Source organism: Cricetulus griseus, chromosome 8 (assembly GCF_003668045.3).
Source record: "Cricetulus griseus strain 17A/GY chromosome 8, alternate assembly CriGri-PICRH-1.0, whole genome shotgun sequence".
NCBI lineage: Eukaryota > Metazoa > Chordata > Mammalia > Rodentia > Cricetidae > Cricetulus > Cricetulus griseus.
In genome coordinates this window covers 55,897,287-55,958,425 of record NC_048601.1, presented here as the reverse complement: position 1 = coordinate 55,958,425, position 61,139 = coordinate 55,897,287, and the positions used below count along the sequence as shown (strand labels likewise).

General features: G+C 44.0%; 2 protein-coding genes and 1 pseudogene across 2 annotated transcripts; 2 read left to right on the top strand and 1 right to left on the bottom strand.

The window, feature by feature from the left end:
- Positions 1–391: 391 nt before the first annotated feature.
- Gkn2 (gastrokine 2) lies at positions 392–7,341 on the top strand. Its single transcript, XM_035449036.1, has 6 exons — positions 392–454; positions 3,420–3,494; positions 3,825–3,962; positions 5,539–5,649; positions 6,294–6,450; positions 7,259–7,341. The coding sequence occupies exons 1-6, from the start codon at positions 392–394 to the stop codon at positions 7,339–7,341; spliced, it is 627 nt and encodes a 208-aa protein (XP_035304927.1).
- Positions 7,342–10,623: 3,282 nt separating this feature from the next.
- LOC100767092 lies at positions 10,624–11,548 on the top strand (annotated as a pseudogene).
- A 589-nt stretch (positions 11,549–12,137) lies between these two features.
- LOC100768527 (gastrokine-3) lies at positions 12,138–17,829 on the bottom strand. The gene is made up of 7 exons (XM_027428663.1): positions 17,764–17,829; positions 17,517–17,543; positions 15,894–15,947; positions 15,580–15,714; positions 14,257–14,364; positions 13,034–13,175; positions 12,138–12,232 (listed from the first exon to the last, which is right to left on the bottom strand). The coding sequence occupies exons 1-7, from the start codon at positions 17,827–17,829 to the stop codon at positions 12,138–12,140; spliced, it is 627 nt and encodes a 208-aa protein (XP_027284464.1).
- Positions 17,830–61,139: the final 43,310 nt, after the last annotated feature.

Genomic DNA, 61,139 nt, shown 5'->3' with positions numbered 1-61,139 from the left:
TAGCAATGTTTTCCAATGCAGCTAGCTGCACATTCCCCTACTGAAGTTTTCACTTGAGTTGTGGCCAAGCCTCACAATTTCCAAGGCTGTCTTTGAGCTGGGAGCAATCTAGACTCAGAAGCCTGCTCGTGCCCCCACCTCATCAAGGTGAGAACTTGTGTTGTCTCAGTCTGAGAGGACTTGTGGCTAAGAGAGTGGACTCTGGCATCGGACCATGCTCAAGCCTCAGCTCCTGCCTTTGGAGGTTGAGTGGTTGCAGGGAGTTACTTTAGCTTCCCTGCATCTTGACATTCCTCCCAGGAGCATAAGTACAACTGAATTAATATGCACAATGTGTTTAAAAAGCACCAGGACATGCTTCATAAATGTTAACAGTGTCATCATTAGGTCCATGGACGTCTGGGTATGGGAAAACGTGGCAGTGGGCACCCGTACTTTTGGAAGCAATCCTGTCGTGAGCCCTGGCCTTCTTGCTTCTTCGTGTCACTGGAGTCAGGGATGAGAGAGCACTGGCAGATGTCCTACAAAACTGTCGTCGTTGCTGCCACAGTGACCTAGAAAAATGACACACCCTTTCCCTCATCCCAGCCAAGCAGCCAAGGCAGCAGAGTTCCACAGAACTGAGGAACCCTTAAATGTCTCACTTCTAAAAACTCCCTTCTCTAAAACATTGTTCATTTTAGCTACTTGCTCAATATTTCACAATTCACAATCCGTGTTAAAAACAACTCCTCCCCCACCCATCACAATCCAACTAGCGATTTCTAACTGCGCAGTAAAAATTACTCAAACTAAGCTCTGTTTTCCCCTCTCAATCTTTTTAAAATCTGAGAATTTCTTAAGGTAATGATGCCCTAGACAAGCCCCACCAGAAACATTTAGGCAGTGCTGGTAGACTCCCATGTCTTGTTCCTCATGAACCTCTGCAGACTGTCACTTACTCTAAAGGACAGGAAGTCAGCCATGTCTTATTCCAAGCAAAGACCCCAGCCACTATCCTCACCTCTGTTTTCATATCTGATGCTGATGCAGACAGATTCAACAAGCTGGGCAGTGGTAAAGAGACCCTGAGTGGGGCCCGGAAGTCTTAAGGACTTTACATTGTAGAGAGGGGCTAGCATGCTCCTTCAGTGTCAATGTGGGTAGAGCAAGTGTCTGCAGTGTTGTTACAGGGCGGGAGCCCAGGCTGGACAGATAAGCTGGGAGTGTTTGCAGAGTGACCAATGGGGAGTTTTCAGCACTGACTAACAAACTTCCCTGATACCTGGGATGTGGTTAGGTCTCTGTTCAGATAAGGGAGTTTGCTGGGGTGTGTCTGAGATACGGACTTGCTCTTTTCTGACATGACCACTCAGGAGAGAGATTTCCACATCTTAACCCGATATAAAGGCTGGATGCTGCACAGGCATCCACACTCACTCCAGCTCCTTCTCTTCAGGCACAATGAAAACCCCCGTGAGTATCTGTTCGTGTTCTCCATGGCCTCACTGCTGCTGCTGCTAGTACCCAATGCGCTGTGGATATCAAGGGTCTTAGACAAACACTGTGCACCTCTGTGCTTCTGGGGTTGAACTAACAGAGTTTGGGGTGGGAATAATGTTGAATATTTGTGTATCCATTGCCTATATTTCTTGGTTTACTCAAGCTGCACAAAGAAAAAATGGAAATATGTAGAGATTTTATTTGGAGGATTTTATTTGGAGGATTATTTAGAACAGTTATGGAAGAAGGGTACTGGGACCACAGTTAACCTTTGACCTCAAGGTAGGCACCCATCTGCTCCCACAGCCCAAATCCCAGGGGTGCTGTGGACTCAGCAGGGCCAGTGGGCCGTGGGCCTACACAATGCAGCTCTGATGCTGTACTAAGCTTGTTTCCAAGTCTGATTAATAGTAATCCCTTCTCACTGCTTTGTGAGGGGTGTAGGAATTTGAGAGCAATTGCATTTTTCATCTGAAAGAGAAGTGGTACTTTAAAAAACAATGCTAATAAGAATGATAGCAAGTACCCCCAAGCCTTGCTGAGCCCCAGCTTTTTGTTACCTCTGTTTGTTGTGCCCACAGTGCACACCAGGTATTGTTGCCCTCCTTATGAAGTTGAGGAGACTGAATTCTCCAAATCTGCAAACGAGGGATTGAGGACGTGGTTTTTCTGTCTTGGGCTCTATGCGCAGTAGTGACTAGGTAAACTTAAAGCAACCAGAGTGCCCTCGTGTCTAAATTCTTTATTAAGGTAAAAATGAACCTTTAGTGACTCCATTTTCCCCATCTGAAACCTGATTCCATGGCTCCACCCTGCGTGTTCAGATACAGGATGGAAGCCCTCCCCCAGCCTCTGCCGCCTCTCGTTTTCACTCAGCTAATTGAGAAAGCTGCACACTTAAGCGTCAAAGACTGTCAGATGAACAGTATCTTCTCCCAATGCCTCTTGATTTCAAAGAAGGGGATCTAAGCCTGCAGTAGAAACTTACAGCTCAGCTGTACCAACCTTGGTTTGTGTAGGAGGGATCTGGGGGCCAAGGACACTTCCTGTGTTCTCTAGGCATCCACTGAGATGGTTTGTTGACTCACATGTCCCAACTTCTAGCCTAGACCCACTAAATAGAACATGCAGGAGTGTCTGAGGCTCCAGAGCTGCCCAGAGTGGGGCGGGGGAGCCCCGTGTAAGTGGATTGTAGGGTGTCTGCATGTAAGTTGTTGTTAGTCTCCACCCCAGGCACCAGGAGAAGATGTGAGGAAGGGTGGCAAAGGGGGATAGTAACCCTATAGGGAGTTCTGGGAAGTGTCTGCCCTTCCCATGATCTTCCTCCTACACACCAGTACCGTAACTGGCAGTAAACTTCACTGTGGCGATCAGAAGAGAGAAGACACCTGCTGACAATGTCAGGTCAGACTTGGAACCAAGCTTAGCACAGCATCAGAGCTGCATTGTATAGGCCCAGGGCCCACTGGCCCTGCTGAGTCCATAGCATCCCTGAGATTTGGGCTGTGGGAGCAGATGGGTGCCTTCCTTGAGGTCAAAGGTTAAGTGTGGTCCCAGTACCCTCCTTCCATAACTGTTCTAAAAAGCCCACTGTGACCATGTCACTCGCAGATTCATTTTAATTGGCTCATTACCTCAGTCTCAAGGGATTGACATTTTCCTCTTAGATTAGAGGACATAACTTATCCACTATTTCCCAAAGCTGGTGTTACTCAAGTCAGGTTTTCCCCTGGCAAGAGAGTCCTTCTCTGCTCACATGCCCACCGTGTGTCTAACAAATGACACAAACTCAACAAGTGCTTGCTGAGTGGGCAAATTGTGCTTTCTACCTTTTAAAGTAGAAAAATAGACTGCTGGTCACCTATAATAGCTGGCTGTTGTCCTTAGGTGCCCGTTGTCTCCTATTGACCTCCCCTCATTGAGTGACTACCTCACAGAGAATTGATGTGGTTTTTCAGGTGGCATTTCTGGTGGTGCTGACCATCTTTGGAATACAGTCTCAGGCAAAAGAGGTGAGTTGGCTTCTTAGTGCTGTGGGGGAGGATATGAGAGACCTGGATATTCCAAGGACTGGATAGTCCACATGTCTTCACTGAGATGGAATCCCAGCGTTGGGAAAGATGAACTGGGTATTTATTTCTGACTGCAATGCCTTCACAATGTAACCTACCACACTAAAACGGGCTGAATGCCATTCCCCTTGCAATGGCATTGCTTCAGATCTCTCAGGCATAGTATAATAAACCACGGGCTTCCAGTGAAAGTTTTACCGCAGTGAAAGAGCTGCTTTTCAACACACACCATTTATGGAAAACTTATTTCATCTTTGTCATCAATTCTAGGTTTTTAACATCTTCACCCCAAGCAGCAATGGCGGCAGTGTCCAGGAGACAGTGACCATTGACAACCAGAAGAACACTGCCACAATCAATATCCATGCAGGGTCGTGTTCTTCAACCACTATTTTTGACTACAAGCATGTAAGCAGCAAGGGGAACTTTATAGAAGATTGGTTTTTTTTAAAGGGAGGGGTCAGCCATTTAGTACATATTTAAATTATCTATCTATCCATCTTTCCATGTCCTTAAACTTTTCTTCACTTCTTCCTTTCCCTTGAAATAATCAAGCGAGCAAATAAAACCATCTCTAAGAAAAAGAAACATAGAATTCCTCAGCAGTGATGATGTTGTACCTCTTCTGGCCCAGACATGGACTGGAAGAATGATCAAAGCAATGCTTAGAACATAAACAGGAAAGTGCCTATTGGATGAATAAATGAGCACTTCTGATACAAACATATAGAAAATGAGCAGAAACTCAAAGCAATGCACAAACTTAAATTATTTCTGTAGACCTGACAACATGATACTTGCTATAAAGCCTTCCCAATGTTTTCTACCAGGGTAATAAGTCTTAGAAACTTCTTCTGAAAGCTTTTTGTTCTCCATCCACTCACTGATTTAGATTAATTTACTAATTTCTTCCTCCAGCACTTATTATGGGCTGCCTTACCCAGAGGTACCCATCATGGACACCAACAATGGGTGTCTGAAGTTGGTTTTTCCCTTTATCTTCTCAAAACTCCCCACATGCATTCTTTCTGGAGCTGCTGGGAATTCCACACCACTTTCTGAGTGTACCGTCTTTGAAATCTTCAACAGGAAGTGCAACTAAAATTATCTTTAAATAGATTTCATGGAAATCCCAAAAGTGGCTTAAAAATTACTTGTGGAGACTTTGTTTAAACCCCTTCCTCTCTCATCAGCCTCAGAGCCTCAATCTATTGTTAAATTTTAGGTACTAAGAACTTTTGAGATTTGAAAAATAGGAAGTAGAGTCTTGTTTAAGTATTTGAAGCATCACAGAAAATGTCCATTCAAGGTCAAAGTGTGATGGCCTGTGAGCCTTCCTCATGTCAAACTGAGCCTTCCTCAGTCCACTCCCTCCATGTGGTAGATAGAGTCTGAGGTAGAGAAGGATGGAGAAGAGGGAACGGAGGGGAGAACAGGTAAAGCATGTGAGAAGAGGGTAGGTGTAAGCATGCCCAGAAGACTTCTAGAATGTCGAGCCAGGTTGAGATGCTCTATGTTTCTGAAATGGAAGCCTCTATTCATTGTGACTACTGTGTACCTAAAATACATCATGGAATAGATTATAAACATCATTGGATTTGAATTTAAACAGCCACATGTGGAGTCATTATGGTATTGAACGATACAGTTCTAAAGGATATTGTAGTTAGTCGAAATTGAAGGACAGGTTAGATAGAACACAAAGGAAGAGGCAGAGAGTTATTCCTCCTCAGTCTTTAAACCCGCTGCTGTAGACCTTGATTCCAGAGCACAAAGCACATAGGCCAGCTTCTAGGGTGTGCAAAAGAGGAGTGGGGAAACAAAAAACTTCGTATGAAGATGAGTGGACATAATTTCAGACTGACAGACAATGACATTAACTCACAGTGGATACTCAATCCTTTCTTCTAAGACTCAACATCCATCTCACCCAATCAGAATCCCAGAAACTTCAGGGTCGGTAACTGTGCTGTTGCTCCTTCAGGGTTACATTGCATCCCGGGTCCTCTCCCGAAGAGCCTGCTATGTCCTCAAGATGGACCACAAAGCCATCCCTGCCCTGGACAAACTCCAACGGTACCTGTACGAGAAGCAGGTAACTTGGGATTCCTTGGAAAGTCTCCTGAGTCAGCCCATGCTGCTGCCTACAGAGAGATGTGAATGAGACAGTGGACCATAACTAATAATTCCATGTATATGATGCTCGGCTTTTTCATGTGTTTTCACATTCGGGGGAAGGAGGAGTAGAAGTTCATCTCAGCTCAGTTTTCATCATAGAGCCCTGAAAACATGAACTTATAAGAACCTAAATGAACTAACTGTCTTTGGAGAGGGAGCTGGTGAACCTTTCTTCTTGGAGGTGAGACCTAAGATGCAGTGTGGTTGAAAATGGAGTACATTTATGATATTCAGGAATTCAAAGACACAGACAAATAATACCAGAGTATGGGAGTCTCCACACAGTGCAACAAGGCTAGACAACTAGTTTTGACCCTGTCTGCACTGCCCCATCCGTGTCTTCCTTTTCAGGAGATTTTCCTTCTGTGAGTTTACTGCAGTGAAATACTACGGGTAAAAATTGAGCTTTTCTTCCAGGCAGAGTAGTCACAGGAAACCATGACTTGAAATCTCTGAATGTCCTTTATTTAACCACTGGAAAGAGAAAGCCATTCACAACTTAGAGTAAGGTACACCAGGCTCACCAGCTTCTTCAAAACTGCTCTCTGTTACGTCACCTAGACGATGAACACCATGGACTCTGGAGAGTACACCTGGGTCAAATACAACCCTTTGAAGTCTCTGTTCACGAAGGTGGATTGGTTCCTGTTTGGGTCGCCTATTGAGCAGCTGTGCAAGAACATGCCCCTGTATGAGGGGGAGGTGGTTACAAAGCCAAGTGAGTACCAAGGAGGCCAAACAAGCTCTGGAAGCTGATGTACGCCTCGCAGTCGGGGTCAGGTGGGAGAGCAGCTGTGTGAAATACACTTAAGTGAAAACAAGACTTAGTTAAGTTTACTTTAGGAATTGAAGTCCTACTGTGTGAATGAACTGCTAGAGATGTCAGGAGTGCAGAAATGGGCAAAACTCTGCCTCTGAGGGCTTCAGTCCAGTGGGAACGTGAAGGAGTGAGAATGACAAATGTGGTCAGGAAGGTCCCTCAAGGGAAGCCCTGGGATCCCGTTTTTCACATGTAAGTTCTCCATGTGGAAAACACTTCCAGAGCATCTTTCAAACAGTGTTCTCTGGAGATGTCTAGGAGTGTTGCCAGGATCTGGCATAAGTGGTCCAGGAAGATAAGGTAGAGTGAGTGGACAGGTAGGGGATGTTGGTCAGGTGTCACAGGGCACTGCGATCATTGATGAATTTGCAATGTCTATGGCAAAGTGTCCAGAATTAGTGGACAATTAACTCAACAAAAGGCATTTGTCAGAGTAGTGGGAGATGAAGAAGGAGGTGTTAGCATTTGCTGTGCATTCGCCCAGAAAGTCAGCATTCATAAGCACTTAGAGAGGTAGGAGGGCATGACTGCAGCTTTGTCGGTCTTGTGTAAATTAATTTATTATTAGTAGTAGTAATATAGTTCAGCTAAAATCTTGGTGCTATGAAATTACAAGCCCCTCCCCTTCAGGACCCTTTGAAAAGATTGGCTTGCTGCATGGAAATGCATTTTTAATACTATTTCTTTACATTTTTCTCATTTCCAGAAGAGGTAGCCACTGGAGCCTGCGCCAAGGTTGGCCTCCTGGGGATCCTGGGAATCTCCATCTGTGCAGGAGCTCACTTTTAAGATGGTCCATCAGCTGAATTCATCTTTTCAAAGAAATACACCTTTGGTTTCCACTCAGAAGCCTACATTCCATCTGCTTATGAGATTCAACAATAACACATAAACGATATATTTACACATATCTGTGTGTTCGTTCCTTTCACGGGCACAGTGGAGAGCCAAGCGATGTTGACCTTAATATATAAAGCACTTTGAATACAATGTATGAAAATATTCAGATGATAGGGTGAACCCCCAGCAGTCTAACCATTTCCCTCTGTGGCTGCCTGTAGGCCATCTGCTCTCCTGTGATCTCAAGACTCAGACAGCAGGCTTGAGCAGGGACTTGGGTGGCAATGGCATTGACCAGAAAGAGGATGGCACTTGGCATGGTCTTGTCAAACAACCTTACTGCTCTGATGAAGGAAGTTCCCTATTCTGACCAATGATTCAGCTTTGAGGGCCATTCAGATGCCTTTTAGGGCGTGTGTTTTAATTTGCTGAAGTGGCAGCTTAGTCACAGGGAACAATATTCTCTTAGTGCTGACCTGGAGTCAACAGGGAGGGAGGGGAGTGACACCAGGAACAGAAACAGCAAAGGTGGGAATCCAAGAAAATTCACTACAGGAAAAGTGTCCAAGGCTTAAAGTGAATCACATTGGGTGGAACAATTCCCAGAACAATTAGCCAGTTCTCATGTAGTCTGGGCAGCTGGATGCAAGTTAAGAACCAAGGGAGACTCTCTACTACTGTGTCTTTCTAGTCTTCATACTATCCCGTCCACAGATATAGCAGAATTGCCTTATGTGTACACGGTGCCAGGGAATGATGGGATAAGAAGCCCAAGCCACCAGTCAGCAATGCTACTTTCTCGGTGGGGAAATGGGACATTTCTATAAAGAGTTTGATGACAGTAGTACTGAGTGTATTATAGACTGCCAAGTAAAGGGCACAGTGTTTTAGGTGTTTGCAAGTGACAGAATCCAAACCGCATTGGTTGCAGTTGAGGGTAAGCTGAGCGCCTTATGTATCAAGTCCCAGAAGAGGAGGGAAGGTTCCCAGAGCTAGGTGCTTGATAGTGACTAGATTCTTTTCCTGCCTCTCAGCTGTGTTCTTTCTGTGGCAGACTCCTCATCCTCATGGCTTTTCTGCATGAGGAAAGAGAACCAGCACCATGGTCCACCACAGGGTCCCCATCTCAGCTTCATTGCCAAAGAGACAGGGGCTTTTCTTCTTTCTGGTTTTGAGTTGGTCTCTAGAGATGACCCCAACTGGCTCCATGGCCTGAATGGACGGCTGGACACAGGGGGAGAGTTAGCACTTGCAACTTCCTTAGGGGTGTGCTCATATGACTCCTCTTGCTTTAACCATATTGATTCCACTCTGAAAGCAGAGCCATAGGTCTGCTTCCTCACTTTGTTGCTTCTAAATCTTCCCTCCCTCTTAGGGAGGCTGGGGCCCTACTACAGTTCCTCGTAGTTAGCCCCTTCTAAGGGATAAGGAAAGTAAATGTCAACCTTTTAACTCTGGACCCTGAGGCCCTCCTTAGACCATGAGCAAAGATGATGGAACCTCTTGAGAAGTCACAGAAGTAAAGAAAGATTGGCCATGCATGGAGCCAACCTGCAAAAGGAGTCCTTGAAGGAGCCAAGGTCGGGTGGAAGGCTAGATGGGACTCTTATTTCCTACATGTTCCTCCTCACAGCAAATAAAGCCCCAAGTGTCAAATACACTCATTTGCTCATCTAAGGGGGTTAAACTGTATTTTTTCATAGACGCTGGCATTAGAAGATGTAGACCCCAATATCTCATTGCAGAATTACCTGCTAGAATTATTGACTCGGTGAATGAATTCAGTGCTATTTGGACAAGCATAATGAATGCATGTTGAGCTAAAAATATTGAGCGAGCCTTCTGGTTTCTGATAATGATGACAGAACTTAAGTCAGTCCAGCTTTCCTACCATTACAGTTACACACCTGAATGGAATACGAAAAATGACTTCTAAAGGCATGGAGGTGAACCTTGCATAGAAAACCTAGAGAAAGGGTCACTTATCCGCTGCTGATCACAGAGGTCTAATATTCCTCTTCAAAAGAAGCTCACTGAGGACCCAAGTCTTCCCCAGCCCCCTCTTTCCAGCCAGCATAACCCCAGCCTATGTGAGAAGAGGCTAGGCCTTCCTTCTGTGTATTCCTTCCGTTGTAGGGGACTAACCATGATCCATCAAGTTAGTTTTCAACAGTATATGACTTCTCTCCTGTTCCCAGGAGATGAGCCATCATTGGTGTCACAGCTAGAGAAGACCCGGTCCTCCAGCAATGTAAGAATAGATGGTGCTCAACACCCTACAATGCAGTCTGGCCCCACAATGAAGAATTTTATGGTTCAAAATGTTAATAGTTAAATATGCAGAAAGTCTGAGCTAAGTCAGTCCTGTTTCTCCTAGGAAAAAAAAAAGATCATATTTTCTCTTAACAAAGCAAGGAGCAGATTGTCCTTGAGTGGTCATGTGACCAAGGCCCTGACCAATAACATGTAGGCAGAAATCTACTACATGGAACCATATTCTTTCCAGATAAAGAAAGACAGATTCAGACGGCTGGAAAATGTGTTCTTTGCTTTTTCCTATTCTCCTTCCTATGACAGGGATGTGATACTGACATCCAGAGCTATCTCTGCCATGTTGGGGTCATGAGGCAACAATTTCAGGGAGGCCAGGTCAGGAAAGGAAGGGCTGTGCCTCACCTTAAGCCTCAAAAGAAATCTTGATCTATTGTCAGCATTTATCTTACAGCTGACTGAAAAGGAAGTCATCTGGGCTGCCGCAGTCTCAGGAAATGAGCTGTCATTCCTGTCAACTTGTGCTCTGGCTCCCTGATTGGAGTCAGGACTGGAGGCCTTAGGCTTTGGTCCTTTTCTCAGAGCTGAGGAGGTTGTGGCTATGGACATCTGTGGGGGGTCCCTTGCTGGGGACAACAGAGGTCTGCTTTGTGAATGGACTGCACTCTAGAAGGAACTTGAGTTTCCAAGGAGCAGGAGTGATGGGGAGAGTTAGGTGACACCACATGGGTGGAGGGGCTAATGATAGAGACAAGGCTGTCCTAGAAAGGGGGACAGTTACAGAATGAGGACTGAATATCTGGATTTTTATTAATTTGCAATGGGGACATTTATCTAAGGGACACCACTCCTGGCTTAGAGCTCTAGAAGGAGGCTCCAGGGCCACTCTATAGGTTGTCACTGTGCAGCTGGACTGTCACAAGAAAGAGACATCTCGCTTCTTTCTACTTCGGGAAAACACCAAATGGTGGATGACGCTGGTGCAGCGGGAGGGCCCGGAGGACCCGGGGGCCCAGGATTAGGAGGCCGCAGAGGCTTCCCTGGAGGCTTCAGCAGCGGTCTCAGGGGCCGCGTTCGTGGTCATGGTCGAGGACGTGGCCTCGGCCGCAGGGCTCGTGGAGGTAAAGCCGAAGACAAGGAGTGGATCCCCGTCACCAAGCTGGGCCGTTTGGTTAAGGACATGAAGATCAAGTCGCTGGAGGAGATCTACCTGTTCTCCCTGCCCATTAAGGAATCCGAGATTTTGATTTCTTCCTGGGCGCATCCCTAAAGGATGAGGTTCTAAAGATCATGCCAGTGCAGAAGCAGACTTGGGCTGGCCAGCGGATTAGGTTCAAGGCTTTTGTCGCTATTGGTGACTACAATGGTCATGTTGGTCTTGGTGTTAAGTGCTCCAAGGAGGTAGCCACTGCCATCAGAGGGGCCATCATCCTGGCCAAGCTTTCCATTGTCCCTGTGAGAAGAGGCTACTGGGGGAACAAGATTGGCAAGCCCCACACTGTTCCATGTAAAGTGACAGGCCGCTGTGGCTCTGTGTTGGTGCGTCTCATCCCTGCCCCCAGAGGCACTGGCATCGTCTCTGCTCCTGTGCCCAAGAAGCTACTGATGATGGCTGGTATTGATGACTGCTACACATCAGCCAGGGGCTGCACTGCCACCCTGGGCAACTTTGCCAAGGCCACCTTTGATGCCACCTCCAAGACCTATAGCTACCTGACCCCCGACCTCTGGAAAGAGACTGTGTTCACTAAGTCTCCTTATCAGGAATTCATCGACCATCTTGTGAAAGCCCACACCAGAGTCTCTGTTCAGAGGACCCAGGCTGCAGCTGTGGCCACCACATAAGGGTTTTTATACAAGGAAAATAAAGTGAATTAAGTCTGTTGAAAGAAAGAAAGAAAAAAAGAAAGAAAGAAAGAAAGAAAGAAAGAAAGAAAGAAAGAAAGAAAAAGACATCTCAGGAGCCCCAGTCCTAGTTTCCTGGAGATAAGTGCAGCGCCAGACCTGACTACCCAGACTGGCACCATTAGTGGTTTGTTCATTAATTGCCAAAACTTCTCAAGGAATAACCTAAAGAGACTTAGAAATGAGAGGTTCTGGTAGAGCCACCTCCATGCTGTAGGATACTCTGTGCTGCACATAGCTCGCAGTGCACAGAGGATGAGGGAGCCTGCCGAGGATGAGGGAGCCTGCCGAGGATGAGGGAGCCTGCCGAGGATGAGGGAGCCTGCCGAGGATGAGGGAGCCTGCCGAGGATGAGGGAATTTGCAGAGGATGAGGGAATCTTCTAGACCAGTGACATGGAGACTTTATTTTGTCTTCCTTGACAGTAGAAAATGAGCTTACCCCCTTCCCCCAGATTACAGGGCTAGTGCCGTCTGGAAAGCCAGAAGACAGAGGCCTGGAAAGAGCTGCTTCCCATAGGTGGAGACTGGAGCAGGCATGTGCAGTCTTCACATGGCTGACATGGGGGCTCAGAGCCCAGGAATCTCACCACAGATGGACAGTCCCATGAAGGAGAGAAGCTGGAGTTCAGAACAGGAGTCTGGGTCCATCGCCAGGGCGGTACCTTCAAGAGGAGGGAACTGCACTTTAGAGACAAGGCCAGAGTCATTGGGTATATCATGCCTGGCTTGTATGGACACCCAGGTCAGCGCAGGCCCACCCTGGTCCCTCTCTACAGTACCAGTAGCTTCCTTCCTTCCTTCCTTCCTTCCTTCCTTCCTTCCTTCCTTCCCTCCTTCCTTCCTTCCTCCTCCTTTATTATGCTTCTTAATCCCCTGGCCTAGCATATCCTGTTTCTCTCCTGTACCCTCATGTTTTAAGAACACTGGCTTGTGGGGAAGCTTAGACCAAGGTATAAAGGGTGGCAACAGCCAGGTTGCTGACTGCATCTTGACTCACAGACATGATCTTGGAGTCTTACCCCTACTAGCTAGGCTCTTCGGGTCACTGACTCCCCCTCACACTCCAGCAGGACTGTCAGCCGTTAGCTGCTCTTTCCCCAGTGTGGCCATAACTGTTAGGCTCCAGGCGTCTTGAGAAAGAGTAGAACCAAGGACTCCAAAGTCATAGACCTTCCCCCTACCATGGGCATGGCAAAGCTTGAGTCGGGGCAGGATGTCCATCAGCCATCAGATCCATGAGGAGATAACTGGCCTTGGCCTTCTGATGAGGCTGTGGCTGTTTCCCTTCCCCACGAGCTCCATAAGGAATCCCCTGTACCAGCCGGGAAAATACATGCCACGCTGACTTTCCTCCCACTGGAGAAGCAATGGATGAGCTGTCATTACAGCTTGCTCATAGGTCCTGAAACGCCTCCTGCATCTTTTGATTCACACACCACCTTCTTGTTGCTTTTTGAACACACCTTCTTTTTGCTGCTGGGCAAAGTAGGCGGGGACTGTTCTACACAGGTCCTTGACAGGCACTCCGTATTGGGCCAAGTTTTTGACTCGACTAGGTAGAACCGTGTAGGTCAGTCCGCGGGTGGGAGGGTAGTGACCGGAAGCCTGGAAGAAGGGGCGTCTCAAACATGACATATCAAAAAAGGGGTCCACAGGAAAGTTGTGAAGGTACGTGGGCGATTCAGTTAACAGTGCCCGCTACGAACCCAGACTTGCTAGATGCAATATTTTATCAAGCCACAAGAGGGCAAAAGCGATCTGGTAAAAATCTGTATGCGTCCCAGTGGGTTTTTTGTTTGTTTGTTTTGTTTTGTTGGTTTTTTCCCTGTTAGCCTTAGGCGCTTTCTAAACCAGAACGACAACAGAGAGTAGTTTAAATTTTGTCAATTTAGATGAACTGGACACTTTCAACTTCTCTTTTAGGGATTTATGTATTTTAATTTTATGTGTATGAGTGTTTAATTAGTTAGAGACTGACATGAGCCACCTTGTGGGGGCTGGGAATCAAACAGGGTTCCTCTTCGAGAGCAGCAAGTGCTCTTAACCTCTGAGCCATTTCTCCCACCCCCCAACTTCTTTTAAAAATAGCATTACTTTAACACACTTCTATTTCTTTCCTAGAGTTAGCACCGCTACCCCCTGTCCTGAGTGCTGTCCAAATGTGTTGATATTTAAGCAAAGTTTGAGCAGATTCCATGAGTTGCCAACTTCTTCCTGGTTTTTAATTTTTCCCTATTAACAATTCCCATCTCACAGGCAAGAGTTTCAGCAGTCTTGGGATTATTTGCAACTGAAAATGATGGTGATGGTAATGATAACAGTGTATGGGCATGTGTGTGTGTGTATGTGTGTGTGTGTGTGTGTGTGTGCGTGCGTTCGTGTGCGCGTGTGCGAGCACATGGTGGGTCAGGAAAGACAGGAAGGAGAGAAAGTAGGGGACATGAAATCATTGCACCTGACCATTTTTGTCTTCTCTAGCATAGCTTGAACCCACTGGGAATGAGGTCATTGATTCGATTGTGGCTTGCCTTGAGTGGGCCACTGATGTCCTTGAGTTCTTTGCCCATGGTGTGATTTCATTGTATGAAGAATAGATATGGATGAGTGGGGAGTTGCCCAGGACACTGGCTATAAGCTGGAAAACCCCCATAGCAGATGTGTATCAGAGAGAACTGAACTCACTCACCTGTTTGCTCAGGGCCTGGGTAATATCATCCAAGCTTGGGAAGACTGCTAGGTCCATCTTGGCCAGGACACAGGCCATCTTACTAAACAGTTTAACTGCCAGGAGGGCCTTAAAGCAACAGAGCAGAAACATGGCATCCAATCAGTCTCAGTATTAACACACCTACTCCACTCAGGTATCCAGACCCTGCTAGTCTGACTGAAATGCTGAACTTCTCAGCAGTGCTGCTCCCTGGATGCCAGAGCACATGACAGCATCAGGAGCACTGTGGTACTAAGCCCTGCTGCTCCCTAGGCCCTGTGCTACCATCTGCTCTGCTCCTGATGGTGAAGGCTTTCTCTCCCAGGGTGTTCTGAAATGCTAACATAAAGGTATGTGTGCCTGACTGGGCAGGATGACAATACAACAATACTGACAACCTTAAGGGCCTGGCCTGCTACTCAACAGCTCTTGGAATCCTCAATGGCCTCCCTGAGCCTCAGTTTCTTTATCTGTAAATCAGAAGGAATGGCCTTTCTTCCATGGAGTTGTCAAGGAGATGATGGGAGACCTGAGATTCCCCACTGCCGGGGAGAATGCTGTGTAAACTGGAGAGGGTTCTCTGGAAATCCAGGGCAGTCATGACCATGACACTTGGATTCTAGAGCTAGGTCTTTCCTGGATGTTCCTTCCTTGTGGCCTATCATTTGTTCTTTCCTGGCTTAGATCAGAGCTGCAGTTTGCTGCTGCTGGGTCTGACTGAGCCCCAGACACAGCAGCAAGAAGCTAAACCTCTAGTTTTGCCTTCCTCGCGCCACCCAGTGGTCTACAGTGGAATGCTGTGTGAGGAAAGTTTTACTTGGGATACAACTGCATCCATCAGAGGCAATCAATCTGCAAACTGGGAGCCTTCTGGGAGGATTCAGGGAACCTCCTTGGGGAATCAGGAGTGGGGAGGTGAAGAGAGAAAGTGTTCGAGGAAGAGCACATGGCAAGAATGCGACATCTGGGTGAGGAGAGCCTGTGCAGCAACGTGCAGAGTGAAAGTGTGAAGTTGACTTCATTTCACCCTTCAAGGTCCCGCTAAGTAGGAGAGGCAGTGTTGGAGCTGTTTTACAGATATGGTAACTGAGGCACGCCAGGCAGAAAAATACCTCAGTGGTCACAGAACATTCTATAAGAGTTCTGCCAATATTCCTTTAGAAGTCAACGTTAAAATATAGAGCTAAGACAAAATAGCATCTATAGCACACACTGAGGACAAGGAGATGGAAAGGCCCCCTGGTGCGTTTGGACAACACAAGAGTGCCTTTGGCATCGTAATAGGCATGATTCACATCTTACATTCTTGTAGTCCATGATTCCATTCCATTCACTCAGAACATTGTTGTCTTGGATGCTGGCCATACCTCGGAGGGCATCGACATGGATGGTCTGGGTTCCCACAGAGCCATCCAGAGGATGAGTGTCACTGGTGTTCTAGAAAAGACCAATCAATGGTGGAGAAAGTCAGTGGCCCCAAGTGTTTACCTATCTATCCCTTGCAGGGTTAAGGGGGATCCATGGGAAATTATGGGAATGCCGACCTTGGTTGATAGTTTCAAAATGCTTGTGCTAAAAGAGAGTTAGGCAGACTGGGCCCTCTCCACCATACTCACCATCAGGGCCAGAGATGGAACTAGAAAGATGCTCACAAGGATGGAAGATGCCATCTGAAATGAAACAAAGGTCAGTGTGCTTTGTCCTTAGCCTTGGGCGAGCTTCGACTTGAGTCTGCCTTGCAGGACAGACCCTTCTGATGAGGCTCCACAGCTCTCGCCTTCACTCATCCCTATGGGGCCCTGAGTGTGCCAGGAGACCATAGTTTACCTTGCTCAAACAGGGTATGCCCACTGCTCAGAAGGCAAAGCTTTATCATTCATTCAAGGATACTTCGTGTGTGGCTTCCAGTGTCAAACACTGGGACAGACTTAGCCAGCCTTAGAGACTCTGGTGGGCACACAGGGCAGAACCAGCCATGACAGCACAGGTTCCCACTTTTCCTTTTTGCACCATCCCCTCTACTTCCATGCCTGGACATGTCCCCTGCTCCAGCTCTTCACACAAACCCTTTCCTCCAGAGTCTCTTACCTTGTCTAAGAAGAAAAGATACTAACCACCATTCCCACACTATTTGGGGGGGGGAGTTATTTTAGATTATACCTAGGCCAGGGCTGGAGAGATGGCTCATCGATTAAGAGCACTGACTGCTCTTCCAGAGGTCCTGAGTTCAATTCCTGGCAACCACATGATGGCTCACAACCATCTATAATGAGATCTTGTGCCCTCTTCTGGCATAAAGGTGTACATGCCGGTAGAGCACTCATAAATAAATAAATAAATAAATAAATAAATAAATAAATCTTTAAAAAACAAAAGAATATACCTAGGCCTTAAAAATATTTGAGTTGCTCATCTCCTCTGTGTGCTGTGCCCTGCCCATTGAGTGAATTCTCTATATCAGTCATTAATGAAAGAATTGGGGGTTTGGAGAAGCTAGCCATAGTTTATCATATATTTAAGGCTCACCCCGCTCAAGTGCAGCCATCATGTCAAGTGGAACCGACAAGATCTTCCCTTCTCTGTGTACCCATGTAAAGTCTGCATTCAAGTTTAATAATAAAAGGAGAGCTACACCTCAGATGCAAAGGAAATGGTTGTTCTGCAATATCATTATTGCCACAGTGCAATGAGGACCTGCCACAAGACACGGGAGCTGTCAGGGCAAGACTGCTGTTTGAGATGATTGAAAGCTGGGGTGGCCATGCATGCCTTTAATGCCAGTGCCTGGGAGGCTAAGATAAAGGATTTCAAAAGTTTGAGGCAAATCACAGGGAGCGCAAGGTAGCCTGGACTGCAGAAATTTTGTGTCAAAAGATCCAAAGGGACAAAAACACAGTATTTCAGCTGGCACCACACATATCTGTCATTTCTTTTTCACCAGCAATCTATAAGAAAGAAACACTACTGAAGACAGGACTCTAAAATGTGAGCATCTACGGAGCCCCGGAAGAATCTTGACCTTTAAGAAATTAGTTATCGATTCCGGTAGAAAACACCATTCACTCAGATTCCGAAAAGTAGACAATTGCCAACAGAAGATTACACAACAAATCATAGTTTGGAAATCCTATTTGGGTTGAATTTGAAGAGTTTCTGGGAGAGGGGAGAAAACAGACCTCCTTGGCTGTTTTGACTCTGAGAATATAATCACCCACATTCAAAGTTAAAAATGTACTCACAAGGCGTTTCATGTCGTCTCTCCTGGGCTTTATGCAACAGCATGCATATTAGGGTTTTCTATGACCCATTGACTTTCTAAGTCCCGTTTATATAGCTTTCAATCTCTCAGGTCTCAACATGATAAGGGACTTTGGGAGTAGTTATTCATGACCCAGAAACCATTAGGGGGGAAAGCTAGTTATGTGATTAGAGTTATCTTTTCCCTTTACTACATCTGAGTGTTTTCCTTTCTCCCAACAGCCCTACAGGTTCCAAGGCAAACACCAGATAAGAACAGGTTTTTGTGGTTGGCGTGTTCATGACCTTAGCCATTATGCAAGCAGTTGTCAGCTGTAGACCCCACAAAATATTCCTGAATCAAAACCAAGACCCTCACCACTTTTACTTCTTGATTTCTGAAAAGTATTTTTTTTTTCCTAACAGTGAGGGTGGTTTAGAAGAAACCTCATTAAACCTCAAGAGACAAACTGAACTACAAGGTTGAATGGACTGACAAGCAATCTGCTCCCTTCATCCTAGTCTACACAGTTTGTTCTGTACCACTCTCTGTCTCCACAAAGCTGACCTCTGTTCATTGCTTCAACACCCACTCTGGCAGATTTAGCTCAGGTCCCAAAGAATGGTCTGATGTTCAGTCAGTCCCTCTGCATGGCTTTTATGGATTTTCTTTTTATTTCAGAGCATTTTTCTCCATTAAAAACAGAAAACAAAAACCGTATGACCAGCCCCAGAACTACTGAGACATGAGGAATCTGACCTTCACACAGTAATACCAAAGCAGGTGTTTCCATGCATCATACTCTCTCAAAGTCTGACAGGTGGTGGCCCAGACATCTGGATGAGATTCAAATTCCATAAGGCCAGAATGACTCAGACATTTCTTCTGAGATGAGAATTACACAGATGACCCTAGACACCAGTGTGACCTAAGGAGGGACAGGCAGTGCAGTCCTGCCTGGGCACATTTCTGAGCTAACACCATAATCCTAACTCCAGTGTTCTCAGTACTTACAAAACACAACACAGCCCACATATTCAGCTACCACTGAGTCACTAGAATATATTAAAGGAGATTAAAAGGAAATATAATCACCTGAGTTTGCAAGTGCCATAGAACTTATAAATCACCGTCACAGCCATGATTGCAGTTTCTTGTTGCTAACTGCATGGGTCAGGAGCAACAGTACTGTTAGCCATTTTGAAAACCAAGTTCAACTCCTGCCTCTGCACTGGCCAGATCTATGACTACACAGCTAAAACTTGAGCTCAAATCTCTGGACCCCAAAGGCTCAAATTATGCATTTCTTTCCAACTGTGTTGCCCTTTGGAGTTCATTTATATCAAGCTGCAGATTGAAAAAGGACAATGGTGCCAGGCGATAGTGGGACATGCCTTTAATCCCAGAACTAAGGGAGGCAGAGGCAGGCAGATCTCTGTGAGTTTGAGGTCTACAAAGGCAGTTCCAGGAAAGCCAGAGGCTACACAGAGAAACCCTGTCTCGAATAACCAAGGGAGGGTGGGCAATGGGTCCACTTCTATGTCAGCACCTAAGGTCTTCTGTTTCTAGGATTACTATATGAACAAGTAATTTTGTTAGAGTCTCTCTTCCTGAAAATGGGCACCAGAAGCCCTTCAACAGGCAGTGAGGTGCTCCCCCCATTATGCTAAATCTGGGTGCAAAGAACAAAGAAACCAAACTACAGACAGCTGTGTCCTAGAGGAAGAACAAGTAGATGATCCTAAATGAGGTTCCATTCTGGAAAGATCTATGAGAGGGCACCTAGGCAGGGTTCTAGTCCATAAAAGATATGGAGAAAGGGTCTCCGGGGCTCAAAACCATACAGCATCTGTCATGAGAGGGCATCTAGATATGAGAGGGTCTGGCAGTCATTCAACTTTCTCCTCAAATGTTCAGTGAGACCAGATTCTGGGTTTTCAATCCCTAACTGATTGGAGTCACTGATGATTGATGGAACAAGATTGGGATGTCTTCACAATAAAATGAGACACCTAAGACCTGCCAGCCATACGGCCACCAGCTAGCCAGGCATGGAGGAAGCAGTGAAAGGAAGACACACAGAATGAAAGAAAATTTAAAAAGAAGCCCCAAGGCAAAACAGAGATGAAGAGATTAATTTAAGTTATAAGAGCTAATGGGTCAAGCATAAGATAAGGCCAAGCATTCATAACTAATAATGAGTCAGCTGGTTGGTGGCCCAAAAGAAAGCCTGCTACATTGACCTCTTGTCTTCAGCCTCTTTCTGGTCAGTCATATACACTAATCACATCTGGCCCTCTGCCTTCCCCATGTTCGCCCCTGGCTTTCCTGGCTAGCCCTTGTTTGTGATTGGAGACACCGATTCCTTCTTTCTCTGCCTTCTTCGAATTTGAACAGTATCCTTTCCCCCAGCCTTTCCTCATTCCCAGGCAAATATCTTCTTTGTAAACATAGTTCTCTGGCTGCAACCCTTGTTGTGTATGTTTCCATTGAGTCGTATTTGTTTGTATAGTTGTATAACCAGGCTATTAAATTATACACCTATGTCACTCAATTGCCAATTCCATAAAGCTAGCAATTTTGTTTTCTGATGTAAAAGCAGCATCAAATCTTTAGAGCAATACTTACCCCCAGAGGAGGTATTTAGGAATCCATATGGTTAAACAAATGGGTTTTATATGAGATGTATTACCCATCTGTCCTGGTTGGTTTTGTTTTGTTTTGTTTTCCAATGTGGCACAAACTAGAGATATCTGGAAAGAGGACCCTTAGTTGCCCTGTGAGCAAACCCATGGAGCATTTTCTTAATTAGAGATTGTGAGAGGGTCCAGCCCATTGTGGATAGTGCCATTCCTGGGCAGGTTGGGTGGAATAAGAAAGCATGCTGAGCAAAACCTGGACAGGAAGTCAGTAAGCAGAACTCCTCCACACTCCTCCATGACCTCTGCATCAGCTCCTGCCTCCAGGCTCATGCCCTGTTTGAGTTCCTGCCATGACTTCCTTTAATGATGGACTGTGATATGGAAGAATAAGCCAAACAAACCCTTTTCCCCAAGGTGCTTTTGCTCACAGTGCTTTATCACAGTGACAGAAACTCTAGGGCACCATCTTTATGTCTCCTGGAGTTCTTAGCAGTGTCTGGTAAATAGAACAGAGCAAATATTTGTGTAAGTCAATGGCAAATATTGGAATCAATTATTTAATGACAATGTGAACAAAGAAGGCAATTAAAATCTGAATATAACAGCCCTCTTTGTAACCTCCAGCTACAGTTCAGTTAAGGTTATCTGAGAGCCATCATTAAGATTTTTGTCTGTCGCCTTGTGGGTAGGAAGTGAAGGGGAAAGGCCAGGAAGGCCAGGAATCTGCAGAGGTGTTTGCCTTTTATCTTGCATCCTGGAGCATTGGCAGGAGCCGGACTCCTTTGCCGGATCCCTGGTGCTGCGTGGTGTTTGCTGAGTGCACTTTGATCTTCTCCCTGATGCACACACTGCCTGTGGCAAACCAGAAACTTCCTCATCTGTGCTTCATCTCTTCCACATTCATCCTGGATGCTGACTTCTACGTTGGCTTCTGCAGTGGTTCCAATGCTGGTCTTTTCACCTTTGCAAACCAGAGTAGTCATCACCAGTGAAGCTTTCCCAAGTTATTCGTGTGTGCTTCTCCCCAGTTCCTCATCAAGGGTACAATGCAAATCTCCAACCCTGCCCTGTCACATGGCCCCCAGCACACTGTTTGTTGGCTTGTTTCAATCAATACTCCCACACACACACCGCCACAGAATGGGGTGTAAGTGTATCTTGCCTTCATACATGTGCCGTTTGTTTTGTATTCCTGTTTCCATGCCCTCCACGAAGCTCCTCCTCCCTGCATCCAGAAGCCTCTGGTAAATACAAGTATGCTTTCTATCTATAAGAGCTTGCTTATTCAGGATGTTCCACACAAATGGCTACCTGCACTCTGTAACTTTTGTGTCTAGAGTATTTCCTACTTAGTATGTTTTCAGTTCATCCATGCTAGCATCTTTTTTTGCATTTTATTAGCGAAGGGATATGTTTAAAACATTGTCTGTTGAGGTGTGAACTTTTTCTGTATGAGCACTAATACACTGGTGTATCCAGCCATGCATTCACTCACTCACTGATCATCTTCTTCATCTTCTTCATCTTCTCCATCTTCCCAGTGTAGGCCCTGGGTACCACACAGGATGCGAGATGAAGCTGTTCGCTGACAGCTTCTTGCCAGCTTGGGGCATGAGATGTTTCACACCACATGAATTCGATGTCTATTCTATCATAAGCAGCTTTGCAGGGGGATGAGGCAATGTTAGAGGGTTTATCCTCATGCTAGAAGGAAAATGTAAGACATGGGTGGAATCTGGAAGCCAAGGTTCTGAGAGTTTGTGAAATGAGGTTTTCAACTTCAGTTTAGCCAAAGAGCACTTGCTGGTGGCTGCCCAGCTCGTCTTCATGTCTCAGCACATGCTCCTCTGGGGACCTGCCTGCTCTCCACATCTTGAGGGCAGTCTAGATGACAGCACACCCACTTGGTACTTAGTGTAGGTTTAAAGTTGGGGGAGCTTTTCCCCATCAACTCTCAGGTTGAAACTTGAGCTGGGCCTTGCATCAGGCTTCCTTCACTGGTGTGGGCACAGTCCTTAGCTCCGCCTGTCTATGCTGAGCAGTTCTGTTTATTCCTTGATGCAGGATTGGGAATTATAACAGATGCTCTAAGTGAACTTGTTAATTAATTACCAGCAGACTTCAATTTGTTCCCTCTCCTTTCTCATCAGAATTATATGTGGCTGGCCCTAAATTTTTAATGGAATAACCTGCTTTGGTTTGCTGGGTTCACTTTCCTTTTTCTTCAAATTGATTCAACTTATGCCACATTAACAGATATGTTTGAGAATCTTCGATGTGTTTAGTAAGATGTTAGTACTGAAGAGACAAAAATGAGCAACTTGGACATGGTGATTGACCTGAGGGGGTTGGTGGCCTAGTATGAGATATGGCACAGAAAACATCCACCCACTCATTCAGTTGGTCATTTATGCAACCCACATTTGTTGGGTTGCTACTGGCTTCTTGGCAGGAGTCCAGGTGTTAGCAATGAGATGGTGGTCTGCTTCTTGAGCTGGTGTGGCAGATAGGAACTTAACATCATTGTCTAAACACATCGTCTGCTCCCCCCTATGTCACTGCCACCAGAACCTGCTGTGCTTATAGCAGCCTCTATTCTCTGATCCCCCCCCATAGGGGACAATCTGTATCACCACATTCTTGAGTACACCCCTAACTCTATTACTATCCTTGTTTTGGAGAACTCTCTTGAATAAACCATATTGTCACCTGCCCATCAGCTGGACAGAGATTGTACAACCATGCTCAGTAATTCGACTTTAAATTCACACCCACTTACTTCCGGTGTGGCCTGTGACATCCTGGGCAAATGTGCAACTGTTTGGCTCCTGTGTGACTTCTGTCTCTTCCTCGGCCTGCGATGTCTCTCCCTCACCTTATTCTCAGATAATGTTCTTGCCTTGCTAAGACACCTTAATGGGAAAGGGTTGCTTTTAGGGCTCATTCCATCATAGCTGGGAAGACATGGTGGGGCATCTCGGTTCACAGGAAAGCATGTGGCAGGGACTGTTCACATCGCAGTGAACCAGGAAGCAGAGAGAGGCACACAAACAAGGACGAGGTTTGATGTTCTTAGTGACCCACTCACATAAGCCGGACCTCACAATTTCCCCAGTCTGAAATAGCTCTGCCAACCAGGAAACAAGCATCCAAAGCGTGACTGTGGAGACTGCCGATTCTACCCACAATATTCCACATTGTCCCCAAAGACCCATGACCATTTCATAACACAAATCCATACAGTCCAACGTCAAGAGTCCCAGTGTTGGAGCATTTTCAACACTGTTCAAGAATACAAAGATGCAAATCTTTTCTGAGACTCAAGGCCAACTCCAAATTGTGAGCCCCTGTGAAATAAAAAAGAAAGTTACATACTTCCAATGCACCAGGGCACAGAGTAAACGTTCCCATTCCGTAAAGGAGGGATGGGACCACAGATGGGAAGGATAAGACCAAAGCCAAGACCCAAACCCAGCGGGGCAAACGTTAAATCCTGCCTCTTCACTTCCAGGCTAGCGCAGCCACGCCTGTATTTGAAGTAAACAATGACCTCTCTCTTGGGCTGGTACAGTTAAAGCCTGCAGTTTCCCTCCATGGACATGCCGTGTTCCTGGCATCTCCAAAATCCTGGGGCATCCACTGTAGTTTAGACTTCACCCTCACAGGAATGATCCTGCCAGGGCCCCCTGCAGGGATCTGACCAGGTAGTTATCGCCTGGTTTCCAAGCTTTCTTTAAAAGTCTGGATGCAAATCTACATGACTTCATAGCTCTTGCCTTCTGCACACCTACAAATCCAGTACTGTGTGTGCTGCTAAGTTCTGTCATTTGCTCAAGCAGCTGTCCAGTCCTGTGGACTACGGCTGCAGCCTCTGAGTGATCAGGTGGTGGCTGAACCCAGAACACCTTATACGGCCTCATGTTGATAAGACACCCTGGGACCCTCTTTTAAAGAAAATTCTTTCAGTGAGTTTTTAGTTTTATACCAGATCTCATCACTTCCTGAAATGCTCATCACTTCCTGAAATGAGGTACATTTCCTACCTTCCCAGTCACAATTGCACAGCTTCTTCTTAGCAACGAGAATCTCTCATTAGCAATGAGTCCCCTTGCCACTTTAAACATGCTCACATTCTTTTTCTGAAAAAAAAATTATAAATTTCCCACAACTTTCTGCACTGTTTTTTGCTCCACTTCTCATTGTTACCCTAGTTAAAGCAATTGCCAATAACCACACCTGAGTTCTATACTACCTCAAAATCTCACCAACCAGATTAATCAACTCATGTTTGAATTCAATTTCATTCAAAACTTCAGGACACAGGAGAAATATAGTCAAAATCTTTGTTATAAAATGCCTCTCATGGTTTCTGGCTTAGTTCTTAATACAGTCCCTGTTCCCGTTGGAAAACTTATGAGCCTGGCCTTCACTGTTCGTATTTCTCTTGGCCTCAACATCTTCTAAACTGCCACTAGAATCACACATTAAGCTTTGATTACAACACTCTAGAGCATCTATATTCTGCATTTCCAAACTTTTCCCGATTTCTCCCACAAGCCAGTTCTAAAGGATCAAGACCACATAATCAGGTTTAGTTACCACAGTAACCCCACTCTTGGGACCAATTTCCTGCATTACTTATCCTTGCATTGTTGTCACTACAGATCTGGTGGAAGCAACTTGAGGAAGGGTAGATTTGTTTTGACTCAAGGCTTCAGAGTTCAATCCGATACGGAAGAGAAGGCAGGTGGAGCAGCTTTGTTCGTGGCAGTGGAACATGGTAGAAGTTGCGTCACGTGGGCCAGAAACTGAACAGAAAGTAACTAGAAACAGGAGTGGGGATATCCTTCAAAGGCCTGGCTCAGACGACATATTTCTGCCGGCTAAACCCTACTTCCTAAAAGTTTCACATTTGCCTAAAATAGCAGCACCTTCCAGGAATCAAGTGTCCAAGTATGAGCTTGTGGTAAATGGTTTTGTGTTGTCTGACTATTCCTGACCTTTGGAGAGCTTGCTAGTATTTCAGTGGATGTGGAGTTTCAAAACCACCGACTGCTAGGTGTTCACCAGTACGATGAAATAGATGACATTAACAACTTAAAATGAGGAAAAGATTTATTTTGGTTCTTTCATGGTCAGATGGCTCCATTGTTTCTGGGCCTGTGTGAGGTAGAACACTATGACAAAGGAGTGCAGTGGAGAAATGCTCACCTCATAACAACCAGGAAGCAGAGACGGATGCAAGATGCCCGTTCAAAGGCACACTCCACCTTGACTGATTCTTCTACCCAGGGCCTGTATTGGAGACAGAGCCTCTAGCAGAGAAAGCTTCAGAAGAATGCTTCCTTATTCAAACAACCATCCCTACATCCCCTGGAATGTCTTCATGTCAGGAGAAGGAACAGGTAGAGTGCAGAAAGCATGAGGAAACGTCACTCTGACTGTAGTGCTGGTAATGGCAGCTGCCTTTGGATAATCATGGGCTCCAACCCCAGCATCATCTCTGACACCTGCAGAGCAGTGGCTCCTGTCCAGTGTCCACAGGGGCACCATCATCAGTTCTGTGATCCCCTTACAGGTAACACCACACTTTCCGTTGGCTTCCTTGCAAGTGATTCCTTCCATTAATCTTTTCTCTGCTTGAAAATACTGCCTGTTTCCAAACACTGGTGGATCTTGCTCACACTTCGCTGAGACGGTGGAAACAGATCTGATAAAAACTTCCAAACCTCCCTCCATATTCACACACAGCCAGCCTCTGAATATGTGGTCTCTACCTTCTCCCCATGTCTGAGGATGAGCTAAGGGTCTGCTTGGTTCTTACCCCCATTCTTCCCCTTCCTCTTACATACAGTGCTGTCTCCATTATGTTTTCTGTTTTCACTTCTTATTTGGATTATTCCTGTGACCAAAAAACATGCTATTACATTCCCTGCATTCAAGAAATATAGCAGTCATGATAGAAATAAAACGGAATAAACTGCTCTCCTGACAACATGTGGTACTAGGACTTTCTTGTCAGCCCACTAATAAATGACACCAAGATGTATTGTTAATCATGAAAACTTGGCATTAGCTTGGGCTTTTTTTTTTCTAAATGGCTCTTAGAACTTCAATTAATCTATTAATCTACATTCTATCATGTGGCTAGGTTACCTCTCCTCTCTCCTGTATGTCTTACTTGTTTGGAGTCTTGCTACCCTCCCTTCTTCCCACAGTTCTCTCTCTCTCTCCAGAAGTCCCATCTAATCTCTTCCTGACTGGCTACTGGACATTCAGCTCTTTACTAAACCAATCAGAAAGTGCCTTGTCAAAGATGCATCTTCACAGTGGAAACAAATATCCTACAACAACACGACTGCCCCTTTCTCTCATTTCACTGCAGTGGAGTCTCTGGGAGTCACCATCCATGCTTCTTCCTTCTCTCCCTTGAGCCCATCCCAGTCAGCTTATCCCTAGACACTCAATGGCGTATCCTACACATTGAACAACCTCCACAAAAGTAAGTGATTCTTGGGTTCCTCTCAGCTGAGCAGCCAGCATTACCTGATGCCCTTGAGCCCCTGTGCCCTCAGTAGGACTCTACACCTGTCATTGCTCCTTCTCTTTTCCAACTCTATAGCCTTAAAGTGCAGCAGTGTCCAGACCCAAAACCTTGGTCTTTTTTCCACTCATCTGTGTGTAGCCCATGTAGTGATTCCAACCAGTGTCTGCCTTTCAAACCAGCTCCTGGTCTGATGATTCCACTTTATTTCCATCCCAACCTCCTTCTCGACCTCCAGATTCACAAGTCTAACTTTCTACTTGATATTCAATTATATAAGCATAATCACATTTGAATGGGTCTCTGTCTCTCTCCCTCTCTGTCTCTGTCTCTCGTCTCTCTCATCTCTGTCTGTCTGTCTGTAGCTCTCTCTCTTTCTCTCTCTCTCTCTCTCTCTCTCTCTCTCTCTCTCTCTCTCTCTCTCTCTCTCACACACACACACACACACACACACACACACACACACCAATCTGCTACCCTCAGTCTTCCCATCTTCCAGCAGATGAACTGTCCTACATTCACTCAGGCAATGTCTTAAACTGGGGCAGGGAGCAATGGCAGGTGAGAGGTAGAGAGTTGGGGTGTAGAGGTGTGGGGAATGGGGGTGTAGGAGTAGGGATATGGGTAGGAATTGGAAGAGCCTTTGCAAAACTACCCCCCCCCAATTTTTTGGCTTTTGGTAATGTGGGATTATCTATTGCCTATGTTTTTTGTGGGTGTAGTTAACTTCCTTGGGTTGGAGTTTTCCTTCCAGAACTTTCTGTAGGACTGGATTAATGGATATGTATTGTTTAAACTGGTTTTGTCATGGAATATCTTGTTTTCTCCATATATAGTAATTGAAAGTTTTGCTGGGTATAGTAGTCTGGGCTGGCATCCGTGGTCTCTTACAGTTTCCATTGAGAAGTCAGGTGGAATTCGGATAGTTCTGCCTTTGTGTGTTACTTGGCCTTTTTCCTTTGCTGCTCTTAATGTTTTTTCTTTATTCAGTATGTTTGGTGTTTTGATTATTATGTGGTGAGGGGACTTTTTTTGGTCTAGTCTATTTGGTGTTCTGTAAGCTTCTTGTACTTTCATAGGCATGTCCTTCTTTAGGTTGGGAAGTTTTCTTCTACGATTTTGTTGAATATGTTTTCTACACCTTTGATCTGGGCTTCTTTATCTTCTTCTACACCTAATATTCTTAGGTTTGGTCTTTTCACGTTGTCCCATATTTCCTGTATATTTTGTGTTAAGGATTTGCTGGACTTAAGATTTTCTTTGGTTGATGAATCTATTTCCTCTAGTGTATCTTCAATACCCGAGGTTCACTCTTCCATCTCTTGTTTTCTGTTGGTTATGCTTGCATCTGTAGCTCCTGATTATTTACCCAGATTTTCTATTTCCAGCATTCCCTCAGTTTGTGTTTTCTTTATTGTCTCTATTTCAGTTTTCAGGTCTTGAACTGTTTGAATTGTTTCCTTCATCTGATTGTTTTTTCTTGGCTTTCCTTGCTTTCTTTAAGAAATTTCTTGATTTATTGCATTTTTTGGTTTGTCTTTTCCTCTATTCCTTTCACTTTTGTTTGTTTTTCTCCCATTTCTTTAAGGGATTTTTCTCATTTCCTTTTTGAGGGACTCTATCATTTTCAGAAAGTTGTTTTTAAGGTCATTCTCTTCTGCTTCATCTGCGTTGGGATGTTCAGTCTTGCTGGTGTAGCATCCCTAGACTCTGGTGGTGTCATATTAGTCTCTGTTATTGAATGTGATCTTATACTGTCATCTTCCCATCCCTTCTTCCAGTGGATACAGGTGGGTTCTCTCCTTCTCCTTGTGGATACAGGTCCAAGGCTCTCTCTCGGTCGGTGCAAGTGGGTCCAAGAATCCAATGGCAGCAGATTCTGGATGGTTCTTTCTGCCTCTAGGTCTCTCTGGGGGATTCAGTGGTGGTATGGGTCTGGGGGCCATAGGTCAGGGGACTCCAACAGGGAAAGGTAGGCAGGGAAAGGTAGCACTCACTTCTCCCAGTGGGTGCTGGTTCAAGACTGCAATGGCCACAGATGCTGGATGCTTTGGTCTGTCTCCTCGTCTCTCTGGGGGATTCGGTGGCACATGCAAAAACCATTTCTTACAATTGATTGGAGGTGTTTTGATGATGGTTAGTTTCCCTCGTCAGTTTGATTGCATTAAGGGATGCCTAAGACTTTAGTGAAGCCACACTTCTGGATGTGTCTAAGAGCTTTTTCAGAGAGGATTAACTAATGAGGAAAAGTCTAAGTTGGATGTAGATGACATCATCCCAGCCCTTAAGCTGGCACCCAGAACTGAATAAAAGAGGAAGAGAGAGAAAACGAGCAGCCTTAGTTGGCATTCCTCTTTTTCTGTTTCATGGTTGGGTGAGATCTGAGCAAGCAGCCTCCTGCTCCCACCACCAGGGAGCCACCCAACCCACAGGCCCATCTAGAACCATGTGAGGCACAGTGCCACCCACACTACAGAGCAGCTGCCTCCACTCTTGTCTTTCCTGTAATGATGGCTTGGATACACCCAAACCTTGAGCTCAAGTGAGCTTCACTGTAGTTCCTTCTACCATCATTCTACCACAATGAGAAAAGTGGCCAACGTGGTGTGTCTTCAGGGCATGAGTGTGATGATCTGGGTCTGAGTTCTGTGAACATCTGGTTCTATCCATCCCAGGCTGGGCCTTGGGAATGGGTATGGAGGTTGAGATAATGCTGCCTGGTCTTGGGACTAGACATGGGCTTTATCCAAATGGTCTGTGAATACAGGAAAAGCTGTGAATGGCAAAGTAGGTGAGACTGAAGTGGATTTGATAAAGCAAGAGCTCACCAGAGGGGATTTCTGAGCTATTCTCTCCATCAAACCAATAGAGGTGTTAATCCTCTATCTAGATAACAGTCCTTGGCACTGAACTCTGCTATAGTCACCACTGTCAGGCAGGCCCTGCTGCTAGGACCGGCAGAATCATGCAGGAGAGACCATATAGTTCAAGACTTGCTCCTCCCCATGGTAGGAGTAGGAGGGACTATGAGAGCTCTAAATATTTTATCCCCACCCCGTCCCCACTGCCATCATATCCAGAGAATAGCAAGTAATCAAATATCCTAAGAGAATAGCAAGTAATCAACAACATTGTTCCTGACCATAGGGTGAGATTTCCTGACTCTGACTGTTTAAGGCAAAAAACAAATAAGCAAAACCAGAACCAGCCTGTGACCAAAGGAAAGATGAGGGGGCAGATAACATCCTCAGCCCATTTTGCCCATATAAACATAAGAACTCTGTGAGTTTGAGGCTATCCTGCTCTACATAGTGAGTTCCAGGTCAGTTAGGCTACATAGAAAGACCCTGTCTATAAATGAATGAATGAGTAAGTAATAAAAGCTTGAGTCTGGAGGGATGGCTCAGGGTGAAGGGCACTTGACACTGAGCCTGTAGATCTGAGTTCAATCCGCAGGACCAACATGGTGGAGAGAGAGCACTGACCCCATGGTTTGTTTCCACAAGATCTGTGTGCACACATGCACACAGAGAAAAGTAAAATCACATCAATTTTTTTGGTAGAGCACAAATTTTTCATTTTTTTATTAATTTGTTTTTTACATTCCAACCCCAGTTCCCCCTCCCTCCTCTCCTCCCAACCCCCCCACCTCCCATCTGCTCCTCATCGAGGGTAAGGTCTCCCCTAGGAAGTCTACTAAGTCTGTCCCATCAAGTCATTGAAACAGGACCAAGGCACCTCCCCACACCCCTATGTCTAGGCTGGGCAAGGTATCTCTCCATGTAGAATGGGCTCCACTAAGTCAGTTTGTGCATTAGTGTTAGTCCCATTGCCAGTGGCCTCATATATTGTTCCAGTCATACCATTGCCACCTATATTAAGGGAGTCTAGTTCAGTCTCATGTAGGTTCCCCATTTGTCAGACCTGAGTCAGTGATCTCTCACCAGCTCAGGTAAGTTGTTTCTGTGGGTTTCCCATTCATGGTCTTGACTCCTTTGTTCATATTATCACTCCTCCCTCACTTCAGTTGTACTCCAGGAGCTTGACCCATTGGCTAGTTGTGGATTTCTGCATCTGCTTCCATCTGTTTCTGGAAGAGGGCTCTAGCTTCTCTGGGGTTGTGGATTATGGACTGAGTATCTTTCACTTTATGTCTGGTATCCACTTATGAGTGAGTGCATACTATATTTGTTTTTCTGGTTTTGGGTTATCTCACTCAGGATAGTTTTTTTCTAGTTCTAGTTCCATTTTTTCTAGTTCCATTTGCCTGTGAATTTTAGGATGTCATTGTTTCTTACTACTGAGTAGTACTCCATTGTGCAAATATACCACATTTTCTTTAACCATTCTTCAGTTAAGGGGCATCTAGGTTGTTTCCAAGATCTGGCTATTACAAATACTATGAGCATAATTGAGCAATGTCCTTGTGGTGTGACTGTGCCTCTTTTGGGTATATGCCCAACAGTGGTATTTCAGGGGCTTGAGGTAGGTTGATCCCTAATTTTCTGAGAAATACCATACTGATTTCCACAGTGGCTGTACAAGTTTGCAGTCCCACCAGCAATGGAGTAGCATTCCCCTTTCTCCACATACTTTCCAACATAAGCTGTCATTGGTGTTTTTGATCTTAGTCATTCTGATCAGTGTAAGATGGAATCTCCAAGTGGTTTTGATTTGCATTTCCCTGATACCTAAGGATGTCTGTCGAGCATTTCCTTAAGTGTCTTTTGGCTGTTTGAGTTTCTTCTGTTGAGAATTCTCTGTTTAGATCTGTACCCCATTTTTAATTAGATCATTTGGTAGTTTGATTTCTAGTTTCTTGAGGGTTTTTTTTTGTTTTTTTTTTTTTTTTTTTTTTTTTTTTTTTTTTTTTTTTTTTTTTTTAGCAATCAGCCCTCTATCAGATGTGGGTTTGGTGAAGATCTTTTCCCATTCTATAGGGAGCCATTTTGTCTTGTTGATCATGTTCTTTGCTTTACAGAAGCTTCTCAGTTTCAGAAGGTCCCATTTATTCATTGTTGCTCTCAGTGTCTGAAGCACATCAAATTTTAAACAGAATGATGGCATGGCTAAGTATCTTGGGGCTACCACAATGCTGTGGTTATTTTTACATAATCTTCCTTTGTGTTTCCAGAGTGACTTGCTTCATCTGTTAGCATTACTATAAGTGTGACATTACAATTAACATCGCTTTGTGAAAACAGAGCTATGGGGCACAGTCCTTATCAAGGTGACCTTCCAGAAGTAGATCCAAGTCAGAACAAATATAGGCCAGCATGTGTGTAACATATACTGACAACTAATTTCTAATCTTCCCTTTTACTCACAGCATATCAGTATAAAAATTTTACCTAAATTTTTCATTCTCTTTTTATTTAGGAGGCAGGATATCTTATCTTTATTTCAGTTTTACTTCTTTGATCATTGTTATAATTTTGATATGAAATCAAAAGGCTCCAGAGTTGGCTTTCTGTAGCTGCCGGAAGCAAGTGGAAACTGGAGGCAGTGGGCCCGGGGAGCCTGTCATTCTTTTGGAGCTGTGTCCTGTCCTGGGTCAGATTCTTCTCATTCTAGCTTCCCTTCCTTCTGTCCCCCTTCTCACTTTCTCTCCCCCTCATTTCTTTCTCCCCTCCCCCTCTCTTCTCACTCCCCACCCCCTTTCCCTCTCTCCTTAACAGCTTCCAGGAGATATGAAGTTAACCCACTCTTTTGCAGCCATTTTTTTTTCTCACCAAGGCCCAGAAGTAACTGAGTGACCGCTGAAGCCACTCTAGGGAATAACCTCCACTAACATTGCTTTTGCTCAGGACCTTGTCCAACCAGGGAGAAACTAACAAAATTACCAATGGGATCAAATATTTCTATAAAACAATCTTCTCTTCCTCCTCCACCTTCCCTCCTTCCCTTTTTTTCCTTCCTCCTTCATTTTCTTCTTCCTTCTTCCTTTCGTCTTGTCATTTCCTCTTCTCTTTTTACTTATAGTGCACAATTTACAGCCGAGTCTGTGGACAGTGTGATTCTGCAGTACTGCCCGAGTGAGATTGTTTAGGAATTGATTAGAAAGAGTGATGTCGGATCTCACAAGCACAGGCCTGCCTTGGACACCGTCATACTAGCTTTGGAGGTTGGCTCTGGCATTTGAAAGTTGATAGGAGGTGGTAGGGTCATATTGTCAAGAACAGATGACGTTAGAGCTATTATGTCTATCTTTGAAAAATGCCACTTATGGCAGCAATTGTTTGTCTTTAAACAATTTCTAATTGTACAGGGGATGCTCCCTGTTAAAGTTGGAGTTACAGGAAGTTGTGAGCTACTCATTGTGAGTGCTGGGAATTGAACTCAGGTCCTCTTCGAAAGCAACTGGCTGTCTTAACCACTGGGCCATCACTCCAATTGCCTTTTCACTAGGCCCTCAGTTGTGACCCACTCTCCAAAGGCAACCACTGTGGTTGGCTGACATGTGTACACACATGTGATCATAGGCACACACATTCTCACACATGTCCATGTAGTCTGTAGTGCTTCTGGGTCTCAGGTTAACAGGATGGTGCTCTATTAATTTCCATACACTTTCCCTTCATGATGCTGAGGGTGCTGCCATTCAGGAGGCCTGTTTCATCCTCCTATATCTCCATTCAGTAAAGACCAGGGTGGTTTGTGAACTCTCCTCTTTATCCACAAAGGGCCAGAGTCCTCTACCCAGATGTTCACTGGTCCTTACAAAACACCTCCTGCTCTGTCAATCGAATTGATAAAAGTGGCACAATTACTTTGCATTTTCCTAATTATTAAGGAAAAGTTGCATCTTTTTATATTTATGGGACCCTTTTCCTTTTATGAATGTTGCTTGTGTTTATACTGTATGCCCTCTTAAATCAGTAATTTAAAAAATTATAGGAATCCCCCCTCTCTCTCTGATTTCTTGAGACAGGATCTCTCTACATAGCCCTGATGCCCTGGAACTTGCTATGTAGACCTGGCTGGCCTTGAACTCACAGAGATCCTCCTGACTTTGCCTCCTAAATGCTGGGATTAAAGGTGTCTCAGAATTTCTTTCTGCGTACTTACTTGGTTGAAAGAATTTCTTTTTGGAATTTCACCAATTGCTTAACTTTGTTCATAGCCTATTATTACATAGAATTTTTCCTATTTTGATATAATCTGTTATGATAAATCTTTCTGCCCAAAGCGTGGGTTCATATCCCACTACTGACACCATTCTGTTACGATAAATCTTTCTGCCAAAAGCCGTCCAAGCCATAACGCCACATGGGCAGTCTCCACCAGCCGCCTGAGTTCTGCCTGCCACGTGGATGAACAAAATAATACAGAGACTTCTATTATGTACAAATGCTACTTGGCCAATGACTAGGATTCCTCATCTGCTAGCTCAGTCTTAATTATCTTAAATCTATATATTTTATAAGACTTATCTTATCGGACACCTTCCATTGGTGTCCCCCCCTTGCTGGTGGATCACATCGCGCCCCTGGAGGAAGAGCAGAGGGGAAAGGGAGGGACACTTCCTGTTTGTCCTTGCTTAAATATGAGTCTCCTTGCTATGCCACTTCCTGCCTGGATCACCACTTTTCTACTACATTTCCCAGAATCCTCTTTGACTCCTAGTCCTGTCTAACTTGCTGCCTCATCGGCCAAACAGTGCTTTATTTATCATCCAGTAAGACAAACACATACACTTCCCCCATCAATAATCAATGACTTTTTTTAAGGTCACTAAAATTTTTGTTGAAAAAGCTTTCTTATTTTTTAAAAAAGATTTATTTCTCTGTCTCTGTCTCCGTCTCTGTCTCTGTCTGTCTGTCTGTCTGTCTGTCTCTCTCTCTCTCTCTCTCTCTCTCTCTCTCTCTCTCTCTCTCGTGTGTGTGTGTGTGTGTGTGTGTGTGTGTGTGTGTGTGTGTATGTAAAGATAACTCTGCCAGCTGCCTGAGTTCCACCACAACTTTAAGGCCCCAAAATAACTCACAGAGATTAATATTAGTTACAATGCTGCTGGCCAATGACTGGGATTTCTTATTTGCTAGCTCTATCTTAAGTATCACCCATAACCATTAATTTATGTATTTTATAAAGACTTATAAGCGGCATGCATCCTCTCTTCCCCAGGATCACATGGCAACTCTTTACTACATTTCCCAGAAACCTCCTAGTTCCACCTAACTTGCTTCCTATTGGCCAACAGTGCTTTATTTATCAACCAATAAGACAAACATATACACAGAAGGCCTTCCCCCATCACATATATGTACATACTATATGTTTGTACAGGTGTCTGCTGAGGGCAGAAGACAGCATCTGATGCCCTGGAGTTCCTGGAGTTGGAGTTACAGGCAGTTGTAAGCCACCCACTGTGGGTGCTGGGAACTGAACTCAGGTCCTCTGCAAAAGCAACAGGCGATTTTAACCACTGAGACATCACTCCAGACTGGTAAAAGCCTTTTATATTTATGAAACACTCTTCTTTAATACTAAATGGAGTTTAAATATAATTCATTTAGGCTTTAATTTTGTACATGTATGGCTTAGGTTTTAACAAGCAGCCTTTTCAATGATATTTATTAATATAATTATTTTTCCAGCTCTTTAAATGTCACTTTCACTGCATGCTTAATTCCTACATATACATTGACTGCACACTTCTAATTGTGTTATTTCCATATTTTGTTTACTCTCATAATAGTGGTGTTTTTGTAACCATAGCTTCCAAATACTGTTTTTTTCTGCTTATTTTCCTGTTTTTAAATTTGTCTCATCTCTCCTTGCTCATTTTTTTCTTACATGAATTTTAGATAATCTTATCCAGGACCTTTGACTGACAATTCATTGAATTTATTAACTAACTTGATGGGGAATTAACAAATCATTCTCTCCTTGTAAACTAGAGTACTTCCTGGTTCTTCTTCTCACCATCCTGTAACAGTAGTATGCCATTCTCTGAGTGGCCACCAGGTGGTATAGGAGCAAGCTGGTCCTCAGAGGCATTTGAGAAGCCCAGTAAGGGGTGTAAAGAGAAAAGAAGGGCTGGCCGTGCACCTGTAGACTCCATCTTACCCTCGCTGTATGCAGCTTGCAACATTTTGTTCATATGGTCTCTCCTAGGGTAGAAGAAAAAGGTGATTTTCCTTCATTTTATAGATGAACTGGTGAACCCAGGCAGGCAAGAGGCTTTTGGGGGTCTGGAGAAGATGCAGAGCCTGTGTCAGTTTTAGTATCTGAAAGGAATGAAAGCAAACTGGAAACTAAAATTCAAAGCAAACAAGAGGAAAATCATTGGTAGTGCCTCCTTCTGGGCACCAGTCTCATTTCCATTCATCATGGAGGGGTCACTAGGCCTGGTCCCTTAGTGTATACCTCACACCTGTGTCTTTCCTCCCAATGCTGTCATCCTTACCCACCTTCTGGTGCTAACCATAAGCCTCAGCTTCCCTTCCAAGCCATCCCTTAACCAGGGCGTGCATTTCTACAGTTCAGGAGGGAAATGAGAGCAAAGTAGGTTAGTGTTTCAAGATGCCGTCACTGGGGCTGATAAAGTGAGAAACTGGGACATCAAAAGCTAGGTGGGTGATTGATGACATCAAGGACATACCATAGCATTTACTTTGGTTCCTTCTGGGTTATTCATAAGGAGCCCCTGAAGGGCATGGAAGGCCCAGAACATTAGCATTTGTTGATCCCAGGGGACAGAGGCACGGGTTAGAAACCAGTATTGGAATGAGCTCCAAGCATCTGCAGGTACCTCCAAATGTCTGCAGAAGCTCAGGGCAGCCACTTCCTTTCCATCACCCTCACAGGAAGGCTGATAAAGAATGAGCCTTGATGAAATTTGCTAAGTCACTGAGGAAATTAGACCCTCAGACATGCCTCTGAGCACCTTGTGGAATCAGAAGCTCCAGTGTTGCCTGATAAGGCCGATCGATAGAGGCCCATGGGGACAGCCTTTGGGAAGCAAGTACTGTCTCAAGAGGTCTGCAGAGCGGAGGAAGACATGCCAGGGTATAGACAGGAAGCTTACACACTAGTGACTGTGCATACAGGTGCATTCAGAATCAGGGACAGGGTTCCTCCGGCCATCTCTCACACATACTTTCAGCTGTCTTTTTGTCTTTTGACCACAGAATGGGGGTAGGAAGTAGCCCAATGATAGAGCACTTGTCTGTCATGCTTGAGGCCCTGGGTTTGATTCCCAGTACCATCCAATAGGCCACAGAGTGTGGGTTCTCTATTAGTATGATAGTGGTGTGGAGTCCAGTAGGTGTTCACTCCCATCCTCCAGGGAATGGTACCCAGTGAGTTGTGCCAGACACACCTCACAGCTCACAGAGGACTTGAGGTCCTAACCTTATGATGCATGCCTGGGGAGTCATTTCTTACACAACTTGGCACCATTCCAGAGTCAAGTATCCTTGTAATTATTATTATTATTATTATTATTATTATTATTATTATTATTATTACTATTTTGGTTTTTGGAGACAGGGTTTCTCTGTGTAGTTTTGGAGCCTATTCTGGCACTCCCTCTGGAGACCAGGCTGGCCTCAAACTCACAGAGATCCACCTGCCTCTGTCTTCCGAGTACTGGGATTAAAGGCATGTGCCACCAACGCTCGGTTCCTTGTAATTATAAAGCAAAGATGTGTTCTCTCTTCTCTCTCTCTCTCTCTCTCTCTCTCTCTCTCTCTCTCTCTCTCTCTCCGTGTGTGTGTGTGTGTGTGTGTGTGTGTGTGTGTGTGTTCATGGAGATCAGAGGGTTGTTTGATTCCCTGGAGCTGGAGTTACAGGTGATTGTAAGTTGCTTAACACAGGTGCTAGAAAATGAACTCTAGTGTTCCACATAGCTCCATTATTCTTCAAACATCTCCTTACTGTTTGTCTGAACAAGACATTCCAGGCCATTGTCTCCTCCCCACTGTCTGATGTCCTCAGACACCCTGCTCTGGATCACCATGGCTGCTATGCTCACTCTACTCCCCCATACCCCCACCAGTGTCACACAGTCACTAGTGTGTAAGCTTCCTGTCTATAACCTGGCATGTCTCCCTCTGCTCTGCAGACCTCCTGAGACAGTGCTTGCTTCCCAAAGGCTGGCCCCATGGGTCTCTATTGATGGGCCTTATCAGTCAACACTGGAGCTTCTGATTCCACAAGGTGCTCAGAGGCATGTCTGAGGGTCTAATTTCCTCAGTGACTTAGCAAATTTCATCAAGGCTCATTCTTTATCAGCCTTCCTGTGAGGGTGATGGAAAGGAAGTAGCTGCCCTGAGCTTCTGCAGACATTTGGAGGTACCTGCAGATGCTTGGAGCTCATTCCATTACTGGTTTCTAACCCGTGCCTCTGTCCCCTGGGATCAACAAATGCTAATGTTCTGGGCCTTCCATGCCCTTCAGGGGCTCCTTATGAATAACTCAGAAGGAAATTGTTACCAAGTTTCGCAGGAAGAGACTTGCAAACCCACAAGCTCTAAATGGGAGATAAACTCTCATACCACGCATTGTATTGTGGGAATGTTCTTTACTTTTTTTTTTAGAGGAAACTTGATTTTTTTAATAAATTAGGAATACACTCTAAATATACATATGTAAAATAGTCATATAATCATATTCTTTTTTGACCAGGAGCAGTGGTATGCATCTGTAGTCTCAACTACTTGAGAGGCAGAGGCAAAAATCTCACTTGAGCCAAAGATATAGAGACTTGGCAACACAGTGTGATTTTTATCTAGAAAGAAACAAAATAAGAGGTAGTTCAAGTGTTCTGAGCACTTACTGCTGTTGGGGAAGAATCAAGCTCGGTTCCCAGGACTCATAGTGGACAGCTTATAACCACCTGTAATCCTAGCTCCAGGGGCTCTAAGGCCCTCTTATGGACTCCATGGGCACTTTTGCTCCCATGTAATGTATGGCTGTAATACATCAGTATACAATACAGTAATGCAGTATACAGACTTGCTATTCCCCTCCACAATAGTCTTAACTCTTTTAGGTTAGTCAAGGGACCAAATCACATTTCTGTCCAAGGGAGTCCAGGTCCTTCTGAAGCATCTCCAGGAGGCGTGTCTCGGCCTCCCTGTTTCCCTCTGGCTTCCTTTCATTCTTCTCTTGGATGTTCAGTATACCTCTGCTGTTCCTTCAGCCTGCAGGATTCTCCCCACATTTGCTTTTGAATGGTTCCTTCTGGAAGCTCCATCTTAAATGTTCAGTCTCTGTGAGAGTTCCACCCCTCAGAGCTCACCTTGCATCTTCCTTCCTTGCATGCTTCTAAATGGAACACCTTTGCTAGTTTACAATTGCTCCTAAAAACTCTGGTTCATTCTGTCAACATGTCTCTTCACCTCTCAAGAGTTTTTTTGTGTGGCCCAATGGTAGGTTTTCCACCCATATCCATAGCTCCAGTGTCCCGGGCTGTACTTGGGTCATTGTTACCATGTTTTCATTTTTGCATGCATGCTTCCAACTTCCACCTCCTCCCCTTTCCTTTCTCCCGTTATCTTTGCCTTAAAAATGGCTTGTCGGGTATTAGAATCAAGCTCTGGGAAGAGCCGGAACACCAGCTTTGGCACAGTCTGGACTGGACTGTTTTTTATTTTGGAAGAAGGTGCCATCCTATGATGGAAGTGCTTGTTCAAAAGTTCACTTCTCTTCTGCTTTTGTGTGACATTTCCCACCATGTAGAACATGATTAGTTGTCTTTCCAAGTGCTTCTTTAGGCCAAGTCTATTAATGAGATTTTGTTTGGTCCAGCGCGAGGCAGAGCCAAGCATGTGTGCTCTCGGTTGTGCATTAGAGGAACGAGCCTTGTCTGGTAAGTGGCAGCCACATCTTCAGGGCTGAGGTAATTTTCCAAGGCCGATTTTCTTAGTGTTCAGCAAAGTGGAATGTAATTTTAGTTTGCAAGAAGAACTTTGGCTTGGTGGCGCACGCCTTTAATCCCAGCACTCGGGAGGCAGAGGCAAGTGGATCTCTGTGAGTTCGAGACCAACCTGGTCTGCAAGAGCTAGTTCCAGGACAGCCTACAAAGCCACAGAGAAACCCTTCTTGAAAAACCAAAAAAAAAAAGGAAAAAAGAAAAAAAGAAATTTTTTGATCATTATATCATATATCATGTTAATAGGAATTGTTTGTAATTCAAATAAATAAAAAATAAAAAAAAAGAAATGGAAAAAAGAAATACTTCGAGGGGGAATGTTCTTTATGACAACCCTTTCAATTGCCTTGGAGTTGAAGAAACTACGCCTAAAAGTTAAGACACACCCCCCCCCGACCCTCCCAAGAAGGTATTCTTTGATCAAGAACAACTTCAACAAGCTGCAATGCTGTGGCCTAGAACAGACTCTGTAAAAACCTCTGTGGGCTGTCCCCTTGTCCTATGAGTTCTCGTAGAGGACTCTGGGGGCACCAGGGCTCCTGTTAGCTCTCAACTCTAATCTTGGGTAACATAACTCATACCTGGAGGGGCATGAGAAAATTTTGTTTGTTTGTTGTGTGTGTGTGGGGGGGGGATGTACAGTGTGTGTGTGTGTGTGTGTGTGTGCAGGTGTGTGTGTGTGTGCAGGTGTGTGTGTGTGTGTGTGTGCAGGTGTGTGTGTGTGTGCAGGTGTGTGTGTGTGTGTGTGCAGTGTGTGTGTGTGTGTGAGTGTGTGTGTGTGTGTGTGTGTGTGTGCAGGTGTGTGTGTGTGTGTGTGTGTGTGTGTGTGTGTGTGTGTGTGTGTGTGTGTGTGTGTGTGTGTGTGTGCAGGTGTGTGTGTGTGTGTGTGCAGGTGTGTGTGTGTGTGTGTGTGTGTGTGTGTGTGTGTGTGTGTGTGTGTGTGCAGGTGTCTGCGCGTGCACTTGCAGGTGTTCATGCATGTGTAGTCCAGCTGTGGATGTCAGGCATCTTCCTCCATCATTTTCCACATTCGTTTTAGAGACAGGCTGTGTCACTGAACCAGAACTCACCAATTTGACCAGACTGGCTAGCCAGTGAGCTGCAGAGATCCTCGATTCACCCCAGGCCCACCAGCTCTATGATTATAAGTTTGACCCTTAGATGAGTGCTAGGGACAGGAACTCAGGTCCTCATGCTTGTTTGGAAGGTTCTTCACCAACAGCCGTCTCCCTAGCCTTGAGACAAATTCTTCATCCAGAGTGTGGCCTGGTTGCCATTGGTCCTCTCACAGTCTACAGCTCTAGAGCCCCATTAACAATTGTTTAATTGTCCACCATACCCTCCTTGATGGCAGGGACTGGCCTTGTCTGTGCTTCCACTGTACAGGTCTGTTACAAGACTTGAGGTTCACATGTGTGTTTCCACTGTGCAGGTCTATTACAGGACTTATTTGGGGTTCATATGTGTGTTTCCACTGTACAGTTCTGTTTCAGGACTTACTTGGGGTACATATGTGTGCAGTTCTGTTACAGGACTTATTTGGGGTTCATATATGTGTTTCCACTGTACAGTTCTGTTACAGGACTTATTTGGGGTTCATATGTGTGTTTCCACTGTGCAGGTCTGTTACAGAACTTGGAGTTCATATGTGTGTTTCCACTGTGTAGGTCTGTTACAGGACTTGGAGTTCATATGTGTGTTTCCACTGTGTAGGTCTGTTACATGACTTACGTGGGGTTCATATGTGTGTTTCCCCTGTGCAAGTCTATTACAGGACTTATTTGGGATTTATATGTGTGTTTCCACTGTCCAGGTCTATTACAGTACTTGGGGTTCATATGTGTGTTTCCACAGTGCAGGTCTGTTACAGGACTTATTTGGGGTTCACATGTGTGTTTCCACTGTGTAGGTCTATTACAGGACTTATTTGGGGTTCATATGTGTGTTTCCACTGTGCAGGTCTATTACAGGACTTATTTGGGGTTTATATGTGTGTTTCCACTGTCCAGGTCTATTACAGTACTTGGGGTTCATATGTGTGTTTCCACTGTGCAGGTCTGTTACAGGACTTGGGGTTCATATGTGTGTTTCCACTGTCAGGTCTGTTTCAGGACTTGGGGTTCATATGTGTGTTTCCACTGTCAGGTCTGTTTCAGGACTTGGGGTTCATATGTGTGTTTCCACTGTGCAGGTCTGTTACAGGACTTGGGGTTGTGCCACATCAATTCGGGTTTGGCCACCCATCCTCAATAAGTCAAAAGAGTCAAATTAAATGTGGAAAAGCAGGAAAAGGATCCACACTGGGAAGAGGAACAAAGAGACTCATTAGCCCACCTCAAGCCTGATTTTGTAAATCTTTCCCCAGGAGACAAATTCCACCTTGGGATGCCTCAGGCTCCATTTCCTTTCCTAGCAAGATATTCTAGAAGAAATTCTGTTTCTTGAGGTACCCTCTGACAGTCTGACACCAGAGAGGGGAGAACAAGTGTCCCAGTAGAATATATTCAGTCTGGACACACAGGCTGGTCCAGTATGGCAAATATGGGTGGCCCAGGGATCTTTGTGAGGGAATAAATGCAGCCCTGAATGGCCCCACCCTCTTTGGAGAAACCCCGAGAGTGCCATGTCCCAGAGCTGTGTGTATTCCTGCAGCCAGGGCACGGGAAGGGCTTCCATCCCAGCCCTCATAAAAACCCCAGTGATAAGCAGAGGAAGTGGCTTGCTTCTGGAATCTGAACTGCTCTGGAAGGACCTTGGTGTGTGCTTGTGATGTGCGGCCACTTGTTGTACGAGGCAGAGGCTGCTGCGGGCTCTAAGGAATGCATGTCCAGTATTTGGTGCTGAAAGGCCAGAAAGAGAAGCAGAGCCCAGGAAGTGGCAGGGCAGCTGATTCTTGGTGATGAAAGGGCCTGCATCTCCATAGGCTACAAGGGATGGCTGAGGGCAAGAATGTGGAGGGCTAGAGGGGAGGGCGGTGCACTTCACTGGTTCTCGAAGGAATTATAATACCCGTTTTTTTTCTTCTTAACTTTTCCTATCTGATTCCCCTTAAACTGTCACAGCCTCCCATAAAACAACACAAATGTAAACAAAGCTTCAACGGAGTGCCATTCCTTTGGAGACAAAGACCTTTGAGAAGCCAACTTTGCAGAGATGGGCTGGAAGAGCAGTTTCCCAAAAGTAAAGAGCTGGAGTTGTCGCCTATCCTTGGAGAAGAAGGGAAAGTTTAAAATAATAAATGAAAATCTCCTGACAGGCATACGATCCATCTTTTTGGATTATGTATTAGTAAAAGCACTAGACCAAGTGGCTGAAGGTCTAGGGGACATTGCCTAAACTTTGCCACTTCACATGATAAATATCTGCTGTCTATGCAGAAGTCAGAGATTGTGCAAAGGATAATGGTGGCAAACAAGCAGTGCTATTAGCAGCCACTTATTTAAATGCTAGGGTTTAGGGCTGGAGATTTGGCTCAGGGGCTAAGATCACTGGCTGTTCTTCCGGAGAATCCAGTTCAATTCCCAGCACCTGCATGGTGTCTCACAACCATCTGTAACTTCAGTCCTAGGGGATCCAACACCCTCTTCTGGCCTCTGAGGCAACAAGCATGCACACGGTGCTCAGATACACATGCAAGCCAAACATCCAAACACATAAAATAAAATAATATTTACTCCTTAGTGCTAATTGCACTAGTTTTCTCCTATTTCTAACAATTAGTGGAGAAATCAGAACTTATTTTTAGCATAACCTCAAACACAAGTTAGAGGAAGACAGGTTCACTCTGGCTAGCTGTCAGGAAGGCAGCTGTGGAGATGCTCCAGCCTCACAAAGCTGCATTCAACTTTTCCACCTGTTGAGACTGTGTCACCTGCAGAAATGTGACAATGTTGACTCTTGTTTTCAAGACTGGGTTTCTCTGTGTAGGCCTGCCTGTCCTGGAACTCACTCTGTAGACCAGGCTGGTCTAGCCTCTGCCTCCCAAATGCTGGAATTAAAGGTGTACGCCACCACCCGATCTCAGTGTTGACATTGACTCTTACTAGAACCACCAACCATGTGTTATGTTAATCATTCCGCTTACCAGACAGTTTCTCTGCTAAATTTTCTTCTTTAGATATTTTAAGAAACAGCTTAGATATTTAATAATAAGAGTCTGACTAAGTGGCCAGTGTAGTGGCTTGTGCCTTTGATCTCAACACTTGGGAGGCAAAGGCAGATGGATCTCTATTTTGAGGTCAACTTGGTCTATATAGTGAGTTTCAAGACAGCCAGAACTACCTATCTTAAACAACTCCCGCCCTGGCCCCAAAGTAAGAGTCTGGCTAACTAAATCTCTCTCTCTCTCTCTCTCTATATATATATATATATATATATATATATATATATATATATATATATTGCGTGTGTGTGTGTGTGTGTGTGTGTGTGTTTGTACATTTATGGAGGGTTCTTCAGTCACTTAACAAGACTCTACAAATGTACATTGACATAAAGTATATTCAGATCACATGATGAATTGGTTTACTGAATAGCCCCCATAGCTGTAGGAAGTTCAGAAGTCACTAACATTTGACAGAGGCTGTCTGTATGCTGTCACTTCAGGATTAAAGGTTATGAACTAAATTTCTTTTGCCTTTTGTTCTTTAGGAGATAGATTGGTGTATAAGTTAACAAATAAAACTCACCTTTCACCACAAGGATGACCCAGCTAAGACTCCTAGCAATAGTTGAGAGGGTGCCTGAACTGGTTTTCTCCTGCAATTAGATTGGTAACTACCCTAATTGTCATCAGAGATACTCTATCTAGTAACTGATGGAAGCAGATGCAGAGATCCACAACCAAACACTGGACCGAGCTCCTGGAGTCCTCCTGAAGAAAGGGAAGAGGGATTGTAAGAGCTAGGGTGGGTCAAGGCCGTGACAGGGGAACCCATAGAGACAGCAGACCTGAGTTCAAGGGAGCTCATGGACTCTGAACCAACAACTATGGATCGTAGATGTGACCAACTTAATTAGGCCCTCTGCGTGTTTGTGACAGTTGTATAGTTTGGTCTGTTTCTGGGTCTCCTAGCAATGAGATCAGCACCTGACCCTGGCACTTAGCGGGCTTTTGGGAACCTGTTCCCTACGATAGGTTGCCTCACCCAGTTTTTATGCAGAGGGAGGAGCTTGGTCCTGCCTCAACTTAGGGTGCCTTGCTTTGTTGACTCCCATGCTGAACAGATGTGGGTGGGACGGGTAGATGGGAGGTGAGGGCCCAGGAAACTAGGGTCAGTTTGTAAAATAAATGAAAACAAAAGCTCACCATTCAATGTATAAGTCCCGGAACTGTGCAGCTATCACCACAGTTACTTGAAGAACTTTCTAGTCACCAGGGGAAGAAATCTCTCAGGCCTTCAGCAGGCGCTCTGCCCACACCTCCCTTGCTGACCACCCCCTGGTGACCTGCTTTCTGTCTCTTGAGGTTTTTAATCCCCCTCCTCATTTGTGTTTTGAATTCATACTTACTTTTGTCATTTATTTTTAGATAGTGTTGGATTTTAATGGTAGGGAAGTCTGTAGAGGGGCATCTCTGTAAGAATTACAGGCTGGGGTAGTTAGTTACAGGGCAGAGGGAGGAGCAGCTCTTTCCTGCTGGGTGAGGTCAGGATCCTCATCAAGGGGCTTCAATGGCAATGAAAGAAAGACTAACTGTCTTAAGTCAGTGGCATATTTATGTGGGGTAACATCTGCAGGGGTGGGGTAACATCTGCAGGGGTGAGGTAACATCTGCAGGGGTGGGGTAACATCTGCAGGGGTGGAGTAACATCTGCAGGGGTGGGGTAACATCTGCAGGGGTGGGGTAACATCTGCAGGGGTGGGGTAACATCTGCAGGGGTGGGTGTAAGAAGAGTATGTGTGGGCTTACGTTGCTGGAGCAGTCACGGGATGAAGTGTCAGGGTGGAGAAGAAGAATGAAAAGTTTCATTTTTTTGGCCTTTGCCGGGGTGAACAAAGAGTGGTGAGCAATGAGTAAAAGAAAGGCAGGCGATCCAAAACATACCCCAAGAACTTGCAGGGGTGGGTGTGGGAGGATTCTAGGCCAGCCACTATCAGGGGTCTGCAGAAGGTGTGTGGCAGGAATCTAGGCTAATTCCTAGTAATAATCACACAATGCCAATTACTGTGACGTCGGGAAGCCACTAGAACTTTTCAACATGGCACTTTTCAAAGTAAGGTGGCCATGGCTAACATTTAGACGAGAAAGAGGGAGCAGACTGGTCAACTTTTCAGCTGGCTAGTACTTAATGTCAGTCAACCAGACACAGCCCAGAGGCATTCGGAAGAGGGAAGTTCAGCTGAAGAATTTCCCAAATCAGATTTGTCTGCAGCATGCCCGTGAGGCGTTTTCTTGATTACTAACTTGATGAGGGGAGCAAGCCAGTAAGCAGTGTTCCTTCATGGTTTCTCCTTCAGTTCTTTGATTTTCTGTCCTGACTTTCCTCAACAGTGGATTTCCGGCAGCAGATCTAAGCTGAATAAACTCTTTCCTCCACCAAGTTGCTTTTGTTTGTAGTGTCTGTTACAGTAGTAGAGAAGCAATCCATAGCTGCTCTTTTCTGTGGAACAAGGAGTGGCTGATTAATGTCTACCCAGTGGGTCTTCATGGCCTCTTTGAGCAAGAGGACAAGTGACATAACAGTTATGTCCCACAGGTCCATGGGAATTACTTAACCCTAGAGTGCAAAGGGCAAAACACTTAACCCCTCTCTCCACATCAGTAGAGGCCCATGACATCAGGCCCATGAGAATTAGTTATCCTTGGAAGGCAAAGGGCAAAAACATTTAACCTCTCTCTCTACATCAGTACAGTACCTATGACATCAGCCACACCAGTCTGGTAGTTTGAAGTCCTGTGTAATATCTAGATAAAGCTTGGACAGAAATGAAACACTTTTGAATAAATCCTGGTGAGAACTATGATTCTGTTCTTGAAAGTGCTGCCAAGAGTAGATCAATAATTTATGACAACTCAATTAATTTAAATAGAGGCTGAGTTGAACTTTGACCTTAAGCTTCCATTGTTGTTTGCTAAGTTAGGATTTGCAGCTCTCTTTCCCACTTTGGAAAACCAGACAGCCATTTTAGGGCAAAGTCACACCACATAGAAGTCCTTCCCTAAAAACACTTCATGCTTAACACACCTTCAGGCTTACACATATTCATGCTTACACGCCGTCAGCACTGCCTCCTATTTGCTGGTTTCTTTTCATTTTGCTTCCTTTCTTGATCCATAAGACAAAGTAACGGCAAGAAATAAATGTACCATCCAATTTTACATTATGGATCCAAACAGCATAATGTAATAAGTTAGTATTACCTGTCCATTGTTAAACTATGGGTCTTTGTAGGTTCCTAGGAAAACCCCACAGAAAGCATAAGACACCAAAAGAACTGTGTGCTCTCTATGGTCTGTAGAACAATTTACCAATCTGTAAATCAAGCAAGTTTTGAAGACGTACACATAGCAGTTAGAGAGAAAGTCACAGGCGAAATAGCCGGCCATCACACTGATGTATACGACATCCAGCAGAACCGACTGCAGAGCCCTGAACACTGTGATGCTATAGCTATGACTGGAGACTTCTAGGCTGAGTGCTCTCCTGTAGTGTATTATTAGCCCCACGGTAGCACTTCATACCACAGCTAAGCAAAAGCAGCCTCTGCTGGAAATATTTTACCTCTTGGTGACTCTCAAAGGCATAGTGCTTTTACATTGTGCTATTTTCGTGTTCTCTTTTCTTCCTGACCCAGGACACGAGAATTTTGAAAACACTTTGGACAAATATGTGGGAGGATCAAATCCTAGTTCCTGAGCCAGCTTCTCTGAGTTTAAAATGTACATGGTAATTTACATATATATACATATGTATGTATATATGCACACAGAAATATGTATTATATATAATATAAATATATAATACATATTATTATATTATATATATAATATAATATATAATGTATAATGTAATATAATGTAATTTACATATATATACATATGTATGTATATATATGCACACAGAGAAATATGTATTATATATAAATAAGTATATAATACATATTTCTCTGTGTGCATATATATATCCCTTTCCCTAATAAAACCCTTCTGCTTGACCCTTGTCACATAGTATCTGCTTTTCTTAAATTACAACAGACATGTTATGTAAAGCTAAATGAATCAACTGTGGAGGTAATCAATCATGGAGGTCTGGTATTGCCTCCTTAGTCTGATATAGGGAAAGTATTGGCCTTGATATATGACAATAGAGGCACCTAGAAAACATCACATAAGTGTAGAAAAAGACCACCAAGGAAGGTCCTTGGATGGGCAAGACTGAGTGGTGCCCATTGGTGAGGCAGTGTTTGTTTGGTAAGTTAAGTGGGTCTTGAAAAGGGGGAGAGATGAGACAAATGTCTTTTGCAAAGCCCCAGTTTACCTTCTGGAAATGGGTGGACTCAGATAGCAGCACAGTGAACAGTGAATAGGATTCCAGAAGAACTCAGAAGCTTATCAGATCCAGGGAGGAAAAGGACAGGATTTCTGGTCATTGTAAGAACCCAGGGAAGAGGGCATCATAGTCCTGAGAGCAGGGTTAAAAAGCTCAGTAAAGAGGAGGGATTTCAGAACTTGACAGTAGGGCAGAATTCCAGAGAGGCCATTAAGACCTCAAGAGTAGGACAAAGCCCAGAGAAGTCACCAGAACCCAGAATAAGATTGGTGAGAGTGCCCAGATTGTGAGGGTGGGGAGACACAGTGTAGATGGTCACACCCGAGCATCTCTCAGGGTCAAAGATGACATAATGGTTAATGACAAAACAGGCAGCAATAGGAGAGTGTCCATGTGATCTGAATTTATGATTTTAAAGGTGATTTTAGAGAAGACATCAGAGTAAATACAGGCTTTATAGGTTGTTACAGATGTCTTTAAAGTTAATCCTCTTAAGTAGATTTTGAGTTTTACTCCCACAAATGTTATCACATACCCAAGAAGATAACAGATTTTCTATTATAAAAGGATGAAGATAGTTCAATTTTGGCTTTGGGCCTGTAACTGTTTAACTGTTTATACTTACCATTAACATTTTGACAATACAGCTACAGCTTGTTGGTGTTTTAAGATAGATGCAGCTTGGAGGCATTCTATTTAATATTAAAGAATACAGAACAATGTGTTTCAAAGAAACAAAGGTGACCAATGAAGGGGAGAGATGTGCCAATTTACATAGAAGAGTTTAAATCAGGTGTCCCCCAAAAAGGTTTAACTAAGGCAGGGGATCCAAATAAACAAACAGTTGTCTCAGAAAGACTCCATCTTGTCTCTATTTGCAGTCTCAGGAGAATCAAGGGTAGACATTTTTACCACTGAGGGATAACCCAGTAAAATTCTGATATCTTGTAAACAAAGCAGTATTTAAGAAACACAGAAGTAGCTTCTTCCTTTCCCCTCCGTCGGCCTGACCCCTACCAAGGGAGGAGCTCCCTGAGTCTGGAAACACCTCACTCTTCCTTTCCCCTACACTGGCCCAACCCCTATCAAGTGAGGAGACTACTAGGAGACACAAGACCATCCAGAGCTGCGGACATTGAAGTTTTGGCCCACACACAACTGGGTCACAACAGGAGATAGACAGGCCCCACCTGCACCCGAAGGAAGAAGAGATGGGAAGAAGACAGTAAGAACACACTCAACATCAGAAAGACCAATATGACACCAGCAGAATCCAGGGACTCCACACCAGCAAGATCTGAAAAGCACAACACAGAGGATGAAGAAGAGATAGACCTCAAAAATTATCTTAGGAAGATGATAGAGATCTTTAAAGAGGAAACAAGAAAATCCCTTAAAGAAATAGAAGAAAAAACAAGCAAAAATTACATGAAATGGAGGAAAAGACAAACCAAAAAATTCAAGAAGTAAACAAATCTCTTAAAGAATCTAAAGAAAGCCAAGGAAAAACAACCAAACAAGTGAAGGAAGAACTGGAAACAGTTCAAGGCATGAAAGCTGAAATAGACACAATAAAGAAAACACAGAATGAGGCCAAGCTGGAAATGGAAAGGCTGGATAAACAATCAGGCACTAAATATGTGAGTATAAACAATAGAATTCAAGAGATGGAAGAGAGAATCTCAGTTATTGAAGACTCTCTAGAGGATATAGAGTCATTGACCAAAGAAAATCTCAAGTCCAACAAATCCTTAACACAAAATATCCAGGAAATATGGGACACCGTGAAAAGGCCAAACCTAAGAATAATAGGTATAGAAGAAGGTGAAGAAATACTGCTCAAAGGTACAGAAAACATATTCAACAAAATCATAGAAGAAAACTTCCCCAACCTACAGAAGGATATGCCTATGAAAGTACAAGAAGCTTACAGAACACCAAACAGACTGGACCACAAAAAGAAGTCCCTCCAACACATAATAATCAAAACACCAAACCTACAGAATAAAGAGAAAATATTAAGAGCAGCAAAGGAAAAAGGCCAAGTAACATATAAAGGGAGACCTATCACAATCACACCCAACTTCTCAATGGAAACTCTGAGAGCCAGAAGCTCCTGGATAGATATCCTACAAACACTAAGGGAGAATGGATGCCAATCCAGACTACTGTCCCCAGAAAAACTTTCAATCACTATAGATGGAGAAAACAAGATATTCCATGACAAAACCAGATTTAAACAATACATATCCACAAATCCAGTGCTACAGAAAGTTCTGGAAGGAAAACTCCAACCCAATGAAGAGAACTACACCCACAAAACATAAGCAATAGATAATCCAATTTTACCTAACATGAAAAGAAACAGGAGGGTGAAATACACACACAATGACACCACCAACAATAAATCCAAAACAAACAAGAACCAACAATCAACAGACATTAATATCCCTCAATGTCAACGGTCTTAACCTGCCCATAAAAAGATATAGAATAACAGAATGGATACGAAGACAGAATCCGTCCTTCTGCTGTATGCAAGAAACACACCTCAACTTCAAAGACAGGCGTTACCTCAGAGTAAAGGGTTGGGAAAACATTTTCCAATCAAATGGGCCCAAGAAACAAGCTGGTGTAGCAATCCTAATATCTAACAAATTAGACTTCAAACTAAAATCAATCAAAAGAGATGAAGAAGGGCATTTCACACTCATCAAAGGAAAAGTCCATCAAGATGAAGTCTTAGTCCTCAACATCTATGCCCCAATACGAAGGCAGCCATATTTGTAAAAGAAACATTACTGAAGCTCAAATCACACATAAAATCACACACACTTATAGCAGGAGACTTCAACACCCCCCCCCCCATTTCACCACTAGACAGGACCACCAGACAGAAACTTAACAAAGAAACAAAGGATCTGACAGAAGTTATGACCCAACTGGTTTTAACAGATATCTATAGAACATTCCATCCAAACAAAAAAGAATATACTTCTCAGAGCCACATGGAACCTTCTCTAAAATTGACCACATAGTAGGCAACAAAGCAAACCTCCACAGATACAAAAGAATTGAAATAGCCCCCTGTATCTTATCAGATCACCATGCTTTAAAGTTAGAATTCAACAGCAATATAAATTGCAGAAAACCTACATACTCATGGAAATTGAATAACACCCAATTGCACCATTCTTGGGTTGAGGAAGAAATAAAAAAAAGAAATTAAAGACTTCCTAGAATTTAATGAGAATGTAGACACAATATACCCCAACTTATGGGACACTCTGAAAGCAGTGCTAAGAGGAAAGTTCATAGCACTAAGTGCCCACATGAAGAAACTGGAGAATAGTCATACTAGAGAATTAACAACACAACAGAAAGCTCTAGTACAAAAAGAGGCAAACTCATTCCACAGGAGTAGATGCCAGGAAATAATCAAACTGAGGGCTGAAATCAATGAAGTAGAAACTAGGAAAACATTACAAAGAATCAATGAAGCAAAGAGTTGGTTCTTTGAGAAGATCAACAAGATAGACAAAACTCTATCCAAACTAACCAAAAGGCAGAGAGACATGCTAATTAACAAAATCAGAAATGAAGAGGGGGATATAACAACGGACACTGAGGAAATTCAGAGAATCATCAGATCATACTTTGAAAACCCGTACTCCACAAAATTCAAAAATCTAAAGGAAATGGACAGTTTTCTGGATAGATAGCACTTACCAAAATTAAACCAAGAACAGATAAGCAGTTTAAATCTATAACCCCTAATGAAATAGAAGCAGTCATCAAAAGCCTCCCAACCAAAAAAAGCCCAGGGCCAGATGGCTTCACTGCAGAATTCTGCCAGAAATTCAAACAAGAGCTAACACCAGTACTCCACAAACTGTTCCACACAATAGAAGCAGAATGGTCATTGCCAAACTCTTTTTATAAGGCTACAATCACTTTGATACCCAAGCCACACAAAGTTACAACTAAAAAAGAGAACTACAGGCCAATATCCCTCATGAACATCGATGCAAAAATACTCAACAGAATATTGGTGAATCGAATCCAAGAACACATCAGAAAAATCATCCACTATGATCATCCCAGGGATGCAAGGATGGTTCAACCTATGAAAATCCATCAATGTAATCCACCATATAAACAAACTGAAAAAGAACAATCACATGATCATCTCACTAGATGCTGAAAAATCCTTTGACAAAATCCAACATCCCTTCATGATAAAGATCTTAGAGAGAACGGGAATAACAGGAACATATCTAAATATGATAAAAGCCATATACACCAAACCAACAGCCAACACCAAACTAAATGGAGAGAAACTCAAAGCAATTCCTCTAAAATCAGGAATAAGACAAGGCTGTCCACTCTTTCCATATCTCTTCAATATTGTACTTGAAGTTCTAGCTACAGCAATAAGACAAGAAAAGGAGATCAAAGGGATACAAATTGGAAAGGAAGAAGTCAAACTTTTACTATTTGCAGATGACATGATAGTCTACATAAGTGACCCGAAAAACTCTACCAGGGAATGCCTACAGATGATAAACACCTTCAGCAAATTAGTAGGATACAAAATTAACTCAAAAAAATCAGTAGCCCTACTATATGCAGATGATAAATCCAATGAGAAAGAAATCAGAGAAACATTACCCTTCACAATATCCACAAGCAACATAAAATAACTTGGGATAACACTAACCAAAAAAGTGAAAGACCTGTACAGTAAGAACTTTGAGTCTTTAAAGAAAGAAATTAAAGAAGATATCAGAAAACGGAAAGATCTCCCATGCTCTTGGATAGGTAGAATCAACATAGTAAAAATGGCAATCTTGCCAAAAATAATCTACAGATTCAACGAAATCCCCATCAAAATCCCAACACAGTTCTTCACAGACCTTTAAAGAACAATATTCAACTTTATCAACTTTATATGGAAAAATAAAAAATCCAGGATAGCCAAAACAATTCTGTATAATAAAGGATCTTCTGGAGGTATCAACATCCCTGACTTCAAGCTCTATTATAGAGCCATAGTTCTGAAAACAGCTTGGTATTGGCACAAAAATAGACAGATAGACCAATGGAATCAAATTGAAAACCCTGATTTTAATGCACACACCTATGAACATCTTATTTTTGACAAAGATGCTAAATCTATACAATGGAAAAAGATAGCATCTTCAACAAATGGTGCTGGCACAACTGGATTGGGACATGCAGAAAATTGCAGATAGATCCATATCTGTCACCATCCACAAAACTTAAGTGCAAATGGATCAAAGATCTCAACATAAATCCAGCCACACTGAACCTTCTAGAAGAGAAAGTGGGAATTACCCTTGAACAAATTGGTACAGGAGACAGCTTCCTGAACATTACACCAGTAGCACAGACATTGAGGTCTGCAATTAATAAATGGGCCCTCCTGAAACTGAGAAGCTTCTGTAAGGCAAAGGACACAGTAGGACAAAATGACAGCCCACAGAATGGGAAACGATCTTCACCAACCCCACATCTGACAGAGGGCTGATTTCCAAAATATACAACGAACTCAAGAAGCTAGCCACCAAAACACCAAACAATGAAATTGTGACAGCCTCACTGGACTCAGAGCTGTTTCTGTATTTACAAGTTCTAGGAAGCTGTCCCCTCCGCTTAACTCACCTTCAGTCCATCAACTAAATTTCTACCTGGAACCTTTACCTTGTTGAACAAACCCCTCAGTTCCTCATTACATTCCTTTCTTTCTAACAGGGCCTCATAGTGTCCTATCCAACCGTCAGCTACTGGAGATATTAACTTGAAAAAATGGAATAAGAAGCCCTGGTAGAGGAGATCTGAAATCTGTATAGGCTCCAATGTGTTCTAGTTAGAATTCTTATGCATCTATTCAGACAGTCTGCAAGGGGTTCTGTCTGGTAAGATACTTTGGGTTTACCAACAGCAGTCACCAGATGACAAAATACCAGCATGTGATTCCTTGACCGAATCTTGTGATCAATACCCTTTCCCAAAGTCCTGACATTAGAACTCATCATGCTGTAAGTTTTGAGTGGAAAATGTGTGCTGGCAACTGCTTCTGAAGCTATCTTGGAATCCTGACATCCGTCATTGTCCTTTGGGCAATGGAATGACACGAGTCATTCTTGTAAATCATGGGTACTGCCGGGTGATGCTAAGTCCTTCCAAAGCATTCTGGAAGAGCATCATGAAGCCGCCCATCACTGCTATCAGACACTGTGTGCCCAGTGAGAGGAGATAGTGGGAGTGTGACAGGGACCGGCATGTGCATAGTGACTAAAATTAGTTTCCAATCTGACATCTCATTTCTTCCTTCTCTGGAATCATACACAGTTTTTCCCATACATGGTCCATTCTGAAAGAATCTCCAACCAGAGGTCTAAATGTCAACTGTCCTGAAATTCTGATGGTGAATGAATGTGGAACTCTCCAAACAGACACTGTGGAATCTTGTCACCACTACCAGGAAGAGGCCAGAGAGGACCATGGCCATATACTGAAGAACAGCCTGCCATCTGACCTTGTAAAGCCATGTTGCAAACGCACAGGCACAGGCGTGCTCTGCAAGCTAATTTCCTTCCCAACTTGGAGTCCTCCATCCATTCTATTACCACACGTCAGCAGCTCCACGGGAGGTCAGAGTTTAGTGTTAGAAGCAAAATTTAAAACTCTCCCCCGGCCACAGAGCTATTCAGAAATTGCTGCCCTGAGGTCCAGATGTAGGCAGGGTGTTTCTAAGAACTCTGTTCCTGAGACTTGACAAGGTCCCTGCTCTGCTGATGTTCTGATAACCTTCTTTTTAGTGTCAATAACCAGGTTAACTTTGAACTCATGGCCATCCTCAAGCATCTGTCTCTTGGATGCTGGGATTCCAGGCAAGAGACACCATTCCTAGCTTTGCTTGAGCTATTGATTTCAGTTTCTCAAACTATCAGCAAACACTCTGTAGCCTATTGAACATCTGAAATTATTTTTAAAGATTTTTGTTTATTATTTTATGTGTGGGTTTTGCCTGTATGAATGGAAGTGCACCATGTATGTACAGCACCCTCAGAGGTCAGAAGAGGGCATTAGATCCTATGAGACTGGTGTTACAGATGGTTGTGAGCCACCACATGGGTGCTGGGAACTGAACCTGGGTCCTCTGCAAGAGCAGCCAATGCTCTTAACTGCTGAGCCATCTCTCCAGACCCAGGCATCAGAAACTATTGAAACCCTTAACCAAACACTGGCTTTATCATTACAGTATATCCCAGGACATTGTCCATTTGAAAACAACCTCTTGCCTGGCTTCCTCAATATCTGAGACCTGGTTTAACCATCAGACTCCAGCCAGTTTCCCCAGCCACTGTCAGGAGTGCCTGTCAAACCTTCTCTGGGCACAATTATTCCACCTTGAGGGACTTTGGGATTAGACTGTTGAAGACCCCTGTCATCAGTGTTGGGGATTTCTTGGGCCCTTCTCCACTTTCCTGTCTACACTGGTTGTTTCTCTCATGTCTCCACATCCATGAAAAGACAGGCAGGTGGGTATTGTATATCCCCAAGTTGCTCAAACATCAGTTTTCCTGTCTTGCCCCTGTGGACACAGCTAATGAAGATACCCTGGAGACAAGGCTTGACCTTCTCTCCCAGTGACATGGCCAGTGTGAGTGAGTGGACTGTGCCAAGAAATAAGACCCTCTCATTGAATGAGACTTCACTGTGTAGTCATTCACCCATTGTTCTTTTCAAAGTTCTAAGCAGTTTTCAACTGCATTTGAATCACAGGTTAAGGCATGACAAAAGATAAGAAGGCATTAAATTGAAAAGGAAACTTCTCCTAAAGGGGAAATGAATAGTTTCAAAACCCAAAGTCGAGTAGATCTCTGTTTTTGTAAGACAAATACAGAGTCAAACGTTATGTATGATGAATAATGTTACCCCTCTTTATAGGTGGCAAAATGAAAGCTTAGAAAGCTCTAAGTAATCACTTAATTAGAGCAAGGATCCACTATTCCAACCATAGGGTTACAGTCCGAACAGTGGAGAGCCCTAAGTTGGGCCATCATATTCTGGCAATAGGTTTTATGTGATCCTATTAAAATGATTTCGTGTGTGCTTGTTTCGTGTTATTTACTGGGGGGCAAATGCATAGATATTATTTACAGATTCAATTTCCAGCTGAAGTGGGAATATCACTTTCTACCTTCTTGAACAGTGAACATTAAAGATACTTTAGAGGACCCACCCCTGCCCCCACCAGTGGACCTCTCATTGAGAGCCCTGAAGTTCAGTCCTTGTAGATGTGTCCTCCTATGGAATGTGAATGTGTGTCCTGTGGGTGCCTAGCCAGAGCCCGGGGCTGGGAGAGAATGGAATTTGATTGACATCCTGGAGAGGAACGGGTAGAAGTCTGAGGAATGCTAACTAAAGGACAGTGAAGATGAGGTTACAGACTTTGATTGATATCCTGGAGAGGAATGGGTAGAAGTCTAGAATGCTAGCTAAGGACAGTGAAGATGGGGTTGCAGACTGCACAGTGATCTTGAGATATTCATCAAACTTGAAACATTTCAGTAACATTTAGCAGCAATTCAGCAGTGAGAGGAAGCTGCCCCCTTCTCCGGAGGCAAGTAGCTTTGAGGGGAGCGGACACCCACCTTCTGAGAATGCACTACTTCTCCCAGGTCTCTGCTTCACTCACAGGGAGGACCTCATCGCAGGCAGTCACTGCTTCCCAAGCTCAGGTCTCCACTCCTTTTCTGGAGTACTCCAATTCCACACTGAGCAGACAACATACTTACCACCATTCCTGTAGTTCTGCAGAGCCCCGTGATCTCTGCTCCTGACATTTGCTAATGTGCTTCCGAGCTGCTGAAATTCAATGTTAGAAATGACTTCAGTGACTGTAGGAATGATTCTACTCATGTATATAGGATGGTGAAGATTCTGAAATGGAGTCCTTCATTTTTTAAATATTTATTTATTTATTTATTTATTTATTTATTTATTTATTTATTTTTGCTATATGGTGCTGAATTTGCTTGGGGGAAGTTACCTTTTAGGACTATCCATAAGTGGTGGTATGACTGCATTTCTCACTAAGTTGATAACTATTCTTACTGTTAAAGCTCTGCACCTAGTTTCTTGAGTCTCACTTTGCGCATTTCTACCTCTTGACTTTTTGTTCCCTCTATCTCATTTCCGCTCTAATGGTCCAAACTCAAAACTTCCCCACCAACCACTCCTTAGACCACGGGTTTTCCCATTCTTATCCGTTAAGCAAAGAGTCAGTTAGGGGCCATGTTTCCACACCTCTGAGTACCTTCTCCATCCCCCAGCAAGCCCTGGGTCTCTGAGTCAGAATCCTAGTCAGATTATGTGTTCTACAGTGGGCATCTTATGTTCTTCATTGAGCCTCACTTTCCCTGGATGTAGAATAGTATTGACCTCAAGAAACCGTGAGGATTAGTGGGTCATACATGGAAATAGTTCAGTGCACAGCCAAGCACATGTGTTTGATACTTTCTGTCACCATCGTCCTGGGTCTCCACTGTTTCTTCTCCACATTTCTGCACTCGTTTTTCTCAGTAGATGGGCTGAGTTGCTTTACTTCCTACATAGAGCTCAGGGCACTAGAAAGGAAGTTTCTCAGCTTCTTTTATTGCTTCAAAGGTGCAACAGAAAGTCACTTCCTAGACTCACTCTCCCCTCCAAACCATGCCCTCCTCTGTGCTCCCCTCCACTGAATAACCTTTTCTTGGGGGTACAGGCACATGTAATGAAGTGTCTGGGTTGGTAGAGCTGAAATCAATGTTATATCTTCATCTTCCTGACTTTCTTACAGCATCCCCTTCTAATGATGATAATCCTAAGGTTTGGAGGAGAACTGGATGAGGCAACAAACACAAAGCCTGAGCTCTGGTGTCTGGCATAAAACAGAACTTGAATAAATGGAAGGCTTTCTATTGTTACATTGGCTGGCATTGGAGCATCTTCCCTGGCAGCCCTGTGCCACTGGGAACTACATAGTAGAGGTGCTTAAAGAACATTTGTTCTAGTGGTGGCGGCGAACGGCAAACTGTTGGCTGTGATAAGGTCGCCTCTGGCTGAGGCTCAAGATTCCTGACCTTCTTGGGGCTGCTTCACCTCATCAAGATTTCAGAGAGCACACATTACAAAGAAGTGGTGCTCTGGACAGTTATTCTGTTACTATGAAGTTTTCCCCAAACACATGGTCCCCTGATAACCTGAACTAAACCACACAGTGGAACAACTACGTTCTGACTGGAAGCAAACTCAAGGCTCAGAACCAAGGCAGCAGCTGTCTCAATGGTTCTTTTCTTTGGACTAATACTTTGTCCAGTTAAGAAGACAGAGTTTAAAGTAAGCACAGAAAGAAATAAGTGGTTCAGAGGGAACCTTGGATAAGGGGATGTGCCCTTCTAACCCTTCTTGTCACATCAGTAACTTGAATGACCATGAAACAAGCTTGGGCAACATTCCTTTTTTTTTCTTTTTTTTGATTTTTTATATATTTGAATTACAAACAAGATTGAATTACATGACGATCCCAGTTCCCTTCTCCCTCCCTTCCTCCTCTACCAACCCCCAACTAAAATCCTACCTGTCATATGTCCTTTCTTCTAATCTACACCTGACTCAACCTTTCTGCTTCCTCATGACCTCTGCATCCTTCCTTTTCTTCCCTTCTCACTCTCGTAGCTTCCTCCCCCCTCTTCCCATGTTCTCAATTTGCTCAGGGGATGGTGACCTTTTCCCCTTCTCCAGGGGACAAAGTTTGTCTCTTTTTTTGTTTCTTGTTTACTAGTATCTTCCTTGTTTACTAGTATCTCTAGCAGTGTGGATTGTAGGATGGCAATCCCTTACTCTATGTCTAAAATCCACAATGAATGAGTACATATCATGTTTGTCTTTTTTGTGATTGGGTTACCTCGCTCAGAATGGTTTCTTTGAGTTCCATCCATTTTCCTGCAAATTTCAAGATTACATTGTTTTTTTTTCTGCTGAGTAGTACTCCATTGTGTAAATGTACCACATTTTCTCTATCCATTCTTCGGTTGAGGGGCATCTAGGTTGCTTCCAGTTTCTGGCTATTACAAATAATGCTGCTATGAACATGGCTGAACAGATGTCCTTGTTGTATGAATGTGCTTCTTTTGGGTATATGCCTAGGAGTGGAATTGCTGGATCTTGTGGTAGACTGATTCCCATTTTCCTGAGGAGTCTCCATACTGATTTCCAAAGTGGCTGTACAAGTTGGCACTCCCACCAGCAGTGCAGGAGTGTTCATCTTTCTCCACATCCTCTCCAGCATAAACTGTCATTGGTGTTTTTGATTTTATTGGCCAACATTCCTAAAACACTGTCTAAAGAGAAACAGCAAGAACGGAATGTTGATGGTTCCAAAGGTACTTTACAGAACAAATTGCAAATCAACAAGTGACAGTATTGCATCACATCTGTGTTTATTGACCACAGAGCATCCTCTGTATGCCAGCCTCCTTAATGGGTTCCAGGGATACATGAATGGAAACACTCCTGCCCTCAAGTTGTCTGTGTTATTTGAGAAGACGGGCATTCTAACCTTATCGAGTGGAAGCTGATACAACTCAGAACTATGTCAACCACGCAATGCAAGGGTCACTCTCGTGTCTGGAATAATAGATTGGGAGCAAAATTTGGAATCATTTTTATCACAGATCTGGCCATTTGGCTCTACTACACACTGCACTGGAAGGTTTCATCTTACTAAGCCTACAACCGCCAAGTAGCAAGATAGAAGGATCAAGGCAACAGCAGAAATCTTTGTGAATAGAGTCGACCCCTACCACACACACACGTTATGGAGTAACTCCGCACAGTTTAGCTGCCTGGCTGCCTATATAAGGAGCTCTGCTGTTATCATTCACTAGAATTCCTCTTAGGTACTGTTATCAATGCCAACCCTTCCAAGTCCCGGGAATAATTAACGACGAGTCTTAAACATAGCCATGATAGACCATTTGCTAATAATTTGGGGGTAACTGTGGTGGATCAAATATGTGATTTTTGATTTTTCTGGACACATACAATATAAGTTGAATCAAAACCAGATTACTTGAAGACCTTTGTCTATAATCCACCTCATCACCTCCGTCTGCATTCACACTGTTTCATAATCAGACTGATTGTAAATCACATTAGAGGAGTCTGACCCTTAGAGCCTCACCTTTAGGGGACAGGCAAATAATGCTTAGAAGGCATTATGATCCCCCATTTTCCCCGCAGAAGGCTGTTTCTACCAAAGGGTTTGTCATCATAATGACACTTTAAATAATAGTTTGTGGTTTGTTTTTTTTTTAAAAAAAACGGCCCATAGTTTCCAGAAATTTTCTCCTCTATGCACAGTATTTAACTCCGATTGCACACTTGGGCCACTATTTAAGACCTTCCCTGAGAATCCTTTCTTTTTAAACTTGTCCAGTGAAAGTCAGCAGGAACTCGGTGCCCAGTGATAAGGCAGGTCCCATTTTTTTCTCTTCCTGCTTCCCTCTTCCTGTGCAGGGCTAGAGGCTAGCCAGGTGGACCTCTCCTTTTCTTTCCAGCTTTCAGAGCCTAAGGCTTTCTAATCACACTGTTGCCTAGGGGGTGTGGAAATGGGGAATCGAGGTTACTTTGTGATATCCTCTATGGTGATACAGCCTCAGGCTGCAGTGCTGACTGCACAAGCTGATCTTCCTGGACTGAATCTCTTATAAAGTCACTAGCCTTTTCTTCTTTCTATAATGATAAGTGTGGCTTGTCTTGACCCTGTAGCTCTGTGAACAGGGTCTTGCTGAAATTCCTCTAAGTCAAGAGGCACACTGTTCTTCCAAAACTTGTTTTCACTGAATTCTTCAGACAATATGAGTGTACTTTTTAAGAAAGAAAGGAAAGAAAGGGGGTGGAGGAGTAGACTCACACCCGGCGTGTTCTAAAGTGGAAATGGTACACTTGAAATTGAATCTGAATGAGGAAGTGCAAGATCAGAGGGTTCTTT

Excerpts from the sequence above, each read along its gene's own strand:
- Gkn2 (XM_035449036.1), top strand. The coding sequence starts at position 392 with ATGGACGTCTGGGTATGGGAAAACGTGGCAGTGGGCACCCGTACTTTT. Across the intron at positions 455-3,419 it reads CTTTTGGAAGCAATCCTGTC|AGAATTGATGTGGTTTTTCA; the intron begins GTGAGCCCTGGC and ends ACTACCTCACAG. Across the intron at positions 5,650-6,293 it reads GGTACCTGTACGAGAAGCAG|ACGATGAACACCATGGACTC; the intron begins GTAACTTGGGAT and ends TACGTCACCTAG.
- LOC100768527 (XM_027428663.1), bottom strand. The coding sequence starts at position 17,829 with ATGGCTAAGGTCATGAACACGCCAACCACAAAAACCTGTTCTTATCTG. Across the intron at positions 15,715-15,893 it reads TTCCATCTCTGGCCCTGATG|AACACCAGTGACACTCATCC; the intron begins GTGAGTATGGTG and ends GGTCTTTTCTAG. Across the intron at positions 12,233-13,033 it reads TGCCCAGCAGCAAAAAGAAG|GTACCGCCCTGGCGATGGAC; the intron begins GTGTGTTCAAAA and ends CTCCTCTTGAAG.